General features: G+C 42.2%; 1 protein-coding gene across 1 annotated transcript; it reads left to right on the top strand.

The window, feature by feature from the left end:
- The first annotated feature begins 48,873 nt into the window (after positions 1–48,873).
- LOC147883837 (LIM domain-containing protein WLIM1-like) lies at positions 48,874–50,661 on the top strand. Its single transcript, XM_087398399.1, has 5 exons — positions 48,874–49,158; positions 49,363–49,462; positions 49,560–49,609; positions 49,815–49,901; positions 49,996–50,661. The coding sequence occupies exons 1-5, from the start codon at positions 49,024–49,026 to the stop codon at positions 50,203–50,205; spliced, it is 582 nt and encodes a 193-aa protein (XP_087254525.1). The 5' UTR covers positions 48,874–49,023; the 3' UTR covers positions 50,206–50,661.
- Positions 50,662–72,089: the final 21,428 nt, after the last annotated feature.

Below are 72,089 nucleotides of genomic sequence, written 5' to 3'. Positions count from 1 at the left end.
TCAACAGCATGGGATGAGAGAAATGTTGGAGAGAATGTCCTTGGAGCTTGCGCTTTGCTTTCGATCGTTGAATCTGACCACTTAAACACATTAATCAATATCTTATGGTGTTGACACTTCGCCGCCTCGTCGACCTCTCGTAATCCATCTACTCAAGTATTCTTCCTCACCATAATCCATCTCCTCAAGATTTTCATCCCCTGTCGATCTTTATGTCGACTGTCGTCCGGATCTAGAGAAAAGCTACGACGGGAATGTCCCGGTTCATCCGTCAAAAACCATTGACCACTCTTCAAAAGACTCGCGTTTTCTGATCCTGAGAAACTGTAGCTGCCGTCTTTTGCAACGTAAATCCCAACGCCGGCTTAGATTCGTCTGCTTTTGTACAAGCATCCCTTATATTGTAAATAAGTATAACATTGACACTGCTCACACATCAATGCGCAAAGGGTCAAGCCAAAACGACAAAAAAAAAGTGCTTGATCAACAACGAACTTCAGATGAACGCATTACGCCTCCCGACTCCTGAGTCGAGTCTGCTTGCACCGTGAGCAACCCAGGTTGCCGCAGTATACCTGCCGATCAATAGTTTCAATGGGTGGCATGTCATCTCAAGTGCTAATCGTTCAGTGACAGCAATTCATTCTTCGATTAGTTTTACGTTTTGCCTCCTTCGGCACAGGTCCAGACGGACTTCTCCCAGACACTCCCCCCTCTTCTCTTTTTCTCTTTCATGTTGGCTCTCTCGCTACTGTTTGTGCGAGACTCAAAGCTTCCCGTCATTTCTTTTGGGCTGCGGCCCGGCTGCCCCAACCCCTCTCTACAAAGGTTCTCAATTGTTTGTCACATTAAAAAAAGCTTTTCGTTGGTAAAGTTTGTTTTGTGTTCGTGTCAATTATCAGGTATGCAGCCACTAACCAGTTCTATTTAGGCTTTGCGTTCAATCCCTTGCATATTCTCCCGTATCGACGAGCGGACATTCTCTCCCGTGAATTATCAGAAGTTGAGAGCTTATGACCTTGCATTGAGCCCAAAACTTTTGCAGCTTGAGAAATCCCCATCGACCCTCGTGAATCCTGATGACATCTGTTTATCCGGATCCAATTGGAGCCCAAAGAAGTTGAAAGCTGTGCTGGGCCCTGGGCCCGGGCTGCTCTGATGAACGTGGAAAGGATGGGGAACGTACACGACGCAATTTGTGCATGGGAACCGATAGATACGACCACCACCTCTCATCTCTTCCTTCGAGATAATTGTTGCGCGGTATTTACCCCGTGGCGGTATTAAATCGAGTCGGTAATTCCAGACGAGGCTACTTGTCCCCCACGCCTCTCTCGCATTCAATCCTCCTCCCACGAGCTACGCGCCTCTTCGATTCCCGAGTCCCCTGCACCCCCTACATCTCCCACGTCCTGAAAATTTGCAGGTATGTCAGCCACTAAAAAGACGGATTCATTTTCCCGCTACTCCACGTTTGCCATGGCCTTGATGGGTTTCTTTCTATTGCGCGCCCTCGATGTGTAGATCTTTGAAAAATCGGACTTCTACTCGCATTCCTCGCTGATCATCTAGCTACTACAAACTATTGGAGGTTTATTCTATTGGTGTGGCAGCATTCAACCCATTTTAGACTTTTGGCGGTTAGATTGGAAACCGGCTGGGTGCTAGCTCCGCACCTTCCATGAAAATTTAGTATCGAGAAAGCGGACGTGCAAGGTTTCCCTCATTGTGTGCTCTCCAAAGATTCCCTTCAATTGTGAGAGGTTATATCTCCACTATTGCACCTCTTTGCTAGTGTTAAAGCCCATTCCCACGACGTGCGAGCATTAGCGGGCATTTCTTAGCAAGGGTTCCTACAAAATGTCGGCTATGAGCGTGTCTACTGAAAAACCTAGAAAAGAAGATGAATTTCATTCATTCAAAGGGCCTCCCCATCTAACCTTGTGTAATTGTTGTGTAGACAAGGGAGTTGTGGGACGATAAAGGTAGTTGGTCCCCGTTGAGAACTGCATCTTCTCAAGTCCTTGTGCCTAGACGTGGTCGAGCGTGGACCCTGTTATTGTTGTGGCCACATCAATCAATTGCTCCATGTTGTTGAGACGCATGAATTGTTTGAGTTTAGTCAAAGAGAGGGTCTCTTTCTTGTAACAAATGTTGTACTTGAAAGATGGACGGTCTCATTTTCGTTGCTGAGTTTACGTAGCACATTCAGAAGAATGTTTGTTCATGCTCTTGGAGACTTGTAGACGTTCACAATTGCAACTTTCTAGGCCCGTGGTGCGTGTAGTACTGTCAACAGGCACTCCACACCGTCTTCTTTGCAAAATTCTTTGTGAAGAACGGTTGTAATTTCAGTTTTGTAGTATGTTGCGACTCCAAATCCTTCAATCCCACGGACATGAAGGAAGCTTAGGATGTGGGGGTCATGTGCATCAGCGATACATGAAGTTCCCGCAGGCACAAGAAATCAATAGTGAGGATGCTCTCACATGCATTAATATCATCTCCGTGTGCATGGAAAGCCCTGGTGTTGAGAGACTGCAATGAAAGCGTATTTGGGGATGCTCACGTGAAGTCCATTTGTGAACTTGTCCAAGCGTGCGTGGTCTTAAGGTGTTCAATTTCTAGAAGGACTGTAGGGTCAATGTTTATGTGCTTATTCTCTAGCGGTGAAAGGAGGTAGAGATGGGCGGGGATCGCACACATGGGAGAGAGCCGTGTATGCCAAACCATGTGCTCTTATGTGCATATGGTCGAACGCAAGCACATCCATTGAAAGCCCTTGGGGTCGATGTATAGTTTGTGTAGAGGCTAGCTATATTGGGAACTGATAGCGGCACACTATGTTCTAGTGGTTTTTATCGATTTGGAATTCGCGCGACACCTGGTCTATAGGTGTCCAAGATGGTTGAATGCTTTCACAGTACATGGAAGAATGTGCAAGGCGTATGTTCTCGCCAACCTTTGGATTAGTGAATTGGATCCAAACGATTGGAGGCTGTTTGTTGAGGTCTGCATCCATGAAAATTCCGTCTGCACCGTTCACGAGACCATTGGCAATGTTGAGATTGCCGAAGCAAATTTCCATTATGCTACCATCTTTTAGTTGCAACTCATTGTGAAGGCCCCTTGCTACCCTGGGGTCTGCTAGAATTTTTATTGATTTATTGCATGTTCGATGCCTTATGTCCCTTGACCTCAGGTAATGGTATGTCCATAGACCTCATAGCACATGACATTCTCCAGCTACACTGAAGGCGCCATTACTAATGTTGTGGCCTTGGAAGAGAAAACCCAAGCGTCCTTTGTAGGGCTTGCTTGGCACAAGTCACCACAGAAGATCACGTCGACTCCCCGGAGGGTAGAGCGTGGACCTTGTGTCTTCATTGTGCATGTCTTTTGATGTGTTTGTGTAGAAGAGGTTGGGTGTGCATTCTTTCCAAGGTGGTTTGCGACAGTATGATCGATTGAGTTTGTTGATGTCATGCGGTGTGTGTGAACTGGTGCGTATACGGTTGAGCTATTCCAAAAACATGGGGTTTTCTTATTGCATGGGTGTTAACAACTCATAGCACATGACATTGTCTAGCTACACTGAAGGCACCACTGCTAATGTTGTGGCCTTGGAAGAGAAAACCCAAGCATCCTTTGTAGGGCCTGCTTGGCACAAGTCACCACAAAAGATCACGTCGACTCCCCGGAGGGTAGAGCGTGGACCTTGTGTTTGATCTCGCGAGTGTGCATATCGCATGCTATGAAGGTGCTCAAGCCCATCAATGAAATCTCGTTGATGACAACGAGTTTTAAGTCTTTTTACAAGTGTGTCAAAGCTTGGAGTTTTTCCCCAGAAAGGCTTTTATATGCACTTGACAACAAGGACAAATGTAATACAAATTGTATTGTCATTCCTCATATATTGTAGGCCACTTTGCTAGTGTAAGTGAGCAGTAGCGCTCTTGGCAGGTCGACATCCAATGACTCTTCATGCGAATAATGTCTAAGAGGGGCTTGCACAAGGAGAAGTAGCATAAAGGTTTTCCATGTCCCTGCATTGCCAGACAAGAAGAGGCAGATAGGTGATCTCTGCCCTAAGCATTTCTTTAGAATTATGTCTTTGAGCGCTCTTTGTTGAGTATATGGAGTGAGCAGTGGTATTCATGGTTGGGCATGAGACGATAAGTGTAGTGCTGATAGCGATCCGTGAAAGGAGCATTGCTTGTTGTGTCAAGCTCTCGTTGAAGGTTGAACACATTGTCATTGCTTTTGCAAGGTGAGAAAATGGACATGTCCATGGACGTTGTGCTTGCACTAACTTGACGTACAATAGGGACAATGTGCTGGCTGAATTTTGATCTGTTTGCTTCAATGACACTTTGGTTTGTGTCAAACATGTCATGCCATGTGCTTATTGGTTTGTGTAGCACGTGTTTGCTTCTAATGAAGGGCAAGTAAAGCAAACAAAGTTCATGGTTATGGTTCTCTGTATCCTTTGCTTTGTTGTAGTTGTTAAAGTGAATAACTTTCCCACATCTTCGTTTTTTAATAGCCCTAGCATTGCTTGAGTAATCGCTTGCATATTCAGCAAGGTAATGACATTGTGAAGACAATATGCAAGGTCTTCTTAGGTATTTGGTGATGATGTCATCGATGAACACATCGCTTTTTTGTGGATCCATGTTCTCAAGAAGGGATCGTCTCTTCAACAGCATGGCCCAATTTTTTGGTGTGCTCGTGTTGATGTAGCAAAATTCCCTTATATTGCTTGTTAGCGGCAGCAATGAAAGGGATAAGTATACCACTTGTTGTGCATTAAAGTGCTGCGTGTTTAGTATAGCATTGCCGATCTTGCACATGTGTTCATTTGGTGGTGCGTTTGATTGAAGGCATTGTTGGAAAGCTTGTTTGACAGCCTAACTTGTTGCCGTGTCTAGTTCTGTCATGTATTTCATACCTTGGAACTTGTGACATAATACCTTGTTATTGTCACAGGATCATGTCGGAGGAAGTCGCGGACAGGGGTAGTGCTACTCTGTGTGGTGTTATTGCTTGTGAGACCATGACATTTGTGCAAACATACAATGAGCAACTGCCATGTCGTCTCCGCAGCCAAGAACTTGATGAAGAACATCGGAGGACCTAGTTGACACAACATCGCAAACATATTGTTCTTGAGCTTGTGCTTGTAATCTGTGGGTGTTCGCATGCACATCAGATCGTGATAGCCTATTTCTGATTGCAGCAAATGCTCGACGTTAGTGTCCTGTGCAACATCTTGTGTGGTGATGGTTCTACCTTACAGCTTCCCTTTTCTCATGTGCACCCATGTCGACGATAAAATTTGAGCGACAAGGATTTTCACCATCTTAAAGAAAAGATTCTCGATGGAGGAAGTGAAATGATGATCCTCATTGGTGAGTTCCCATTGAGCTTGTCTGAAGGGGGGGGGGTCCTAACACCTCTACAGGTGTTACCGGAGGCCTAGGGAACTTGGTGCGAGGAGCAACTAAGGGAGGGCCACTATTGTCACTGATGGTGCATGCATAACAATGTTGTCAAGGACAGAACGCATGAGAACAATGGTGTCACCGAAGGTGTGAGCGAGTGCAAGAGTGATGCAAGCCTAGCAAAATGAAGTTACAAGAACCATCCTTCAACATGAACACAAGTGAACTCAAGCCACATGACATAGGGACTGTTATACGAGCATTATACCAAGTGAACGGGGATGAAGAGGGGAATACATGGGGTGAAGGGGAACTACAATTGCGAACAAAGATGGGGGGAATAATAGTATTTAGAGTAGAAGAGAAGTACACTAGTAGGACACCACAACATTACACTGGGAGAGCTCACCCAAAACCTCCTTGTCACTCTCAGTTCCCCTTACAATCATAGAATGCCACTTTCCCTCCTTTCCCCATCCCCTCCGCTCCCGTGGAGGGTCCCTCTCTCTAGCTGAAAATCTTATCCCCTCCTTTTCATTGGTGGTGGCTCTCGGTCTCTTAGCCATTCCACCCCTCTAACTCTTCATGGTTTCAACCACTTCTGACTCACCAACCTCCTCCCAGTTGGTGATATGATTACCCAATGTGCACCTCTTTGTGCACCGCTTAGCCCTCTGACTCCTTCGATGTGCATTTATCTTCTCCATGTGAGCTCCTAGTTGGCTTCTACTGCACCACCATTGACATAGTTCTGACAGGTAGACTTCCAAGAGATCTCGTCGAAGTACGCAAGTGACCACGATTATTTCTATCTCTAGTTGACATAGTTGTCACCTGTTTGACATGGCAACATAGTTGTCACCTTGTTCGCTCACCGACATAGTTGTCACCTGGTCAGCTCGGTGACATAGTTTTCATTTGACCAGCTCATTGACATAGTTGTTACTTGGTTAGCTCGGTGACATAGTTGTCATCTGGTCAGCTTGCTGACATAGTTGTCACCTGGTTAGCTCGGCTTGAACTTGAATGCTTGAACTCGAATATCTGCAACAGTTCCCTTGCCACTATCATTCACCGTCTTGGTGAATGGGGGTGAATGGATGATGCAAAGGCCAAGCTTTTCTGGAACAGTAGTAGTAGAGTAGTAGTATAAGGCTGTCCCATGAGTGAAGGAGAGTACAATGTTGCGATTTTTTTTTTTAAAAATACAAGAGACCGTGGCCCCATAGCACCAAACAGAATAAAACAATGTCTCACGACCTAATAGAGGAAACATAAACTGAAATAAAAGACTATGCAGTGGATACTCATGGCCTTACAATGGATGAAAATAACTCAAGATCAAAAGATGACACTATGCTATGCAGATCTGGCATGTAGTAGTAAGGCCCATGTACATCACCGAGAAAAAGACCATACGTCTCTAAAGAAGAAAAACATGTCCAGGAGCAACTGCTTTCTGGATCAAGAGAGCGGTAAACCAAAAACTACGATGTACAAAAGTGAGAGCCCGATCCAAGAGAACAGTCAACCAAAAACTACTATATACAAAAGTGGGAGCTCTCCAATCATAGGGAGATCAAGTCTCACACCAAGAGCACCTCATGGAGTTGCAGATCCTCCCGATCATGTATCATCCTTCTTCTCCTCCTCAATGGTGTCCATGATATTCCTTAAATTCTCAGATTTCTCCTTATATCGATGAAAGGCCGACTGGTAATGATCATGGCGCGATTAGAGAAAGGCGAGTTCATCTTGTAGAGAGGAAAGGTTTTGCTGCATGGATTCATGTGATGTCTCAAGAGAGGCATTGCGCGCTGTCATGTTTGCAAGCTCTGTTTTGACCTCGCTGATCTGATTTTCAACGGTGGCATGCTCTGATGTATGGCGCTCCTGAAGCATAGCATACTCTTCCTGCAAAGTTGTAAGATGAGATGTGAGGTCTGTTTCTCATTTCCCCATCCCTGCTCCATGCGATGTTGCTTGTAAATCTCTTCTCGATCTTTGTGCTAGAGTGCCTCCTTTGCTGCAAGCTGTGACTCCCATCCCTACTGTTGTGTGTACGTGAGACGCTCGTACTCTAATCAAAGCTGCTGCATCTGGGTTAGTATGTGCTGAGTATGCCCTGTGGAATTGAGAAGCGCTGCACCAAGCTGAGTTAATGTGTCATCGAGGATCCTCTACGCCATGTGGATGGATCGCTTCGCCCAAGCATAGCGGTCCCCGTAGCTCAGCCTGTCTACCTTTTCAAGGATCTGACCAAACACCTCAAAAACCCCTGCCATGGAGTGATCTTCCAATTTGTCCAAATCCTCCACTAGGGTGAGGGCATCCATACTAAGAACACATGTAGGAGCTGTAGATCTAATAGAGTTGGTGGGGTCAAGGCATTGCGCAATGGAATGGTCACGGCCTACTCAATATCCTCCTCCTCCATATGACTGTCCTGAGGATGCTGCGATATAGTGGTCCAACATGTCATTTTCCTTGAGAGGAGCACAGTCAGCTTCAAGGGGCAAGGAAGTAGCTACAAAAACAATGGGACCTACTCAAGGTGCAGCTGTGGCAGGTGGCCCCGTCCGATGTCGCTAAGGGGGAATAACTATAGGAGCTGAGGAATTGACCATGGGGAGAGAAGGAGCCCTGATGAGGGAGTAATCACCACACTGAGGGAAGACCAGAGGCCCAATGCCAAAGAAAGATCAAAACCATGAGATGCCTGAGACAGTGGTGCCCTGTAAGGGGCCTGTAAGGGGAGAGTACCTCCATAGACTCAACACATGGCAGGGAAAGTGGAACGAATTGGTCCTTGGAGGAGGCCATGGGTGCTGCAGAATCATCATGGATGGAGGAGGCGATGATGGGATCACTGATTGTACATATAGGGGAAGGGGCGCACAGTGGTAGTACAGTCGCCTCTGATCCCAATCATGTGCCCGCTGAGAGAACTGGTAGCACTTGGCCTCCTAACCCCACTGGAGAAGTATCCGAAACATCAATCACCTATTGAGACACCCCAGTAGTGGAAGAAGTGGGGGATGTTGAAGGGGAGGGATGGAGGATTGGGGGTAGGAAGTGGGGCAGAGGTAGGATGGAGAGTAGGGAAGTAAGATGGAAGAGTGGGGGAAGCTAAAGAGGTGGAAAGAACGGTAAGGGAGGAAGATGGGGACTAGCAATAGCTGTCGGAGAAGTAGAGGTCGGAGGTGAAGGAAGAAGCCGTGTCGGAGGGGAGGGAAGTATGTGAGATGAGGACCACATGTACAAGTATGTGTACCATCACGCTTGTAAATCATACTTCAAAAAGAGGAGTAGAAGAATGCAGCAAAGTCATACGACTAAGTGATGAAGAGGGCGTTGAGGGCTGGCCGAATACCCTTAGTGATGAAAAAATGCCCTGGTGTGGAATATATGCACGAAAAGAAGTAACGAGTGATGATGTCCTCCTTGCTTGTCCTGTGTCCCTGCCGTTGAGATTTGCACTGTGCAAGGGAGGAAAGAAGCAATTGTGACTTCCCAAAAGCGGGCTATACTGGGAGGGTGGGAAGGTGCATGTAAGCTGACACTAGAGCTAGTGTAAGAGTGTGTCGCACGAATCGAGGAACTCAAAAGGGTCGCTACTTGTGTCATAAGACCGGATGAACGTCGTGCACATCTTCCCATCCACGGAGGGAAAATTTGTCAAACTTTGAGAGGCATAATGCCTTAATCTTTGAGGAGGATAAGACAGATGACAGTAAGAGATTGGGATCGAGTAGACGTTTGTAGGCCACCTTCACCTTGGAATGATTTGAAGTGGGACGAGAAGAGGAGCTGACATCGAGGGGATGAGATCTTACTGGAGGGGAGTAGTCCAAACCACTGTGATTAGAATTGGATGCTGAAGCATTGCAAGAGGAGGTGGGTGAACCCCATTGTGAGGGATGGACATGATCCTCATCCGAAATCACCGTGATGTCTGGTCGATCATCTACTTGAGGGATTTTTGAACGTGGAGTGTCTCCAAGGGAGGACTTCCTCGAAGCTGTGCCCTGGGAATCCTGCGACGAGGAAGAGGAGAGGACTTGGGGCCGGGATCCGAAGGAGCCTTGGAAGTCATGATGTGGAAGGGAGTGAAGAGAGTATCCTTTGGTAGGCGAGGCTTGTACTTAGGTCGTGATTGTGGCATGAACCTACATGTGCCAAAGCAGCTCCATGATGAACCAGAGGAATAGGGGAGGGAAGGTGGTGATGGAAGGGAAAGTAGTTGCCGAGAAAGGTGTGATGGGGGTGCTCATAGGAGAGGCTGAGAGGATGAGGGAGGGGGATACGAGTAGTCGAGGGCTACCGATGGAGAGGCAAGCTAAGTAGAAAAATTCGAATTCGTGATTCGAAAAATTCAGGAAATTCGAACGGATAATTCATTTGGGGGAAAAAATGAGCAAAAATTTGATGCCACGTCACATTTTTTTTCACAATTCGCCACATCATCCTTCAATATTCGTACGAATAAAAAGTATTCATACGAATAGCTTATTCATATGACTAAAGCTAATAGTACGAATAATTTCTCCTATATAGGTAGGCCAACAGTTGTTTGTACTTTGTTCATCTCGCGCTTAGTTCTCTAGCTGAGCAATAGAGATCAAAGAAGGAAAAGAAAACAAGGAGGGCCTCTTACATTGCTCAAGCAATCTCTAAGGTCTAAAATAAGATTGAATTTTTGCTTTTGTATGTGTGAGTTCTTAGGAGCTTTTCTTAAAGCTCTTAAGATCTCTTGTGTGAATTGTTTTTGTGGTTTTGTTTGTTAGAGTTCATAGGATCTCTTCTGTGTGACAAGAGTGAACCTGGAGTCAAGCATGGTGACTGTGAAGTAGGGTGACAAGGTTGTCACAATGACCCAGTGAGACAGGAGTGGACATGGTGAAGCAGGGTGACAAGAGTGAACATGGTGAGCAGGGTGACAAGGGTGAACATGGTGAAGCAAGGTGACAAGGTTGTCACTTCAATGACTCAGTGATAGGAGTGAACATGGTGAAGCAGGGTGACAAGGGTGAACCTGGAGTGAAGCAGGGTGACAAGGTTGTCACATGGTGAAGGATAGAGGCTGGAGAGTGAAGGAGTTTGTAAGAGAGAGGTGGGGGTGACACACGGTGGAAAGAGAAGCTCCCATTAAGAAAAAAAAGGTGACAGGGATAAAGGGTAATCCCCTCTAGAAAGAGAAAGTGATACCGGTGTGGAAACTGAATCCATGATTAGAGAGAGAAAGTGACACAAGGGTGGAAAGGGGAGTTCAAAGTTAGAGAGAGAAGGTGACACAGGGTGGGGTGAATAGGGGAGTCCTCACTTAGGGAGAGAAAGTGACACCGAAGTGGAAAGGAGGGTTCTCAATGATAGAGAGAAGGTGATATGGGGTGAAAAGGGGGGCCTCACTTAGAGAGAGAAAGTGACATCGAAGTGGAAAGGAGGGTCCTTAGTGAGAGATAGAAGGTGACATGGGTGAAAAGGGGGCCTCACTTAGAGAGAGAAAGTGACATCAGAGTGGAAAGGGGGGTCCTTAGTGAGAGAGAGAAGGTGACACGGGGTGAAAAGGGGGGCCTCACTTAGAGAGAGAAAGTGACACTGGAGTGGAAAGGAGGGTCCTCAATGAGAGAGAGAGAAGGGGAGGCCTCACTTAGAGAGAGAAAGTGACACCGGAGTGGAAAGGGGGGTCCCATTTAGAGAGAGAAAGGGACACCTGGGTGGAAAGAGGAGGACCCAGTTAGAGAGAGAAAGTGGTAGCGGGTGAGCAAGACGACCCATGTAAAGAGAGAAAGTGGTAATCATGTAGGAAGAGAAGGTGACATCGAGGAAGGAGAAGGCAACAGTGTATATACAAGGGTTCCGAGGTTGTTTCCTCATTGAACATGGTACCTCTTGACTCGTGACCCATTCATTAGTGCAGGTAGGAGTCTGCCTTCCAAAGTGGCCAAGTAGACTCCTCCACTTGGGATAAGCTTGGAAATGAAAAATGGGCCTATCCAACCACTTACAAACTTAGGTTTGTGTTTGAGAAACTTACTCGACTACAACAAGACCAAGTCACCAACTTTAAACTCCCTCTTTCTGAGGTTCCTGTCATGCCATGCTTTCTGTCTCCTCTACCATACTTCTTGAGCAAGGATTGCGCTTCATGATGGCGATGTTTGTCCAAGGCTTCAAGATCCCATAATCTCTCAAGCGTGCATGCTTCCAAGTTATCATCCATTTTTTCCATAACCCTAGTAGTCTTCATGTGGAATTCATAGGGCATAATTTGTCCAGGTCGTAAATTAGTTGAAATGGTGAGTAACTACCTTCAAGTCATAAACTAGTTGAAATGGTGAGTACCCCGTGCTCGCCTTGTATGTTGTCTTATAGGCAAAAAGAGCAGTTTGTAGTAGAACATCCCAATCCGCCAAGGAATGGAGACATAAATGACCCACAATATGAGACATGGTCCGATTGGAGCTCTCAGCCAAGACATTGGCTCGAGGTAGTATGAACTAGATGTTTTGTGAATGATTTGTAGTTGGGTGACGAGCTCAGCAATGGCATCATTGAGAAAATGGGTACCTCTGTCACTCATCAATTCCACAAGACATCCAAACCTTGAGATGATTTGATCATTATACAAGAAGGAGGCCACAACTTGAGCAGTACATATCTTCATGGCCTTAGCCTCCACCCACTTGGTGCCATAGTCTATAGCAATCAGGACATACTTGTTCCCTCTTCGAGTGGCAGGAGAGATTGGTCCAACAAAATCCAATCCCCATTTGTAGAAGGGGGGTACAGGGCTGAATGGTTGAAGGGGGAGGTACTCCCATTAGGTAGGCTTTCACCTCTTTGACATGAGTTGTAGGGGTGCACATGAGCATAGTAGTCTTGGAAAAACTTTGGCCACCACAACCCCGAGCACATTATCTTTCTAGAAATGGCCTATGGTGCCATATGACCTCCCCCCATTCCTGAGTGAGCCTCTTGAAGGATGGGTTCTGTTTCATGAGGGAGCATGCACCACCTTAAAATATGGTCTTTCCTTAGATTGTATAGCTGACCCGTAATCAGTTTGAAAGGAGTAGCCTGAACAATGTGCCTTTGCTTTTGAAAGGAGTAGCTTGAACAATGTGCCTTCACTTTTGTGTTGGGGTCAGTACTTTGGGGACCTCACCTGTAGACAACAAATGTACAATGTTTGCATACCATGGTGGGAAGTAGTCCATCGCAAACAGGCAGTCATCTTTTGGTATTGTGACACTGACACAGAAGAGGCGCGCATCTGGGAGGTCATCATCAACTCCTGTGGCTGCTTCACCTGAAGAGATCATTTACAAGTGATCTACAGGTTGATGCAATCATCCAAACTCTCAGTAGGATGTCAATGTCAAACTCTTGAAACAGAAGTATCCACCTGCTCAGTCTCCCCCCAAGCATGGGTTTGTTCAGCACAAGTATTTGAGAGCTTGATGATCAGTAATGGCAATAAACTTATTGCCAAAGAGATAGTGCCGGTACTTTGTCATGGCATAGACCATGCCCAAACTCTTGCGTTCAGTGGTGCTATAGTTTCTTTCTACTCCGTTGAGGTGCCTGCTCGTGAAATACATAGGTAGGTCTAGTTTGTGCTCTTCATCCAGTTGGGCCAATAGAGTGCCAATTGCCAGTCCACTTGTAGATTCTACATGTACATGGAAAACAACATCCCATTGAGGTTGCCACAAAATGGGTGCCCTCAGTAGACAGTTCTTGAGATTGTCAAATGCCAGTTGTTGAGGTGCGGACCAAATGAAGGATTGTTCCTGGCGAAGGAGTTCCGTTAGTGCCACTGCTATGTCGGCATAGAACCAGATGAATCTTGTATAATAACTCACATGTCCAAAAAAGGACTTGACTTCTCAGCGTGTACAAGGAATAGGCAAGGTTAGTATCACCTCCACCTTTGCTGGGTCTGTAGTCATTGCCTCAACCAAGACAATGTGGCCAAGAAAAACCCCTCGCAAGGCGAGGAAGAAGCTCTTGTTAGGATTTAAGCACAACCTAGATTCTCTGCACTTATCAAAAACCCACCTAAACTTACTGATGTGATCAGTTTGAACAACAGGGTCGAAATGAGATGCATTCTTACAATTGAACACCAAGAAGTCATCCAAGAATACCTCAAGAAACTTTCCGATGTTCTCTTGGAAGAGTTTGGTGATGACAAGACATTGAAACGTTGCCGGTGCATTGCATAGACCAAAAGGAATCATCCGGTAAGAATACATTCCCCATTGAGTGACAAAGGTGGTCTTCAAAACTGATCTTGCTCTCGCACCTGCACCTCATTGTACCCAATGTATCCATCCATGAAGGAGTATAGAGCATGACGAGCTACGGTTTCTAGCACCCTGTTAGTGAAGGGGAGAGGGAACCTATCCCAGCGTGTGGCTATATTCAAACTCCTTCAGTCGATGCAAACACAGAGTTATCCAGTCTCTCTTTTGGGCACCACTACAATGCCACTCACCCATTTAGAGTAGTCAATAGGGTAGATCCCCCGCTTGCTCCATCTTTTGAATGTCAGCATGGACAACCTTGCCATAGTTAGGATTCATGCAATATGGTCCCCTTATCACTAGGTCTACTTCCGGATATAGATCGATGCGATGCTCCATGAACTCAGTAGGTACTCCCTTTAAATCCTTATATGACTAGGCAAAGACATCAACATACTCTTGAAAGAAATCAGATAATGTAGCAAGGAGATAATTATGCTCCCAGACCCAACTAGCTACCTTGAGATGTCACGGTTGGTCCTCTGTACCAATGTTGAGATATCGCCAATCCCGAGCATGGTCAATTTGGGGTATGCTTGTTGATGTGGAGTTATCCGACTCCTTTTTTCCCACTGCTTACTGCATAGAAGTATCATCTAAAGGAAAATCCCCCGCTATTTCTTCCATCCAAGACCTTGGAAAGGAGGGTTGGATGTCCTCTTGAAATGGCTGAGATGTGGAGGCAGCACTTGGGGCCATTCTCTTTTTTCTTCTTTGTGCTTGCTTGAGCATTCCTCTATACGGTAGACCATCCACCTAATATATAGTTTTGGGAACCTCTTGTGTCGTTGGAAGGTCAGCTTCTGACATGTATAAGTCGAGCAGGGAAAGGTCTGTGACATCTTCTTCTCCATGTATGCTATGGGCTTGCCTGTCACATTTAAAGTTCCAGACTCCAGTGCGAAAGTGAACCATTTTTTCCAAGTTGTCCTATCTCGTGGTCCCTCCTAGGTTGGATAGGATGCGCAATGGAGTCAACTATCCTTCCAAAAGTCATCTCTCGCACCAACTGACTTCGAGTAACATAAGTCAGTATGTGGTCATCCTCTTCTTCGGTATGAGAGGGATTCCATGGGTTTGCAGTTCCATGAGTGTCTCCTGATGCATTCATGTGCCCACAGTCCACCTTGGAGGAAGGAGGTAGGGATGCTCCTCTAGTGATTGAGTTGGTACTAGTTGGTGATGAGGCCTCTGATATTGATGCTGAGTCATCCTTACTACTGTCCCCCTTCATTTGTGACCTTGTCACAACTCCCAACACTACACTAATCAAATGGGGTTCGTCACCCTCCTCCGCCACTACTACATCAACCATGTTGACTTGGGATGTTGATTCCCCTTAGCCATTGGGACAATCTCTGGTGTGGTGGTCATTTGTGTTGCACTGTGTACAAGAGGGTCCCCCAAATGGTTATGTACATTGATCATCTTGGTAGTGGCCATACTCACCACATCTGTAGCACATGATTGGTCTGTAGAAGTTGGTACCTCGTCTTGTACCTCCACGTCCACCTCGAAACCCACCCCGTTGACTGTGTTGATAAGGGGATCCATATCCACCCCTTGGCATAGGTGGTTGATATTGTGCATAGTAGGGCGGAGGATAGAAGTATGGAGCCCCAATCTGATTAGGAGTAGGAGCTTGGAGCAAAGGAGGATTAGGAAGCAGTGGAGGTGGAATGGTAGGAGGGGTAGGTGGTTGAGGTGCCTTCACTGGGGCTGAAACTAGGGGCACTGGCCCCCAAGTGGTTAGTGTGGCTATGTTGACTGAAGCCACCATAGGTTGACCAGTTGGATACTCCAGTAGAAGCTTCCTCAACCCCTTAAGATACCTATACTCGGAGGCATCATGCCCATGAATTTCACAAATGCGCACAGAGGTTGAGGCCAGAGCAGAGGGAGTCACCACTCCTGTAGAAGTGTTTGTTGATGAAGACATCATTGCAAGAAGAGGAGAGGGGTTGTCTTGATCTTTATGAGTCCATGAGGAGTTTTACCTTCCTCTTTCACCTATTCTCCACTTTGTACTTCTTCTTCTCTGGAGTCCAGATCTGCGATCTTATTGATCCAAGTCAATGAGGGTGTCGATGAAGTTACTTGCTTTGGCTACTGCTCCAATGGGCTCACTTTGTGCTTGCCCTGAGGTCTTCACAAACTTCCATCACATGTAATGCTTCTTATATTGAGTTTGGTCTGCCGTAAGTCTTTTTTCCACTCTCCTCAAGTACCTCCTAGTTCTCTCACTAGCCCCTTCAAATGTTTGAGAGCTACTCGGCATAAGACCTCTCCCTAGGACCCCAGAACATCACCTAACTTGTGCTACCCAACACCAATAGTGTCCCACCGCGATCGCCATAAACTGTCTGAGCGGGGGGGACCTAACACTTTCAGAAGTGTTACCGGAGTCCTAGGGCCACTGGTGCAAGGATCAAGTAAGGGAGGGCCACTGGTGTCACCAATGGTGCATGCAGAACGATGTTGTTAGTGATGGAAAGCATGAGAACAATGGTGTCACCGAAGGTGTGAGCGAGTGCAAGAGTGATGCAAGCCTAGATATATGAAGTTACAAGAGCCATCCTTCAACATGAACACAAGAGAACTCATTTGGCTATGCTTGGAATTTAACTCTCTATACGTCACAATTGTCTGATGATAAATTAAATATATTTAAATATTTTCTACAGAATATGAATGATCCTTATAATGAATTTGTGTTTGTTCACCTAACTTTTTTTAAATGTCATGTGCAAGTGATCATATTGATAATTAGCCTTGACAAGAAATTGATCTAAATTTGATTACAAAAGGTTGAGAGAGAGAGAGAGAGAGAGAGAGAGAGAGAAAGACCAAAATGACATATGGGGCCAATGATTAGACATTACATTAGAGTTCAAGAATTAAGTGGGAGTGCATGATGAATCATCTCCATTACATAAACCATCTCCTTCATTATTACATAAGACTTCTAGGTTCTACTACAAAAATATTATGGCTATGCAGTCTAAACTATTTAATATTTCTACCATGTTGGTAGACACTTTCAACTATAAAAATGGTGTAGCTAAATAGTCTAAAGACTTTGGTATTTCTACCATATTATCTTTTGGTAGGTCTTATTAGATTAAATTTGAGTAAGAGCTACAGAATTAGAGTACAAATGTATGCATGGAATCTTCAATTGCTCCATGTCAATGTACTTATATTTCCTTAGCTCCCTTGTTGAACTTCAACCCCCTTCAATTGTTTCATGTTGATGGACTTATCTTTTGCTAGCTCCCTTGCTGAATTTGAACCACCTTGGGCTGCACAAGAGGGATCATCCTAGCTCAGAGTGAGGAAAGAAAAGGCTTCTCCTATTTGGACTTGCTAGTCCTATGTCTAAGAGAAGGAAGGACCAACCGACAAAACCGGTTATGTAAGGGCTGAGTGGCTAGGTGGTAAGGCTAAGATAGATAGATAGATACATAGATAGAGAGAGAGAGGGGGGGGGGACGGAGGGAGGGAGGGAGGGAGGGACACAGAGAGAGAGAGAGAGAGAGAGAGAGAGAGAGAGAGAGAGGGGGAGGGAGGGAGGGAGGGAGAGGGAGAGGGAGAGAGGGAGGGAGGGAGCGAGGGACAAAGAAAATAATTGAAGTTAGTTATAGGCTTGTATATTGTACTATGCAAAGCACAATGATTCCAAGTAATTTACAAGGGCACAAATGCAAAAGTTAGAAGGAAGAAAAATGGGCTTTTTGCGTTTGATTCTAAAAAAGTACTTTAGTTATCTTATGACCCATTTGTGTTTTGTAAGAACTATTTTGCATTCTTCTACAACGAGGCAATTAATGAAAAATTATTGTGTAGTATATGTAAGTCCTTGTGGGAGACACGCTTTTAAAGGTGCAAATGTGATTCCCATGATGAAGAGATCCTCAATGATGAGAATTGTGATGAATATCAAGAAGATAAAACCACCAACATTGATGCCATTAAACAATCAAAAGGAGGTCCTTTACAAGAAAGTGAGGATCAAGGTGATGAAATAGATGTAAAAAATATAGAAGGTGATCATGACATTAATGAGGTCAAAATGTTTCAAAAACTTACAAAATTTTTTCAAAACCTTCAAATTTGAGGAATGTTACTAGAGGAGATTGAGAAATGTAGTATGTTTTTCCAAAATTTTGCGCATTTTTATTATATCTTACTTAGAAGGGAGGTAGCAAGCTAAGGGTGTCCACTTCCGGACCACTTTCGGGTGAGTGTGGCACCGCTCGAGTGAAAATACAAAGGTTTTGCTTCGGTCTGCAATACCTCGATCAACGTATTATCTCCAATGAAAATCACACACGAGGACAACCGAGCCAAGCCAATACCTCGATCGAGGTCCTAGAAATTTTTCACCAAACCGAGCCTATACCTCGATTGAGGTCTCGTGGCATGCCCCCTATACCTCATTCGAGGTATCGTGGCAATCTAGCTATACCTCGATCGAGGTATTGTGGCAAGTCCACATACCTCGATCGAGGTATCGTGGATAGATGTCTTCGATCGTGTCAAATACCTCGATCGAGGTATGTGCCATCCGACAGGGCAGTTGACATACCTCAATCGAGGTATGCTGGACCGATGACTTGGCCGCATGTCCGATACCACGATCGAGGTATGTGGCATCCGGCTGGCAGCTGACATACCTCGATCGAGGTATCGTGGCAGGTCCATACCTCGATAGAGGTAGATGGACCGATGTGTATGGGGCATGTCAAATACCTCGATCGAGGTATCGAGGTATGATGAAGCGATGTATATGTGGCATGTAAAATATCTCGATCGAGGTATCGTGGCATGTCTATACCTCACTCGAGGTATGATGGATCGATATGTATGTGGCATGTGAAATACCTCGATCGAGGTAGCGAAACCCTAAATTTTCGTATATAAAGAGAGGGATCCCCCTCATTCTTCATACCTCGATCGAGCTCCTCCTCATCGAAATCGACGGATTTGTGAGAGCTCGACGGAATTGCGGTAGCGACGGAGAACGACGGACGGACAACAACAGAGATGGACGGAGTAGGAGATTCCAGGTAAGGTTTTTTTTTTTTTTGCAAAAATTTATTTAAATTTTAGTTTATAGGAATAATTATAAAATATTTCTAAATTTCAAATGCATTTTAAAGTTTTTTAAATTATTTTTTGAATTACGTAATTTTTTATTTAAAATGTGAAAATGTATATATTTTGTTTTTTAAAATCATCTTTTTAAAAAAAAGAGATTAAAGTTATTTTTTAAATTAGTGCTATTTCTATTTAAATTAAAAAACATTTAAATTTTATTTTTAAAAATCATCTTTAAAAAAAAAAGAAAATAAGAGTTTAAAGTAGCTTTTATATAATTTTAGTTTATAGGAATATGTAATTTAATTATAAAATATTTCAAAATTTCAAATGCATTTTAAAGTTATTTAAGTTAGTGAAGTTTTTATTTAAATGTCAAAAAGTATATAATTTATTTTTTAAAATCATCTATTTAAAAAAAATATAACTGAAGTTTTTAAATTACTGAAGTCTTGAATTAAATATAACGTTTAAATTTTGTTTTTAGAAATCATCTATTAAAAAAAAGAAAATAAGAGTTTAAAGTAGCTTTTATATTATTTTAGTTTATAGGAATATGTAATTTAATTATAAAATATTTCAAAATTTCAAATGCATTTTAAAGTTTTTTTAAATAATTTTTTTTAATTACGTAATTTTTTATTTAAATGTGAAAATGTATATATTTTATTTTTTAAAATCATCTATTTAAAAAAAGAGAGATTAAAGTAGGTTTTATGTTATTTTTCAAATTAGTGCTATTTTTATTTAAATAAAAAAACGTTTAAATTTTAGTTTTAAAAATCATCTTTAAAAAAAAAAGAAAATAAGAGTTTAAGGTAGCTTTTATGTTATTTAAGTTAGTGAAGTTTTTATTTAAATGTTAGAAAGTATATATTTTGTTTTTTAAAATCATCTATTTAAAAAAAGAGAGATTAAAGTGGTTTGCATGTTATTTTTTAAATTAGTGAAGTTTTGAATTAAATATAACGTTTAAATTTTGTTTTTAGAAATCATGTATTAAAAAAAAGAAATTATTGCAGTATGCGTTTATCTATCTTTATGTGGAATATTATAGATTATATAGTTGGTTAAGAGTTGTTTCATAATTTAGGTAGAGTAAGTAGGCTGAGTAAACAAGCTAGAGCAAGATGATCTAGTTAAGGCCTAGTCAAAAAGTTGTTTAGGGCTAGCTATTCCCAACTAGCTAGGAGCCAGTCATGCCAACTAATCATTCAATAGATGCTCCAAGTCAAGCAGTATAACCAGGGTTATCTCAATGACCATAACCTATCTCTATCCTATAAATATTGTCATTTCCTATATATTCTATACATTTCAAGATGCTATTCTACTTTAGTTTGGCATATGTTTAGAGGTGCAATTTGACTTCCACTTGCAATTATTGAGAGGTGCATTTGTCCACCTTCATGTGGAATATTCTAGTATGCAGGTCTTGCTGCCTTGGGTTATATCTTTCAAGTTAGCATCTATTCCTTGTAGTCCATTATAATGTATTGTACATAACATTTTCTTTCTATCACTCAGTATCTTTACATCTCTCTTCCAAAAATACACCTCTACTACATACTTTGACATGCTAGTAGAGCCCATGGTAGTCTAGAGCCTCAAAAAATAGAGGGAGCATCTAGAACAAAAGCTATTTGCTATTAATTACAGCAAGGGTGGGTAGTATAGACAAAGAGAATGAGCTTGAAGAAACCGGCTTTCTAAAGTAAACAACTTGTAAATAATTGTAAATACGAATTGAATTTGCAACATAGCACTGTTGTAGGCATAGCCACACATTTGGTCCATCTACCGGTAGGTGCATAGGATGATCCCAACGACATCCTACCTCATCAAGGAGTACATACAAATAGTTTTCATTACATAAATAGATTATAAGTCATATTGAATAGAATATTAATTTCCATGTGTTTTTTTTGTGCATGCGCTAGCCAGCGCACAGGTTCTGGCACTACTATTCATATGCAGATAGCGATTCTGAGAGCTGAGATGAGGGCACTGCAAGATGCTAGGGCACCCCCTCACTTGGTTGCGAGTCTAGATTCAGTCATTGATGCTCTGGGTCGATTGGACACAGTTGAGGACATTGTGGATACCTTTCAGGCACAGGCTGAGGCAGAGATCACTGGTCATGGCTTGGATTGGAGAGCCATTCGAGAGTTGTTTGAGCGTGAGTCACCTCACAGGCAGGCCTTAGAGGATATGTTTTGGGATGGTCACACTGAGACGATGCGACCACAATTAGGGCTGCCCTTTCATATTTTACGTTGTAGGCACTCTGTCATAGCAGCACATATTTATCCGAGATATCTCACTGCGAATGATGGTCGATTGCCTCACAACCGTCAGATAGCCAGGTCATTTGCCATGCAGCTATACATTGAGTTTGTGCTTGGTCATCGGGTAGACTACCTTAGTACCCGGTCCAGGATCAGGAGCGGGACATGGTAGGATGGGGCGTCAGGAGCGTCAGACTACAGGTATTCATCAGCATCGACGCGAGGCACTAGAGTTGCACACTATCCCTGCACCGGCATTGCGAGCTGTTGGAGGATGGATTAGGGGGGATGTTCATTCAGTGGCATCATCCTTGCATGACATGGTCTCTGCCTTATCGAGATCACTTTCGATTCCATCTCTCACATCTACACCACCTCAGCACGAGTTGGAGACTCGAGATGCACGGATTGCAGAGTTGGAGGCATTGTTGGCCGAGTCTAGGGACGAGGTTAGTTATTCTGATTATTTTAGTTTATTTTTTTGTTGTGTGTTTTGAACTGAAGTTTTTTGGTTAATTCTCACCATGTACGCGACATGTTTGCATTGCAGGCACATCTATTGCAACAGGATATGGAGTCTCATGTACGACTATTAGAGGCAGATTTGGAGGAGCAGAGGATTCGGACATGCATAGCGTACCATCGAGTGGAGCACTATATTTTGTAGTTGAGACATATTAGTCGTGATCCATCTCGCCATAGGATCGACCCCAGCATGGCCCTGTACCCCACTCCTCCTGTAGATGTGCCGACTAGGACACCCATAGACGCACCAGTCATAGCTAGGCTTCCTACCGCCACTTGCGTCCTTTGCCACGAGGAGTTTGACACCATAGGGTGGTTTGGACTAGGGTGCGGCCACATCGCACATCTGCATTGCATGACCCGCCACATGGTGGCACGATCAGTGTGCCCTGTATGCTTTGCTAACATTGATGTGGCCACATAGAGAGGACTAGGCATGGATGATCTATATCCAGGTCATCGTCAGGCCATTGATCCATTCGCCCGCATGGTCTTGACAGAGCACTACAGGGAGGAGGCACAGAGAGCTTTGCTGCAGCAGGAGGGTGCTGATACGTCAGTGGTTGCAGCATGTGTTCCGCAACGCTTCTCATATGGTGATTTCATGCCAGGTGACGAGGCACGAGCAGAGGAGGCACGCCGTATTAAGCGAGAGGCAGAGCTTTAGACATCATTGTAGCAGTGGGTGGAGCAGCAGCTTGGGCGGGGCCTGCAGCATGCCCTCCTCTTCATCAGGATGAGGCTGGCCCATCTCATGCAGGAGATGAGGCTGGCCCATCTGATCCGGCTTTGCTTGAGGGCACACAGCGGACGGTTGGGCAGCGGGTCATATAGGAGCCATGTCAGAGGATGACTAGAGGATCATATGTGGAGTTATCAAATTCTGATTTAGGATGATTGTTTAGGCTTCACATATTTCTTATTTAGGGACGCACTTCTGCACGATGATGATGATGATGTACACATTCATTTTGGTACTTTCATGATATTGTTCTTACTTTTATGATGTATGAGCATTTTCGTACTTTCATGATGTTCTTCTTACTTTGTTTATCTTAGTTTATAGTTTGTTCAAATCTAACATAAACATTTAAAATTAGGAGTATGATTTTGAATTTCAAATATCTCAATTCACACATCTAATACATAAGGTATTTTAAAAAGAATGCCATGTGAAGTAATTGTAAACATTAAGCATTCAAAAAGTGTTCAAGTATAAGGTCTCTCTCTCTCTCTCTCTCTCTCTCTCTCTCTCTCTCTCTCTCTCTCTCTCTTTCTCATGCTATGAACTTTATCATTTTGAATATCATATTGAATTTCGTATATATCAATGCTTGCAATTATTACACTAAACCTAAGAGCCATGCGAAGTTTCATCCCCACGTGCGTATTTAAAATTAAGAGTATGATTTTGAATTTCAGATATCTCAATTCACACATCTAATACATAAGGTATTTTAAAAATAATGCCGTGTGTCGTAATTGTAAACATTAAGCATTGAAAAGGTGTTCAAGTATAAGGTCTCTCTCTCTCTCTCTCTCTCTCTCTCTATCTCTCTCTATCTCTCTCTTTCTAGAGCTCTCTCGTGCTATGAACTTTATCATTTTGAATATCATATTGAATTTTGTATATATCAATGCTTGCCATTTTTCATACATAGTCACTAGTAGGGATTATACCTTCCACGTGGCACATACAAAATCAGTTGGAGACCAAATCTTGCGTGGATGTATGCATTATACCTTCCACGTGGCGCATACCAAATCAGTTGGAGACCAAATCTTGCATCGATGTATGTCTAGGGTAGCCTAAGAGCCATGCAAAGTTTAATCCCCAACAGATAAGTCCACATGCATATTTGGTTAGTACGTGCGCCATTTTTCATACGCAATCACTAGTAGGGAGTGCTTGCAAAAATGTACGCATTATACCTTCCACGTGGCACATACCAAATCAGTTGGAGACCAACTCTTGCGTGGATGTACGTCTAGGGTAGCCTAAGAGCCGTGCGAAGTTTCATCCCCAACAGGGTTTAGGGTTTAGGGTTTTTTAGGGTTTAGGGTTTAGGGTTTAGTCGTGCTAGTAGGGATTGTAAAAATGTATGCATTATACCTTCCACATGGCGCATACCAAATCAGTTGGAGACCAAATCTTGCATGGATGTACGTCTAGGATAGCCTAAGAACCGTACGAAGTTTCATCCCCAACAGGGTTTAGGGTTTAGGGTTTAGGGTTTTAGGGTTTAGGGTTTAGGGTTTAGTCGTGCTAGTAGGGATTTGTAAAAATCTACGCATTATACCTTCCACGTGGCACATACCAAATCAGTTGGAGACCAAATCTTGCATGGATGTATGTCTAGGGTAGCCTAAGAGCTGTGCAAAGTTTAATCCCCAACAAATAAGTCCACATGCGTATTTGGTTAGTACGTGCGCCATTTTTCATACGCAATCACTAGTAGGGAGTACTTGCAAAAATGTACGCATTATACCTTCCACGTGGCACATACCAAATCAGTTGGAGACCAAATCTTGCGTGGATGTACGTCTAGGGTAGCCTAAGAGCCGTGCGAAGTTTCATCCCCAACAGGGTTTAGGGTTTAGGGTTTTTTAGGGTTTAGGGTTTAGTCGTGCTAGTAGGGATTGTAAAAATGTACGCATTATACCTTCCACGTGGCGCATACCAAATCAGTTGGAGACCAAATCTTGCATGGATGTACATCTACAGTAGCCTAAGAACCGTGCGAAGTTTCATCCCCAACAGGATTTAGGGTTTACGGTTGAGGGTTTTTTAGGGTTTAGGGTTTAGGGTTTAGGAATTTTTAGGGTTTAGGGTTTACGATTTAGTCGTGCTAGTAGGGATTTGTAAAAATCTACGCATTATACCTTCCCCGTGGCGCATACCAAATCAGTTGGAGACCAAATCTTGCATGGATGTACGTGTAGGGTAGCGTAAGAGCCGTGCAAAGTTTAATCCCTAATAGATAAGTCCAGATGCATATTTCGTTAGTACGTGTGCCATTTTTCATACGTAGTTGTGCCGAGAGTCGTGCTAGTAGGGATTGTAAAAATGTACGCATTATACCTTTCACGTGGCGCATACCAAATCAGTTGGAGACCAAATCTTGCGTGGATATACGTCTAGGGTAGCCTAAGAGCCGTGCAAAGTTTAATCCCCAACAGATAAGTCCATATGCATATTTTGTTAGTACGTGCACCATTTTTCATACGTAGTCGTGCTAGTAGGGATTGTAAAAATGTATGCATTATACCTTCCACATGGTGCATACCAAATCAGTTGGAGACCAAATCTTGCATGGATGTACGTCTAGGGTAGCCTAAGAGCCGTGCAAAGTTTAATCCCCAATAGATAAGTCCACATACGTATTTCGTTAGTACGTGCGCCATTTTTCATACGTAGTCGTGCTAGTAGGGATTGTAAAAATGTACACATTATAACTTCCACGTGGCGCATACCAAATCAGTTGGAGACCAAATCTTGCGTGGATGTATGTCTAGGTTGGCCTAAGAGTCGTGCGAAGTTTCATCCCCAACAGATAAGTCCACATGCGTATTTCGTTAATACGTGCGCCATTTTTCATACGTAGTCATGCTAGTAGGGATTGTAAAAATGTATGCATTATACCTTCCACGCGGTGCATACCAAATCGGTTGGAGACCAAATCGTGCGTGGATATACGTCTAGGGTATCCTAAGAGCCGTGCAAAGTTTAATCCCCAACAGATAAGTCCACATGCGTATTTTGTTAGTACGTGCACCATTTTTCATACGTAGTCGTGCTAGTAGGGATTGTAAAAATGTACGCATTATACCTTCCACGTGGCGCATACCAAATCAGTTGGAGACCAAATCTTGCGTGGATGTACATCTAGGGTAGCCTAAGATCCGTGCAAAGTTTAATCCCCAACAGATAAGTCCACATGCATATTTCGTTAGTACGTGCGCCATTTTTCATACGTAGTGCTAGTAGGGATTGTAAAAATGTACGCATTATACCTTCTACGTGGCGCATACCAAATCAGTTGGAGACCAAATCTTGCGTGGATGTATGTCTAGGGTAGCCTAAGAGCCGTTCAAAGTTTAATCCCCAACAGATAAGTCCACATGCGTATTTCATTAGTATGTGCGCCATTTTTCATACATAGTCATGCTAGTAGGGATTGTAAAAATGTACGCATTATACCTTCCACGTGGCGCATACCAAATCAGTTCGAGACCAAATCTTGCATGGATCTATGTCTAGGGTAGCCTAAGAGCCGTGCAAAGTTTAATCCTCAATAGATAAGTCCACATGCATATTTCGTTAGTACGTGCGCCATTTTTCATACGTAGTCGTGCTAGTAGGGATTGTAAAAATGTACGCATTATACCTTCTACGTGGCACATACCAAATCAGTTGGAGACCAAATCTTGCCTGGATGTATGTCTAGGGTAGCCTAAGAGCTGTACAAAGTTTAATTCCCTATAGATAAGTCCACATGCGTATTTCATTAGTACGTGCGCCAATTTTCATACGTAGTCATGCTAGTAGGGATTGTAAAAATGTACACATTATACCTTCCACGTGGCGCATACCAAATCAGTTGGAGACCAAATCTTGCATGGATGTATGTCTACGGTGGCCTAAGAGTCGTGCGAAGTTTCATCCCCAACAGATAAGTCCACATGCATATTTTGTTAGTACGTGCACCATTATTCATACGTAGTCGTGCCAGTAGGGATTTGTAAAAATCTATGCATTATACCTTCCACGTGGTGCATACCAAATCAGTTGGAGACCAAATCTTTCATGGATGTACGTGTAGGGTAGCCTAAGAGCTGTGCAAAGTTTAATCCCCAACAGATGAGTCCACATGCATATTTCATTAATACGTGCGCCATTTTTCATACGTAGTCGTGCTAGTAGGGATTGTAAAAATGTACGCATTATACCTTCCACGTGGCGCATACCAAATCAGTTGGAGACCAAATCTTGCATGGATGTATGTCTAGGGTGGCCTAAGAGTCGTGCGAAGTTTCATCCCCAACAAATAAGTCCACACGCGTATTTCATTAGTACATGCGCCATTTTTCATATGTAGTCGTGTTAGTAGGGATTGTAAAAATGTACGCATTATACCTTCCATGTGGCGCAAACCAAATCAGTTGGAGACCAAATCTTGTGTGGATGTACGTCTAGGGTAGCCTAAGAGCCGTGCAAAGTTTAATCCCCAAGAGATAAGTCCACATGCGTATTTTGTTAGTACGTGCACCATTTTTCATACGTAGTCGTGCCGAGAGTCGTGCTAGTAGGGATTGTAAAAATGTACGCATTATACCTTCCACATGGCGCATACCCAATCAGTTGGAGACCAAATCTTGCATGGATGTACGTCTAGGGTAGCCTAAGCCGAGCAAAGTTTAATCCCCAACAGATAAGTCCACATGTGTATTTCGTTAGTACATGTGCCATTTTTCATACGTAGTCATGCTAGTAGGGATTGTAAAAATGTACGAATTATACCTTTCACGTGGCGCATACCAAATCAGTTGGAGACCAAATCTTGCATGGATGTATGTCTAGGGTAGCCTAAGAGCCGTGCAAAGTTTAATCCCCAACAGATAAGTCCACATGCGTATTTCGTTAGTACGTGCACCGTTTTTCATACGTAGTCGTGCTAGTAGGGATTGTAAAAATGTATGCATTATACCTTCCAGCACATACCAAATCAGTTATACCAAATCAGTTGGAGACCAAATCTTGAGTGGATGTATGTCTAGGGTGGCCTAAGAGTCGTGCGAAGTTTCATCCCCAACAGATAAGTCCACATGCATATTTCGTTAGTACGTGCACCATTTTTCATACATAGTCATGCTAGTAGGGACCAACAGATAAGTCCACACGCGTATTTCATTAGTACGTGCGTGAATTTTCTTAGTCACGTTTTTGAAATGCCCTAAAGCACAAAACATAATTACAACATTACTACTAATAAACAATTTTTTGTTTTACAAATATAACAAATCCCATTGAGAAGACAACGGACATCATGTATAAAATAGAATCTAATACAATGATGTGAATGAACGTGCATACAACCATCATAGTGAAATACAAAATATGAGTCCATGAAAATTACAATGGTACGGTCACACATTGAGCCTATACATATCAAATACAAAAATATGTAATCAACTAGTGATACCCAATAAAAAGTCAATCTGATCAACTGATGATCCCAAAAAATATGATATGTAATGTGCTACTCCTCAGGATCAGCTCTCATGCCAATAGTTGCAAGTATGCTCTCGTGATCCGCCACTGCAAGGCGCCATCGTGGAGTGGACGTCGCCTTGCGAGTGCAAACATGACTCAAAGTAATCTTGATCGCAACAACAAGATGAGAATACATGTATGCCTCCTGATCCGCCATGTACTCTTGGAACTCAATATAGCGACCACGCCTCTGTATCTGCTGAAAATAGTGGCCACCTACGATCATGCTATGAGCATTGAAGTGCATCCCATGCCCATCCACTGTATCCTCATTTAGCACACTCTTCACCATAGAGCATCACAACAAGTAATAATCCACACCCTCCTCATAGCCCTCCGAAGCAATAACCGTGAAGATATCACCAATACGCAACATATCTGTAAGCTGGTCATAATCAATAGAGGAACTGAATCCCGCATCCTGATCATCATGTACCTCCTCCCAAGGTTGGAAGGGAGAAAGCACTCGTCGTACCCATGGATCGGCCCATGGTATCATGGAGCACCCTCCCCAATCATCATCAATGCATGCAAAGCAAAAACATGCAAACCATCGAGAAAAGATCATGGGGTGAGACTCACCTATGCTCCTGATGGAATGGAAATCAAGAGTGCCGGACACTGAACGACAATCAAAAGGCCTAGATCGATCAAGACTCCCAATGTCCATGCACCAAAAATACCGGCTCACCACCCTATCATCATGCGACTGAAACGAGGAGATAGCACTAGTGATGCTGGCTGCACCATCGCACCACATCATGTGCATCCTTGAAGCAATCGGCACTGTGACGCAACTGGTATCGATGCAAAGCACGCTTCACGCAAGCACCTGCACCATCGTGCTCTCCCTTACCGTGCCCTATCTCGAAGTAGCTCCCTGTGATCGGAATGCCTGGGCAATTGATGAGAACTTGTTGTGTAGTATACATAAATCCTTATGGGAGACATGCTTTTAAAGGTGCAAATGTGGATTCCCATGATGAAGAGAGCCTCAATGATGAGGATTGTGATGAATATCAAGAAGATAAAACCACCAACATTGATGCCATTAAACAATCAGAAGGAGGTCATTCACAAGAGAGGGTCAAGGTGATGAAATAGATGTAGAAAACATAGAAGGTGATCATGACATTAATGAGATTCAAGATGTTTCAAAAACTTACAAAAATTTTTCAAAACCTTAAAATTTGCGGAATGTTACTAGAGGAGATTGAGAAATGTAGTATTTTTTTCCAAATTATCTTATTGAGAGTGAAAGATAGATTATTTTTTAATTTTGATCTTTCATCTTTGTCATTAACAGCTTTTATCTAAGATTGCTCCTAGTGGGCTGGCCATTTAGCTATGCTTGGAATTTCACTCTCTATAAGTCACAATTGTCTCATGATAAATTATATATATTCAAATATTTTCTACTGATATGAATGATCCTTATAATGAATTTGTGTTTGTTCACCTGACCTTTTTAAAATGTCATGTGCAAACTATCATATTGATAATTAGCCTTGACAAGAAATTGATATAGATTTCATTACAAAAGGTTGAGAGAGAGAGAGAGACAGAGAGAGAGAGAGAGAGAGAGAGAGAGAGAGAGAGAGAAATGATATATGGGCCAATAATTAGACATTACATTAGAGTTCCAAGTGGGAGTGCATGATGAATCATCTCCATTACATAAACCATTTCCATCATTATTACATAACACTTCTAGGTTCTACTACAAAAATATTATGGCTATGCAATTTAAACTATTTAATATTTCTACCATATTGGTAGACACTTTCAATGATAAAAAAGGTGTAGCTAAATAGTCTAAAGACTTTGGTACTTCTACCATATTATCTTTTGGTAGGTCTTATCAAATCGAACTTGAGTAAGAGCTACAATATTAGAGTACAAATGTATGCATGGACTCTTCAATTGCTCCATGTCGATGTACTTATATTTCGCTAGCTCCCTTGTTGAACTTCAACCCCCTTCAATCGTTCCATGTTGATGGACTTATCTTTTGCTAGCTCCTTTGTTGAATTTGAACCACCTTGGGCTACACAAGAGGGATCAACCTAGCTTAGAGTGAGGAAAGAAAAGGCTTCTCCTATTTGGACTTGCTAGTCCTATGTCCAAGAGAAGGGAGGACGAAACCGACAAAAGTGGTTATGTAAGGGCTGATTGGCTAAGTGGTAAGGCTAATATATAGATATATATATATATATATATAGAGAGAGAGAGAGAGAGAGAGGGGGAGGAAGGGAGGGAGGGAGGGGGGGGAGAGAGAGAGAGAGAGAGAGAGAGAGAGAGAGAGAGAGAGAGAGAGAGAGAGAGAGAGAGGGAGGGAGAGAGAGGGAGAGGGAGAAGGAGAGGGAGGGAGGGAAAGGGAGGGACGGAGGGAGGGAGGGACAGACAGAGAGGGAGAGAGAGAGAGAGAGAGAGAGAGAGAGAGAGAGATGTATTAATAACAAAATGCATTTGTTATTTAGGAACAAACTCTTTAAAATATTTCAATCAGTATACAAATAAGAAGCAATGTCGTTAGATTTTTTAGATGACTTTCCCCTATGTTAAGTCACATAATTAACTACTATAAACTAATAGACTTTGGTAGAAGCTGTACGAACCTTGTGTAATGATGATCTGCATATGCATAGCATGAGCATATAAAATCATAAACATATCTCTATTCTAAAAGGTTCATAGTACATTTTCTTATAATTACAACCTTTCATTTGCTTTAAAGAAGTAAAGATGTGATCAAGTTAGGTCATGGTCTATATATATAGATCAGATAGTTGTATTTGACTTGCAAGGAACATTGTAAAAGTGGCTTATTTAGTATCAGTGATGATTGTTGTGAACTTCTTGATTCACTTCTTGTTTCATTACTCCTTGGTTCACCCCCCCGGTTTCCTCCTCCTTGCGTTGCTCCTCCTTGGCTCTCTCCTTCTTGATGCCCAACATAGGATGATGCCATAATGTGTGCCTCTTGAGCTTGATCTTTGCTAGCATGTCATCAATGTCACCCTATGATATCTTTCAATTAATCTTGCCTTGGATATCTAGATCCATGTTTGCCCCATATATGTTTTGAAAAAGATGCACCCTAGGGAGGTTTGGTAAGTCAATCTTACTGCTCATAATATGATAAGGGCATTGATAGAGTTGCTTTATGTATAATGTTGACAAAATATGAAGAGGGGAGAGGAGAAGAGTGGAGATGAGGAGAGAGGGCATAGCTAGAGAGCACACCACAAATGACTAACTGTACACTAGATTTAGTTGAAAAAATAGAATATATACAAACCCATTTAGGGTTAGGGTTAGGGGATCTAACCCTTTCCTTTATAGCACTCTATAAGGTTAGTGCTATGCACATATGATCACATGATGGTGCTATGCACACATGATCACATGATGTTGAGCATGAACTCTCAACACCTTCCCTCAAGATCAACATCATGAAGTACGCCTTCCCTCAAGATGATGATTCTAGGGAATCGAGGAAGGATTGAGCATTACATTCCATCACACCCCTTTAATGGGAATGTCCTTCCTCTGCGTCAAACCAAGAGCTAGTCAGTGTTTCTCGAATAGCTCTTTATCGAGTGGTTTGGTAAAGATGTCTACAACATTCTCTTTGCTATCACAATGCTGCAGTGTGATGTCACCAAGTAACACTCTTTCTCTGATGAAGTGCTCTCTGACATCAATGTGCTTTGTCCTTGAGTGATATACTGGATTTTTGGCCAATGCTTGAGCCGATTGATTATCACAGTATATTGTTGTTGGCTTTGACTCATCAAAGTAATCTGTTTCTAACAATAGTCTTCTAAGCCATATAGCCTCACATGCACCTATAGTGAGTGCTGTATATTCTGCTGCAGTGGAAGACAAAGAAACAGTTGGCTGTTTGTTTGACAACCATGATATAGCACCTTGACCAAGGAAAAATGCATATCCCTATGTCGATCTCCTGGTCTCATGATCTCCGACATAGTCACTATCATAGTATCCATGCAACCGTGGATGACTTCCTCTATTCTATCCCAAACTGTCTTGTACCTCTGATGTATCTCAAGACTCTTTTGGTTGCATTCCAATGAGAGTGTTTTGGACTTGTTTTGCCATAAACTGTGCTAGTGAGCTTACTGCATAACAAATATCTGGCCATGTGATTGTCAGATATATAAGAGATCCAATGAGCTACTTGTAGTATCTGTCATTGACTGTAGGCTTTTCTGAATCTTTAGTAAGTTTGAAACTTTGTTCCATGGGAGTGGCTGCAATCTTGCAATCTGCCATATGAAACTTCTTCAGGAGACTTTCAACATACTTGAGCTGACTCATGAATGTGCTATCTGAATTTCTCCAGAACTCAATTCCAAGACAATAGTGCATAAGTCCAAGATCTTTCATGTCGAACTCTACAGATAAGTTGATGAAGCTATCCTTGCTTCCTGTCACAATCAGATCATCTACGTACAAAAGTGCAATAGTAATGTCTTCCCCTTGAACTTTGTAGTAGAGGATATGATTTGCATTGGACTTCATGTATCCCAGATCAACAAAATACTTGTCAATTCTGCTGTACCAACTTCTGGTTGCTTGTTTTAAGCCGGAGACTTTTCTTGAGATGGCAAAACTTATTCTCCTTTCGTGGTTCAACATAACCTGCTAGTTGTTGCATGTAGACTTCCTCATCTAGGTAACCATTGAGAAATGCATTCTTGACATCAAGTTGATACACATTCCATCTGCTGAGTGTCGCTAGTGATACCAAGAACCGTATGGAATCCATCTTTGCTACTGGAGCATAAGTCTCATCATAGTCCTGACCATATTGTTGTGCAAATCCTTTTGCAACTAGTCTGGCTTTGTATCTCTGAATACTTCCATCTGGATTGTATTTCACTTTGTATACCCATTTATTTGCTATGGCCTTCTTTCCTGGTGGAAGGTTGCATAATTCCCAAGTATTATTTTTATACAAGGCATACATTTCTTCATTCATTAGCAGTTTGCCATTCTGGCTTGTCTACTGCGTCTTCAAAGTACACTGGCTCTTTTGTAGCCATGATGGTAGTCATAAGAGCATAGTTGGTGGTTTCCACCTGAATTGCTTTGCCTTTTTGGGCATATGTCAATCTGGCTCGTGGTCTCCTTTCCCTAGTAGACCATCTGAGCTGTTGTGGCTCTGCTTGGGGTGTTGCTGGCAATTCTTGCTCGTCTTCATCAACCTGTACTATAGATGACTGTGAAGTTGATGCTTCTATCTCCTGTGTAGGTGAGGTTTTCCATTCTGATTCCTCATCAAAGATTACATCTCTGGAGATAATGAGCTTGCGGTTGATGGGATCATACAATTTGTATGCTTTGCTTTCTTCACTGTAGCCAACCATGATGCATTTGCGTGACTTCACATCCAATTTCCTGCAATGATCATCATGTATGTGAGCATATGCAATGCAACCAAATATGCGGAGATGCCCAATGTGTGGCTTTTGTCCAGTGAATGCTTCATAAGGAGTCATACCCTGTATCGGTTCGGTAGGAAGCCGATTAAGCAAGTAGTTTGCTGTAGCTATTTGCTTCTGCCCAATACTAATTTGGAAGATGCTTTTCGCTAAGCATTGCTCTAGCACTATCTGCTAAAGTCCCATTCTTCCTTTCAACTCTTGCATTCTGCTGAGGAGTATATGCACATGTGAATTGTCTTTGAATGCCGTTATTTTTGCAAAAGTTCATGAATGCTGAAGACATGTATTCACCTCCTCTATCTGATCTCATGACCTTGATCTTTCTGCCTGTCTGGTTTTCTACCATGGCTTTGAATTCTTGAAATCTGGAAAACACTTCTGATTTCTCTTTCAGAAAGTAGACCCAACAATATCTACTGTAGTCGTCGATGAAAGTCAAGTAGTAAAGTGAACCATTGATGCTGCAGGTCTGGGCATAACCCCATACATCTGTATGTATTAAATCAAGAATACCTCGTGCACGAGAGGTACTTCTGACAAAGTTGGTTCGCTTTTGTTTGCCAAAGCAGCATGCTTCACAAACTTTTCCAAGAAACTGTAGCTTCGGAATCCCAATTGCCATATTCTGACTCCTGAGATCTAACAAGTACTTGAAGTTGACATGACCATATCTCTTGTGCCATTTTGCAAATAGTGGCATCTGTTGCGATTGAGCTGACATGGCATGCTTATCTGGTACTGTAGCTAGCATTCTGTATAAGCGTCCTTCCTTGACGCCTTTTGCTACTAGCTGACATCTTTTGGATTTGTCCCTGATAGTGCATTCATCACCGTTGAAGATGACTTTGTAATTGTGTTCCGTCATTTGACCTACTGACAAAAGGTTCTTGCTGAGCTTCAGAAAATAGAGCACATCTTTCACTAATCCTTTTGTACCAGTGAAATTGTTCATAGGGATAACACCTATCCCTTGAACTGGATTCGGTGTATTGTCTGCTGTGTCGATGACATTTTTCTGTCCTTCTAATGGCTTCATTTCTGTGAACCATTCTTGATGATTTGTCATGTGAGATGATGCACCGTTGTCGATATACCAAGGATCCTGTTCCACTTGGTCGACTTGATAGCTGTAATCCTCTTTGGGATTGAAATCAGTGTCTAGGTACACTGCATTAGTCTGATGCAATTCCTCGCTTGCAAGAAACATATTTCCATGTTCATTTGCAAAATGACTGTGACTAGAATGTCCACCACAATGATTTCCTCTGCCTCGAGAATTCCCTCGATTACTGCTGGAATTACCGCCTTGGTCATACTCTCTTTCATAGTGTCCAAACTTGTGACAGTAGTTGCACTGGATGTTTGCCACATTGGTGGATGCATTCCCTCATCCTTGGAATCTTCCTCAGTTGGAATGATTTCCTCTTTGCTGATTCTGATGCTGCTGAGGATGATGTTGATGTTGATGCTGACTCTGACTTTAATTTTGTTGATGATGACCACTTTTCTAGTATGATCTACCTCTGCCTTTGCCTTTGCCTCTGCTTCTATCGGAAGCTGTGAATGCCTGATCATTAGAATGACTTTTATGTGCTTGAATGGCCTGAGTCCTGAGTTCTTCACCAAGTAGGACTGACTGAAGTTCTTCCAGTGTCGGAATTTGCCGTTGGATGGCAATACTCTAAACTAGATTCTTGTATCCCTCTCCTAGTCCATTTAGAATGACTTGAACCATTTCTGCGGGGTTCATAGTCTCTCCTACTGCTGCAAGTTGATTGTTGTAGTCTTTTATGTAGAGTATATAAGCATGACCAGTTTCACTGCTGTTGCGGAAACTCTGGTTGATCTGGTTTCTCAGGGTGAGAATCCTGGATGTGTTCTTGGACTCGTAGAGAGCTGTGAACATATCCCATGCTTCTTTTGATGTCTTGACTCTGTTGAGCCATCCTAGCATGACATCTTGCACATTCTGCTTGATCAGGTGATAGGCATACTTGTCTTTCTTATCCCATTCTGTTTGAGCTCGGGCAATGGCAGGATCTACTACTGGTGCAAAAACTGTTTGTGTAGCTATAGATCCTGATGTAGATCTCGTTGCTGGTGCTATGACAATAGATGGAGAAGAGCTACTAGTGGTTGGATTGTCCAATGGTCTAGGTGTAGACCCATCGACATACTCCCATTTGTCCTGAAGTACAAGAATGGTCTCCATTCGGTATTTCCATGTACCATAATTGGAGTTGTCTAACTTAGCAGATGCCTCCAGATTGAGGTTGCTAGTCGACATGGTGCAAGAAATGTACTCAAAAGTGTCTTGAAAAGTCTCTGTATGAATCAACTGCAAAGACACTGACTATGCTAAGTGAAATCTCTGTACTGTCGGTGAAGATAGAACTACAGTATATAAAATCTGATCTGTATTACAAGGCTTATGGCAATGATGTCGGGAATAGCCAAGAGGCTTTACAAGCTGAAATGATGTGCACGATGCTGTGAGATAGCTGAATAGGCTTTACAATGGTGGCATGTGTGTATGAAATCAAATGCTATCTGCCCACTGAATCAATCTGCAATGCCTCTGAACTCTGAAGTCTGCTCACTGAACTAATGAACATAAGGTTTTAGGTAATGTAATGATGTGAAACCATATGTGAGCGTATGGACTGACTCCGAGTAGGTACTAGTCAGGAATTTCGTGCATGGCTTAGATTGGAAACTTGGGAAAATTCAAAGAGTCCCCTCTATGGCAATCTAGTCTACCCTAATCTAGATCTAAACCAACCATCGATCGATGAAAGAAGAGCAAATAATTCCTTTTCTTTTGTTCTTTTTAAGTGCTGGGTCAGATGCATCGATGTAGAGGCAAATGTGCGTGAAGGAAGTGGTTTTGTTAGCAAGGCTAAAATGTGAGTGTAACTTGCACCGAAATGTGCACATGATGTGACAAGCACATAGAGCACAAAAAAACGAGCGACTTTCCTTTTTAGAGCACCCTCAAATTCTTCCTGGATCAAGAGATACGACTTGATCTAGGTGGAGGGGCAAAAGGAGTGCAAATGGTGCTTAATGATGATGTGTCACTGTGGGTCACATGCAATGATGATGTGGCACTGTGCCTAGCAAGAGGTGTGCCTGTGAAGCCTGTGCTGAGGTGGCAGGAGTGGTCACATGAAGTGACTATGGAGCACTGTGTGTGCCTGCAGAGGTCAGTGCTGACTGGACAGCTGAGGTGGCACAGATGATGATGTCAGTAGATGACGTGGCAATGTTGACATGGCAGTGATGACATGGCTTGCTGATGTGGCATAGGTGACGTGGATGATGATGTGGCTTATTGAGCTGGCAGGGGTGACGTGGGAGCCTCATGGGGCTACTGACGTGGCTTGATGAGCTGATGTGGCAGTCATGCCACGTGTCAAGAATTATGAGGCTTATCTGCCATGTGGCAGATAAGATGACGTGGTGCACGGGCCATGTGTCACTTTACAACAGATGATGTGGTAGTTGTGGCTAAGGCTATCTGCCACGTGCCGACCCATGGCTTCACCAGAATCTACAAAGATTCCGACGGAATCTAAGAAGATTTCGTCCGGCTACGGATTTCCGTCACAACTATTCGTTGGAGTCTTGCGTCAGAGCGTTGGAGGCTTTGGAGATGGCGATTGGCGGTTGCGCTGCTGGGGAGCTGATTGAAAGAGTCACGTAGGTGTTGGCTTTATGGAGACGTGCTAGAGGCGAGCTTGTAGGAGGGGTAGCCGTAATGCTCGTTGGAGCTAAGGCACCATGAGAGTTGGCTGTGGGCGCAGTTGGAGATCGTTGGAGAGGCATAGCCAATAGCTTGATCGCTCAAAGTCGGATGCTTCCGGAGAAGTTCGTGACCCTGCAGCCCACCATCCTTCCTACAGACGACCATCGTGAGGCTCAGCCGCTTGTAGACGAAGTAGTTCGTGTGCTACTGGAGTCGGTGGAGCAGCCTGAGGATGGAGCTACTGATGCAAGACTATGGCATCAATGTCTTGTAGAAGGCTGCAGTTGGAGCGTTGATGAGAGCTGCTGGAAGAGCTAGTGCTAGGCTGCAGCCGTTGGAGACTCTATGTAAGGCGATCGCTACAGGGCTTGGTTGACGATCGATTGAAGGTCTGACAGCAGAGCTGAGCCGTTTGGAGGCACAGGAGCTCGAAGCTAGGCTGTTGGAGACTAGTCCACAACATGGTAGAACAGGGCGCTGGAGTCTTGGATGCACCTTGGCACTGTGCTAGCCTTCGATTGATTCCTTTGGCTGAAGTCGCTGCAGTCCGCTATGGCTTGAGAGTCGTTGAAGCATGCACCTTAGTGTGTGAGCGAATGATGAACATAGGAGGGTGCTGTTGGACGGCGATGGCTGGTGATGCTGGCCTTATATGTTGGCTTAGTTGTGGGTGTGCCGTGAGCTCCGTTAGCTCAAAGGAGCTTTAGTTGGAGCTGTTGTAGAAGGAGCTTTTGATAGGGACGGCCGTCGAAGGAGACTTGTTGGAGAGGCTTAGCTTTGGAATAAACCTTTCTTTCTCTTTCTCACAGATCTCTCAAAACCTCTCTCTCAAAGACTAGGATCTAGATCTCTCTCTCTCTCATAAACAAGAAATACTCTCTTTCTCAAGAATGAAATCTCTCAAGAACTCAAAGAAAGAATAATGGATGGAAATTTCCTCTCAATGGATGGAAATTTCTCTCAACGGAAGTGAAGGGAAGGATCTCACAATCACTCAAGAGAACTCTCAATCTCACAATCTCTCTCGCACTCTCACAAATAAAGATGGCGCCTCAGCGAAAGGCCGAACCATGCTCTGATACCATGACAAAACATGAAGAGGGGAGAGGAGAAGAGTGGAGATGAGGAGAGAGGGCACAGCTAGAGAGCACACCACAAATGACTAACTGTACACTAGATTTAGTTGAAAAAATAGAATATATACAAACCCATTTAGGGTTAGGGTTAGGGGATCTAACCCTTTCCTTTATAGCACTCTATAAGGTTAGTGCTATGCACATATGATCACATGATGGTGCTATGCACACATGATCACATGATGTTGAGCGTGAACTCTCAACAATGTTAGAAGAGCTTTAGTCAATACACTTAAGTTCAGGTCAATTGTAAGAGACAATTGCATGTGGTACACTAAAATATTTTGTGGTGAACCCCTCAAGATTGTGTTCCACCTCTAGTCTATGAATGAAGAGAGATTTGATTGTAGACATGTATTGGGAATTTGTGTGCTTTGCACAACTTATCTAACATGTGAGCATGCCCATCCTCGATGAAGTTATACTGGAAATTTTTGTGCCTTGCACGGCTTATATAACATGTGATTATGCCCATGTCTAAGGAACCATGACCTACTCTTTGGGAAACTCTAGATGTGTATCTTCTTGTTCAGAATGAGAAAGTAGCATTTGCATGAATTCATCGATCTTTTCTTGTGCTTCAAAGTTCTATTCCCTTTCTTGCTTCCTTCCATCACCATGAATGTGCATGACAAAGTGGGATTGCTTTACCATTACAAATCATACTCCCTTGTGGATGCCTAAAGCAGTTAAGTTTGGCATGTGATGCCTCCAATATACCACTACTTCCTTGGCCATGGGTAAAGCAATCGTCACATACTCTTGTGTAGATATAGCATCTTTTAACTAGCATGTATATGTCCCATTAGGTTTCATGTGCAAAGAAGCATGTAGTGAACCATTCCTCAAAAAAGGATAAAGTGGCAGAGCAGGTATGGCATGAGATGCCTCCACTACCACTACTCCAATGTGCACAACTAAGTTCGATGTTCTGTCCTCTTGTGTAGGTAGAGTTTGTTTTTATTGGTGCACAACTAACCCCACATCTTTCACTTATTAACAAGCATGCAGATGAAGTATTTGTTTATGGTAATTAGAAAGCATGAATATATAAAGCCTCTTGTCATCAATGCACAACTTCTCCCACATGTTTAACATCCAAAGAAACATGAAGATCAATCATCTACTCTCCTCTTCCTTAGGTATGGGTAAAGCAATTGAGTTAGGTATAAAGTATGTGATGCCTCTAGTATCACTACTTCCTTGGGTAGGGGTAACATAGCTATTGTCTCCTCTTGAGGAAGCAAAGATTCTTTTTGTTGACATATAATCACCCTCTCATCTTTCATGTTTGAAGAAGCATGTTGATGAAGCATCTACTCCCACTTCCTCAAGGATGTGTAAAGCAACTACCACTGCATCATAGATTTTCCAATCACACCAACATCCTTGATTCTATGCTAGTCAAATTTCTTAATTCTAGGCTAGTCAATACAGTAGATTGTTGACTTTGGGTCAACAACCTAACAAGCTGAGTTCCAGGTGACTAGGCACCAACATTCCGCTTCACTAGTGCCCAAGAGGCAAGCATTTGAATGGCTAGGGGAAAACACTAGGAGGCCATGAAGGCAGTCCAATTAGAGCCAATGGTTCACAAAAGATCCTGTGCATATTTGAGGAAGTTAGTTCATAGAACTACCGGGTCGAGATAGATTCTTAGGAATATTTAAGTCGAGGGTCCAAGCTAGAATGGGCTCCTCCCCTTGTTTTTCCAATTGCCTAAGTCGTTGAGTAGGTTAGACAAGGTCCAGCCTTGGTTTTTTTGCCTCGAGAAGAGGTGATAGAGAGACTACAAGTCACACGCCAATTGTTGCACAAGCACATTGTAGCTATGATTGTTTGTAATAGGCTAAGGCCTGTCTTACGATACAAACATTAGGTTTGATACCTCAATTTTTTATTTGATTTCTTGCAATGTTATCTCCTTTTTGGCATGTTCTTCTGTATGTCTCCATATAGTTTTGCCCACACAACACAAAGCTCTGTGGTAGAAACAATATAAGACTCTTGCAACCAAGCACTGAGTAGGGCCTACATACCACACACACCTCGGATTCCAAGAGAGGTAATCTTCCACCTAAGCGTTTCTTTTGACCAAGTATATTGCACTTTAAGCACTAGGTACTCGTGGGTACACCGATCAACCAAGGGGTGAGGAGAAAAGGCTAAGATTTGACAATCTTACTAGGAAATTAATTTGATAAAAGAAAGAGTGGAGAATTGAGTGGATTGAGTAAAGCAATCCATAGAATTGAGTGCATAGATATTGAGACTAGCAATTCATGTAAGGAGGTGATGAGCTATGATATTTGCTTAGATTGGCATATTACTATAAAAGAAACATCCAAGTGTCCAACGACTATTTGTGGTGTTTGAAGACCTATCTGACTACTGATGACTAGTGTCTAGCAGAGGAGAGTTCCCAAGCAGCTTGTAGGATTCTTTAGGCTTTGACGGATGTTTCATACACACTCAAAAGGAACTTAAGGTATGTAGCCAAGAGACAAGAACACCTACGTGGCATAATGAATTGGAAACTTTTTATCTATGGATGATGGAATGGAATCAGAACCAAGGATAAATGGTTGATGGTAGTGAGTGGAGGTAATTGAGGCCACTCAACAATGAAGACATGGCATAGTGGAATTTGACTACTTTACGACAGCAAGAGCGAGCCAATCCTAGAGCTTCTTCAAAGTTGTCCTAAAGCCCTTGTCATGAGAGAGCCTCAAGGTAGTGGCATGAAGATTTCATGCATTTGTCCACAAAAAGTAAGATTTTCAGTCATCTAATGAGTTTGTACATGAGTTAAGCCACGATTATAGCCAAAGACATGTGGAGTGCACCTCAAGTCTTGAGGCCAGACCAGCCTTGAAACCAAAACGAAGACAAAGAAGACCTGCTCATGCAACGGAGGTGTAGTAGGAACCAAAATACATATAGAATATGCCAAGCTCGTAGCACATCCAAGTGGGTAGAAGCCAAGGCCCTATGGGATGACTTCACTCACAACATAGCCAAGTTCATGTTTTAGAACATTATTTGTAGGCATGGTTGCCCAATTGAGTTTGTTAGTGACTAGGGTACACACTTTATGTGTTCTAATCACTGACAATTGAGTTCATTGTAATGCAATGAGTTGCTACAACTTATTATCCTTAGTGCAATGGGAAATCCGAGTCCACTAATAAAATCTCAAGTCAATAATCACCAAGACATTGAGTACACACCGATAGGATTGGGACATCAAGTTGCATGTTGCACACTGGGCATATTGGATAGCATATACGCTAATCATGACCCAAATCCCTGTAGAATGGCATTTGGCCTCGAAGACATGGTGGCAGGTGCCTTTTGGATTTTTTGGTCCCAAGCCTCTTAGTGGTGGTTGAACATCGGCTTGGGGAACTCAAGGCAATCAAGAGACAATTGCCCCAACTCACTGACTTGGATGAGCGTAGTTGCAACAAGTAGTCCAAAGGAAGAGGAAAGCTTGGCATGGCAGACACATTGTTCCCAAGCACTTGAAGGAAGACATACTCGTCTTGCTTCATAATACCAACTTGGTCCTCTTAGGACCAACCTAAAGCTTGGTTGGAGTGGACCATACAAGCTCGTTGACACATTCAACAACGGGATAGTGCAAGTGACCGATTTGTAGGGATAGGTCATCTTTGAGATCTTCAATGGTGAGTAAAGCTCTACTAAGCCAAGGCATGCCTAGTCATAGTAGTTGGAGCTTGCATGCCTAGTCAAAGTAGAGGTCAAATGATTAGACTTAATGACAAGTTAATAAGGGGAGATTATGATGATGACGTGTAATTCACAAGCTCCAAAGCTCCACATGCAACATTGATTATGGCAATGTGGATTCAAGACAACTCTTAAGCCATGAAACTCAAAGTAGCAATCAGTATTTATCAACTCTCACTTCTCCTTGAGGCCCAAATTACCTTATTTTCCATCCTTTTGCTTTTGCTTCATCATGCATTGCCTTTTTGCTCTTACTCTCCACACCCTCCTCTCTCCTACAATAGCAACTTACATCCTGATCACCAATGAAAATGCTCAATTCGTCCCAGTCTCCTCGTAGTCTGATGTTTAGCAAAGTGGAAACTTCTAGCCACATGCCGTGTCCTTGCTTTGCACCCCCACACCCTATGGACTTGATATTGAATACAATGAAGTCATTTCTAAAGCAAAATCATATTTATAAGTTTGTGAAACTTCCATGAATGGAGGTCTGGGATGCAACCATCACCAACGAAGTGATGGAGAGCTATAGTGTAGCTATTCACAGTCTTTACTTCGATTGTCATAGTATGTTCTTCTCTCACCATGGGACTTGTATCAAGCTACCTTCATGCTTCCCCCTGGTCCCAAGAACCCACTACTTCCAACAATGAATGTTGTGACGATTTCTTACAAGTAGAGCATGCAACTTTGGTCATCTAGCCCCAATAAAACCAAGTCTCTACGTAGATTGCAGATGCCGAATTCGCAGAGGTACACAAACGGGTGAGAGCACAAAGGAAGTTCATTCAAGAACTCATCGACCAAGCTCCCAAAATATTGTGCCAACACAAACGAGTGAGAGCACAAAGGAAGATCATTCAAGAACTCATCGAGCAAGCTTCCAAAATATTGTGCCACATTGTTTGCAAAAGTCCCATCACAAAGTGGATTGAGCCACAAATGTAGCCGAGCCACAAATGTAGCATAAAAGATATAAATATAAATACACGCACTTGGGCATTGTAGATCCAGATATGGTGCAAGTGGTCAAGCAATGGAAAGAGGAGAGGCCTTTGCACTCAGGTCCCTATGGGCTTCAATGCCCTATATCCATGGCCACAAGCACTGACACTAGGAGTCGAGGATCTAATTGGGCCTTATATTTTGTAAGATAGCTCAAGTGGTCGGTGCGGTGATAAGTCCTCCGCCTGATTTGCCACTTATCCCCCTTTGACGCCAACGGCCAGCTCCTAAGTGTACATCAACACCTCAATGGTGCTCTTGGGGGCTCCAAGTTTTGAAGAATGGCTTGTCCACACCAATCTCTAACTTTGTTCCACATCTATGTGGACATGGATAAAGTTGAGTCGATATGAAATGCTAGCCTTGGGTCAACATGTTACCAACCTGAGTTCCAAGTGGCTAAGCACTAGGGCTTCGCTTTACCACTTGCCAAAGTGGTGAGCATTTGAATGGCTAGGGAAAGCACCAAAAAGCAATGCAGGTGGTCCACTCAGAGTCAGCAATTCAAAGAAGATCTTGGGTAGAGTTTAGGAAGTCAGTTCATAGAATGGCTAGGTCAAGATAGAGTCTTAAGAATATTTAAGCATAGGGTCCAAAGCTAGAATGGGCTCCTCCCCTTATTTTGTCAATTATCTAAGTCTGAGTTGAGTAGGCTAGATAGAGTTGAGCCTTGCTGCTCTTAGTAAGTGTTGTGCCTCAGGTCACACACCACTGAAAGTGCTTTTAGTAGAGATACTGTGAGTCATGCACAAATTGTTGCACAAGCATGTTGTACTCATGTTGTAGCTATGCTTGTTCTATAATAGGTTGAGGGCTATGTTGTAATACAACTATATTGGGTTTACAATACTCATATCTCCTTTCTGCATGCTTGTCTTCCTATCTCCATATGTAGTTTTGCCCACCAGGATGGGCCTCCATACCATGTACACCCTAGAGTGCAAGAGAGGGCATCTTCTACTTGAACAGTGCTTCTGACCAAGGACCTTGCACTTGCACTGAGCACCAAGCAATGGGTACACCGATGAACCAAGGGCTGAGGATAAAATACCATCAATATACATGATCAGTTATAAAATCATTCAACACATTATGCACCAGCTTGTACCATAATATTTATAACCCTTTGGGATTTATAGCACTATTAAAGGACAACTTTTAGGTGGTTGTAGTGTCAACCTATGATTTATCCACATCATTTCTCCCTCTTGTATGCAAATGCTTTGCACAACATCACCTGAGGGGATAAATCATTGGTGTCTATTTATATCTTTCCCCATCATACTTCATGTACACCAAGTCACATGAACTAGTAAGTGGAAATCCTAGCAAAAATTAAACAAATGATGTGGACATAGAATTCAAATGAATGTGGATGCATTATCCATCACCATTTGAATAAAATGTTTCTATGTTGAGTTTAATGCAAAGCCATGGTGATATGTAGTGTTGTATGCCAAATTTAACCCAAAACCATGTGGATGCAAGCATTTTTTATTTAACTAGTGTTGTATGTTGAGCATGAGCAATGAATATAAAAGTGTGGTATTTTAAAGCAATAAACTAGCACATAGCCTTCTACATTCCTATTACTGACTCTTTCCCTCTTCTTGCATTGTGATCCCTCTCTTAAACAATTAGCACAATTGTGTTATGAGTTTCTTGTTTTCTAGAGTGAATTCACATATTTTAATACTTGAGTAGGTTATCATTGACCTAGCTCAATGGTTCTTTCCTTCAACCACACGTTGCATTAAGCTCTAGTCTTCTACTAAGCCTCCCAAGAGTTATCATGACCAAATCTCAACTCTTACAGATGAATTACAAAGAATGGAGATGGGAGTTAGAAACTTCTCAACAAAGGACTCGAGAACTCAAAGCCACAATATGTAGTGAAACCACAACATCAAGGCCTTATACTACTCCCAGCACTAGCAAAATGCTTCAAAGAGGAAACTGCATTGGACTTACTTCCTTTGATGGAAGAATGGATGTTGAAAAGCTTGAATAGTAAGGATCCCAAACTTTGGGGATCATGAACAAGGCAACATCAAGACCTTCTACTACTCCCAACACTAGCAAAATGCTTCAAGTAGGAAACTGCATTGGACTTGACTTCCTTAGATGGAAGAATGGATGTTGAAAAGCTTCAATAGTAAGAATGCCAAAATTTTGGGAGAGAAACTTGAGCCCTTTCATCACCACATGGCAACCAATCATAGAAGCCATGGAAAACACTCTTGGTTAATGCAAGGATAAGTTTCTCAATCAATGGCCATGTTTAGACAATCAAAGCCAAATAGTACCTGAATACAATGAGGACTTCCATTCACCTATACTACTATAGTGGATAAGCTAGGCGATAAATTGACAACCAAGTACATTGGAGGATGTTTCCATCCTCCAAGCGTCATGGTGACTCCATCAAAATGGAAAAGCAATGTAAGATCAACTCTATTGTTGAAAGCTTTATTGACGAATTTGTCTTTGAATTTGATAGAAGTGAAGTCTATGATGCAAAGGCAAACACCTATTCAAATTAATGTCTAACATGGTTTCACAAATAATTGCTGAGACATGCTTCAATTCTACAATAGGATGGAGGTAGATGTAGGCCAACCTGTAAAGGTACATGATTGATTTGGTTTTCATATGACTAAGTGGTCTTTTCTTAGTTATAGGTCATGTTCTCTGATTTGAGAATGCCAAAAAGGGGTTGAAATAAATCCTTTAATTTGTAGCTTGGTTTTTGAATTAATGCAATTGGAGGATGTTCATGTAGATTACTTGCATCTTGAAAGATTATGGCAACACAGTATCCCTAGGAGGCTTGATTGGACGTGTGGATTGAGACAATATTTGGCTAACTAGGCCATCCTCCTTGGAGAGGGTCAAAGGTCCCTTCCCATCTGCATCCAACTGTGGGATTAACCTCTATAGTTACAGTCCATACTTTGGCAAATGTCTTGAAAGTATGGACTAAAAGTGAATCCCATTACCATATTCTACTGTCTTTTGTCATTGCTCCTTGTTATTCCCTCATGTTTGCCAATTCAAACATCTATAGAATGTGAAATCCTTTGATTTTGTTAGCCACTTCTAATAAAAGTCAATATTAGATCATTGTTTCATAACATGCATAAACTTTGATTTTGATCCAAATTGTGGCTAGATTATTAGTCATATCAGAGGAGAATAAGTCCTATAAATAATGAATAGCCTTGTAGTTGATGAGTATGTTGTTAAAGGTTTTGCATATAAAATCAATGAATAAATTACATGGGTGTGATGGATCAAACTATGCTTGTTGTTTGGGGTTGCTGCCTTCATGATCAACAAAATAGCATCATCTACAACAATTATATCATGCATCTAGAAAAGTTATTGAATGAAAAGAAACCCAGGATATGATTCAACAAGTTTATACTATAGGTCTTAGCCTAAATTCATTTTAGATTATTTTCAATATCGACATATGTTCTAACTAAGGGCTTGCTAGTCCTAAATGGAAGTGATTCTCACTTTTCATCACTAAAATCCTCATACTCTATATTCATTTCCAAGTAATTTCAATATCAATATAAGTCCTAACTAAGGGGTTGCTTGTCCTTAATGGAACTGTTTGTCACTCTTCATCTCACTAAAATAATAAATTCTCACAATTTTCGTATACGCATTGTAATCCTTTGTGTGAGTGCATCCGTGTGTAATGATATTGTATTTGATGTTGCAAGCCTCAAGTTTACAATAGAGATCTTTTTTAGTTACTTAAGCATATCTCGTTATGTTCTAACTATGGGTTCATATTTCATTGTGTCCCTCTTGTGAGTTCATATCTTGTTCCGTTCCACTTGTAAATTATATATATGACAAAATATTATGAAAGTGAATTCATTAAATACTACGAGAATGCCCACATTCCTATCATCATGTCCCACTTGTAAGTTCATATCTTGTTCCGTTCCACTTGTAAATTGTATACATGACAAAATGTTTTGAAATGGAATCCATTAAACAATATGAAGATATTCGCGTTCCTATCATTATCTTTGCTTTGAGTTCGAATTGGATGTGATTTAGGAGCCCTTTTTGTTCTATGTGTTTTAAACATTTACACCTGCTTATGTTGACCTAGCATTCCATTTTCTTATACATGCATTCAATGAACAAGAAAGAAAGAGGGAGAAAGTATGTTTGCCAATAGCTTACCAGGAGGAAAGTAGGATCTATAGAATTTGTCAAACCCAAATAAAAATGTCAGAAGCGTGAGAAAAGAAAATGTACACATATTGTACATGCATCCAAGTAATGTAAGGCATGTTTTCCAATGACTAAGGGTCATTTATGCAATTACATGAAGGGTTTCTCCAAGGACTCTAGAGTTGCTAATGCAATATTAAAGGCACATAGTGTGCCTTAGTGCAAGCTTTTTGGGTGGAATTCGACATGGTAGGCAAGACCCTCGAGTGTGTGCTCAATGTTACACACTATATATGTCCTTTTTTTATTGTTTCACAATTTGCTCATGTTGATGTAGCGATGTATCGTACTTATGGGAGTAGTTCCTCGAATTGAATAATACCATCAATATTCCAAAGTTTCTAGGAACATATATGGTTCTATATAAGTGGACTCAAATAGAACCATAAATATTCTTAGAAATAACCAATTGTTTCTGAACATTTATGGTTCTATTTGAGTGGAGGAACTACCCTCATAAGTACATCCCTACCAAGAGGACAACTTGTTTTCCTTCTTATTGTTCATGGACTAATGGAAGGCAAGTAGAGTCGAAGGTTGAAAAAATGGAAACTATAGGTAAAAGCTGGGCACAAAGCACGCACACAAGATGCTGAGAGTGACCAACCGGGTCTAGAAAGGATTGGTAGTGTAAGTGCATGTGCGAAGTGATAGGGATCAAGATTGTTGGATGAAGGTTCAAGTTCATGCCAAACATCCTCAAGGTCTCTCCCTCTCTCTAGACATGCTTAATTACGGTAGGCAGCCTAGAAGGAAGTTTTCCTTTTCTAAGCCCTTGTTAAGCCATGTGTCGTGATTATAGGCGTTGATCTTTATGAAGATCCAAGGGTTTGAAACGTGCTTTCTAGAAAAGCAAAACTTTTGTGAGCTCTCCTTAAGCCACGTGTACAATTTTAGGCCCTTGATTTTAGATAGATCTAAAGGACTAAAACACTCCTTCCAAATTTGATACTCTTTTATTCATTCTTCCCGCAAATCTATTATATAAGGAGGGAGATAATTGCATATTTTCTTTCTTGCCATCACTTGATTGCGTAATTGTTGGACAAAGCTCACAACCTTGCTATTGAAACTCCAATTGGATAATAGTGAGTATTGAGGTCCAATTTGGAGTTAGAGCCATGACGGAAAGGCTGCCTACCGCAATCTAGTTACTTTGTTTGATCAAGGTCTCCCTTGCTGCCTCAAAGGTGGGGTGGATTCCCGGCCCCCTCTCTATCTATGCTCCATTCTCACATGTGCTTCCATAGCAAAGTTTGTGTGTGTCTCTCTCTTCCCCCGCCCCATGTAAGGTGGGTTCTACCACAATGCATTTCACTTTTTTGCAACTCGTGTCACTGTCACTCGTCCTTGCTTTGGGCTGCACGTGAATAATTTCATCTCGACGAAAGTAGAGCTATTAGCAGCAATTAGCAAAAGGTCCATTAGCAATAGAGCTATTGGGGAGTGCTAAAAAAGAGGGAACGAGGGTTAGGTAACTTAGGGCAGGCAACAAGGAATTAGAGGAAAATAGAAAAACATTTGGAGTCCGGGTATGTAAGAAGAAAAGTCGCGGCAAAAGTTGTGTTTAGTTCTTTGGATCATCTTCTTCACTTTCGTCTGCTCTGTTTCTGCTCTGCTCTCTCTCCCTTCCTCATTCTCCTCTCCTTTTAATCGGCCACGATTTGATCCCTCCACCCCCCCATTTCCCTCCCCTGCCCACCCATGGCTTTCGCTGGAACCCAGCAGAAGTGCAAAGCCTGCGTAAAGACCGTCTACCTCGTCGATCAGCTCACCGCTGATGGTGTCGTTTACCATAAGGCTTGCTTCCGATGCAATCATTGTAAGGGCACCTTAAAGGTAGGAATGCTTGCCCAGGTGGAGCCCTGATCAACTCTTCCTCTTTCGTAGCTGGATCCTTTTATCTGTGAATCATGCTTGGGGTTTGAAGCGACGGTAGTCTATGGCCGCATAGGTTTTTACAGTGCGTGAGTACGATTGGTCGTTTCTCTTCTTGATTTCTTGAGTTTGTAGGACATTTACAGCTTACTTTGTTCCTTGCAGTTGAGTAACTATTCCTCTTTCGAAGGGACTCTGTATTGTAAACCTCATTTCGATCAGCTGTTTAAGAGGACTGGAAGTTTGGATAAAAGTTTTGAGACAGGTATTTGGAGTTTTTTTGTAATCGTTTTCGCCATTCAGTATGTCGGTCAGCAAGTAACAATTTTGAGCTATCTTGCAACATATGCCAATTCCTACAGGGATTCCAAAGACACCGAAGTCTGTGGACAGGTCTTTTGAAAATGAAGCGGTACGCTTTCCTTTCCCAAAATTTTTAATCTAACGATTATCAACTACTGTTCGGAAATTCTTATAAATTTATCTCGAGGTATACAGTGCGTTAATTATTCTGGTGTTTGCCTCTGATCAGCTGTTGGCTACCTGCAATTAGGGGCTTCATTTGGTAGCATCAATTAAGTATGTTAGCTCATGAACTTTTGTTGGTATGGTAGCAGAAGACGCCCACAAAGTTTTCAACTTTATTCGCAGGAACGCAAGAGAAATGTGTTGCCTGTGGGAAGACTGTCTATCCGATTGAGAAGGTAAAGCCTTTCTATTGAAATTCTGAATCACGATCTGCATAAGTCAAGTGCATGTTAATTTCTTCAAGTCTGTGAACGTGACTTTCTTATGCAGGTCAGCGTTGATGGGTTGTCATATCACAAGTCATGTTTCAAGTGCTCTCACGGAGGCTGTAGCTTAAGCCCCTCAAACTATGTGGCACATGAGGGTCGGCTTTATTGTCGGCATCATCATTCTCAGCTGTTCAAAGAAAAAGGAAACTACAGTCAACTGGAGAAGGTTGCACCTGGGAAAGTTGTGTCAGACGAAAATGGGGACTTGTAAAGTTGCATGATCTATGTAACCATGGAGGCATTGCACAGCTATTTCCTTGTGAGAAGTTTGGTGTATATTACCTTATGCCAGGATTCTTGGTAGGCTCAACGGCCTTGTTGATAAGAGAGCATTTTCACTGCGTCCTAGGTTACTGAACATCCCCATTGTGAGAGTCCGTCATTTTCTGGGTTGAGTTCTGTGTTGTGTTGTGTTGTTGTGTGTGAAGTGAGGAGGAGAGATAATTGTTTAGCCTAGTGAGTGTATTATTCTGTATTTAGTGCTTGGTGATTTGATGCATCCAAGCAGGTTCTTCTGAATCAAAGGTACATGATGTTGCCATTGCAGCTGGTCATGACTTGTAGATGTTTGCAGAGGACATTGGTATGATCTTGTCCACAAGACATGTGAAGGTAGAACGCTGGCACTTTTTATGAGGATTTCGTAATCTATAATATTCTGCTTTGGTTTTCGTAATACTGAATGGTGTATGAATGAAAGCAATGTCTGGCTTGTAGATGGATTTATTTCACTCGTGGACTTGGTTGTGGAGTTGTGTTTTCCATCCTCAAGAGAATAAATTTTTGTTTTTTTTTTTTTGGGGGGGGGGGGGGGGAGGTTGTTTACTGTGGCTCCCAAGCTCACATTATTCATTGTTGCTAGATTCATCATAATTCAAATAGCACTATAGCTGCTGGCACAGGAAATAACAGTTTTGCATTGGGTTGTCTTGTGATTATTACTTCCAGGAGAACTAAGCCTTGAGCTTGCATTCGTTTCTATCTGTTGTGTGAATTATCCTTTTTGTAAGGTGTTCTCTATTAGTGAGACAAGGGTTAGTACTGTATTTTATAAGTTCCTGAGCCAGGAATAATGGTAGTATATCTGGTTGTTTTCTTGATTTATTTCTGCTTTAGTTTCTCCTACTCAAGATGCATGCAAATGAATTGTGTCTAGGTGCTTGAAAACCAAGATTTAAGAAACCTCGATGAAGAGTACCATTCTTTCAATTGGAAAGGTAAATAGGAGAGCATTTTGAAATTAGATATATATTGAAAGTAGTATGGTTTTCAACCTTCTGAGTGAATGTCACGACATTGAAACTACACTACGTAGTGTGTTTTCAGAGGATGAGTTTTGGCATGCTCTAGATACTTATGATATTTGCACTTGGAGTTTTGTCAGAAATGACAGGGGTCTAGGTCTCTCGATGTCACGACATTGAAACTGCACTATGTAGTGTTTTCAGAGGATGAGTTTCGGCATGCTCTAGATACTTATAATCTTTGCATTTGGAGTTTCCTCAGAAATGAGTACAGGGGTCTATGTGCTCTCAAGGTCTCTCGCAACACTAGGGAGTTTTGTCAGAAATGAGGACAGGGGTCCAGGTCTCTTATGATCTTTGCATTTGGAGTTTGTCAGAAATGAGGACAGGGGTCTATATGCTCTCAAGGTCTCTTGCAACACTAGGGAGATGCAGAACCACCTCAGGCCGGAGCTGAGGCTGGGCTGAGAACTAAATGGAAGAATTGGGTATAGCGAAGCCGGATAATGGGATGGGGAGAAGTGACACCATAAAACAGAAGTGGGGCAGAAGAGCAGATGGTTGGGAAGAAAGGAGGCAAGACCGGAAAAAAAGCACAAATGAGGGGTGGGATGGCGGGTGAAGCTAGCTGGGAGGGGGAAGGGGGCATGTGACTTGTGAAGCCCTTGTGCTGCCAAAGGTCTTAAGTCCACATGGAGAGGGACTCAAGGCCAAGGGGACAATTAGAAGCTGTCCCAAGCACATAAACACACAACCAACCCTTGGCTGTTTTTATGGCTCTGATTGAAGGCCAACCCTTAGTACTTGAGTGTGTGGGGTTGTCTATACAACTACCGACTATCAAACATCTGCCTCTATACATAGAGCGAGCTCCATCTCTAACTAGTGCCGTAGTATCCTACACAAGTCAATTATTCGCCCCTAGCTCTCCACCAAAATACTCTACCTTCAATGCATTGTGACTTGGAACCATGAAGGGCTTGCACATCGACCGATCTTCCAAAATCCAATTTGGAGATCTTGCCTTCCAAAACATATTATGGGAATTCTATTCATCTTTCTAAAGGAGCCTCACCAACAAAAGCTCAGGCTCCTTAAACAAAAGCTCAATGGACGTGGTATTTTCTTCAAACCTTGCTCAATGAATGCATCAAATCAATGATGTGGCACCTAATGCCAATTGAACTCGATTCATGGTATGTTAATTGTCACTCGATTGAACCCTATTCAATGTTGTGGTGGTAATTCTTGTTCTCCATTGAATCTTATTTGATGGTGGAAATCGGTTGATCATGCCAAATTTGATGATGTAGTAAAGTGTAGATGCTGAGTTCATGCAATCACTTAGAAGTCACCTCTTAGTGATCAAAACTTACATTGCAATGATTTCTAACATCCCCTCTCATTGGCACAATGTTGACCTACGCTCAAGTGTCAATGAGATTCTCCATATGTTCTCGAGGCAAATATTTCGGGAAAATGTATGTAGCATTTTTCTTAGCTTGTCCTCCATAAGCCCTTGATGAAGTGGTAATGAACGTCGATGCATTTCATGTAGTGTGGCACATTGGTTCTTATGATAGTTATGTAGCTTTGATTATTGCAATAGATCTCCCGCACTTCATCACTTTAGAAGACCTTCATGTTTTCTAGCATTCAGTTGAGCCATAAAGACTCCCATGATGCCATACACACTAATTGGTACTCCAACTCCACTTAGGACAAAGCCACCGTGGTTTACTTCTTGTTGAGCCATGAGATAGCCTCATGATGCCATACACACTAAATTGGTACTCTTGACTTCATCAAGGAAAAAGCCACTATGGGTTACTTCTTTTTGAGCCATGAGATAGGAGCAACTCTTAGCATGAACCAATATCCAAAAATGGATCACTATGTTGACATCTCCAACCCAATTTGAATCACAATCCTACCCGAAGTTGATCCACTTTGTAGGTGGTTCCATATCCTATGGTACCTTGCAAGTACGGGAGCACAAGAAGGCATGCCTTCTAATGTGTCACCCTTGGCATAGATGTAAATCGATAGAGCAACGCGATTGAGAAGGCAATGTTAGGACCAACTGTTGAGCCAAATATAGTAGACTCCCAACTAGTTATTGATAAGGAGTTGAGGCTATCGATTGAGTAAAATCTTCGGTGCTTAATGGGTCGAACCTACCAACTGAGTAACATCTTTGATGCTCCACTTTGCCTCGGCTTCCATTAGAGCGATTTGGTGCCTCAAATTTCTTCATTAAAATTGCTTCAATATCTCTATGTAGTATTTCTCTTTGTGAGATGAGTGTGCTACACTACTCTCCTACCAAATCTTAATGCTGAGAAAGTAAAAAAGAAGGTTGCGGCCAATCAGCTCAAGCTCGTCTTTAATATAGTCCACTTCTTCAATCTTCTCTTCACGATCCCCATCACGATCAAATCATAACATATATAATCACAATCAATTCAATGGAGATATAGGTTTCCGTCTGATGCACTCTTCATTAGATCAATTCTTCTAGAGTAATCATCAATTCCTCTGTTGGGATCAAATATTTATGAGACCTAGTTTTGATGTGTTGATCAAGCCCTAAGCTACCATTTGGAAATGTTTGGATGCATATATACTCTCTTAAAAACCACAGGTTTACCAAACGTTGGCAATTTGAATATTGGCAACATCTTCCTAATGGTGGCTTGGGCATCTTCGTGCCATGTTTAGATGAGGCAGCCAAAGATATTAGATATGCCCCTGACTAGACCAACATACCTAACACCTTCATGTCCAATTGGTGCTTGGGCAGCACCTGAGAGGGGTGTGGTGCCAGACACTACAAATCACTCCATGCCCCTTTTGTGGTAGTGGCCACACTGCCCCATCTGAACCTACGCTAAGGCAAATTGGCTAGCCAATTGGGATTAACCATGCGGATTCACCTCTATAAACAACGTTAAGGAATTAAAAGTTAATCTCATCATTGCTCTCTCACTCCCTTCCCTTTACAAATGTGCTTAAGACACTTTTCATCACAATAATTCTTAGGTCTTTACCCTTTTCACAATATGTGTCAATAAAGCAAAGCACACAGAACAAGCGGTTGCTATTGCTATAGTTTTCCTATAATCATAAAGACCATTCATCCTCACATGTCCACTTACATTAACTATGAATGTTTTAAATTAGATTATGATTATAGACCTACTAATCCAATTGCAACTAGACCCCTCAACAGTTGTCCAATGCCATGGACTATATGATCCAAACACTCACTTAGCTATGGACAGAGCTCAAGCTTATGCAAATGAGATAGAGCTAAGAAAATGAGAAATCACAAGACGTTTTCCTCAAGATTCTTCCTTATAGAGTCCTTGTTAAAGATTTGTCCTCACACACAATCAATGATGCAATGTGTTCACACCCAATCTTATGAGGCATGTTAATTTCAAGAAATATTAGCCAAGTGGAATTTACCAAAAGACTACAAGGTGCATCCAATGTTCCATGTTTTCTCAATTAGGCAAGATTTACAAATAGAGTCACTAATTGAGGTAAATGTCATGTTGAAAAAGAAAGGAATGGTGCTAAGTGCAAATTGGCTATAATATCTATAATATCTTTGTGGCTTGTCCTGTGGCCAAAAGGATTTGGAAAATAGTCCAATTGGAGATAGGTGAGCCAGTGAATTGGAAGGCCATCTTACTTGGAGACTCTGCTAGGACAAAACAGGACACTTGGTCACCCCTGAGAGCACATGCACTTTGGTTCATATGGGTAACGAGGAATAATCTTCAGTTTAATCAAATTATTTTGCAAGCTGACTTACTGTTTGTTAACTGGCTGAGTAGGACCATAAGAAAATCATAGAAATGATTCACAATTTCAAAGCAGAGGCTGCCCTTTTCAATGATGGACTTACAAGAACACACTCAAAGCTGCTTTGGGATTGATAATTCCACGCCCTTTGTAGTCCCTGCTGAGATCACTGAGTTTCTTAAATAGGTACCCTCCACAACTGTCAAGAAGGAACCATACTCACCTTGTGAAGCCCAGACAGATGGCACTGACAGCTCTGGGGACTCAGAGAGTTTCAATTACTCTAATTACTTCAATGATGACAATATAGATGACACTGATGACTCCTATGTCCCCCTCTTTCGACTCTGCTGCTGCTACTGTTTTTTACTTCAAAATTATTGCTCAGAAATGTTTTGATGAAACTCTCCCCATGGGGGCTGGTTGTTCTTTACCCAAGAACATGTAAATATTTATGTTGATGATGATGATATTCTAATATAATACAAACTTTTTCTTCCCAAAAATTTATTTTATATATATATATATATATATAGGAGAAATGTAAGCTAAAAACATGGAGATTGCCTACAATGCTATGAGCATAGCATAGACTGCTCTATCAAAGAACCCCTTACCAAATGGGAAGGGCATTTCCAATATTTGCCATTATGAGGGTTGATTTTATTCAGGGAAACATGCATTACATTCCAAAATCTAGTGAATCATTGATGAAATATTTATAGACTACATAGAGTAGTTTATTATAACTTAAAAGCATATATATTACATGGTTTGTGTGAGAGCTAATATTGATTCCTAATTTTTATTTTTTTAAAGGTTATAATGTTAACCAATGGTTGTTCAAGTATTGCCATGGTTTACCATGGGGACATAAGTAGGTTAGGCTCACACAAGTAGGTTAGACTTCACACAAGATATAACAAACATTGGTAGTGCTCAAGGGGCTAGTTCTAAGGTCGCAATTAAAGTTGTCATGTTTATCTATAAGCCCTAAAAGGATATACTATAGCTTTCTTTGCAAAACATAGCTCATTGCCTTGGCTACCTTGACTGGAGGTGCCAAAAAGACAAGTGTAGTGGACTATATGACTGGAAAGGCTCAACCACAATGGGTTGGGCCCTCTACCACCACATCCCTTTAATCAAAGTAATGCAAAGCTTCAAATGTAGCCACTTAAATAGCGGTATGCACTTTGTGAGTGGGGTAGCATGCTTAGCCAAGACCCTGTCTCCATACAGAGGCTTTGGGACTACAAGTCTGATTCGTAGTGCATTGTGGATAGGTACAATTGCATGAGACTTCTACTTGACACAATTGAGGACAATTAGGTAGATTAGTTCTTCAACCCCATTGTTATTAAATCGGAGTGCAAGGGAGAGAGAGGCAAAATAGTGGAAGCTCTAAGAGAAGTGCTCACACTAAGAAACATGAGTGAGAGAGACAAGAGAGCACGAGAGCTATCCACCAACTTCAAGATTGAATTTCACTTCCACACCACACATTTCACCCATGTGTGTTCTGATATAAAAATATGGATTGGGTCCTCATCCCCAAATCCACACGCCCACACCTCATTGGCTCCTCACATATTTAACCAAAATACCACTCACCCATGCACTCCTCTTGCTTCAATTACATGGAGATATTCTACCATTCCGTCTCAATTCCAACCTATGGCACACGTGCACTTATCTTCAATGATTACAAGGTTACATTGCATGTATGGCATATATGTGTTCAAGTACCAATGTTATAAACATTATTCAGTTTCCATGTAGAGAAGTTCATGTGTGCATTTTGGGGGAAAAAAACATAGGGGGTTTAATCCCCTATTGCTACATAATTATTCCTCTTCTAATTAGGAATTCCAATTCTTTCTTCTTCTCTTGAACATCCAGATCGAAAAACTTCTCCCAAGAGAATAAATATCAATAAACTCGTTCTTCAAGAGATATAAAAAAAGAGTTGCCATGCTTGAAAAATGTTTTCCGATAAAATTTCTTACACCATTGGAAGCACAAAAATGGAAGAACATACTACCAAAAAATAGCACCAAAAATATATCTCACATTTCAACAAGACTAGTGGCATGCAACTATTCCCTTGAAGTGATTAACCAAGGCTACAAAAGGCAGAATTAAAAGAGTCAACCTCAAAGTTGACCAGCCCAATGAAGGAATTTGCCATGTGTCAATAGTTGGTGCAGCATCACAAACTTTGCCAAAAACGATTTGGAAAGGGACTTCTATGTAGCAACGTCATCGTTTAACCATCTGCCAACTGCTTGATGTAGAAGCTTAACACATCGCTATAGCAATACACAACAATATAACACAAATTTTCAATGTTATTCCTTTGAAAAACACAAAAGTAATAGCAAGGAATCCTTCAAAAAAGGTGACAACACCCGTAATAATAAACTCCTTGAAATAGTCATAGCTTTTTACGGCAAGCAGCCTAGGGAGAAGTTTAGTGTTCTTGAGCACTCGTTGAGCCACGTGTATAAATTTTGGCCCTTGATTCGAGATTCATCTAAAGGCGTAAACCAGGCATTCCAAATTTGACCCAAAAGCATGCCGTTCTCTCAAAAAACAATGTGTATTTGCTTTTGAAAATCATAAGTTCTTAAGTGAGTTCTCCTTGAAAATCATAAGTTCTTAGATGAGTTCTCCTCTATCAGATTTAAGAAAGAGTGAATGTTGATTGTGTTCCGACTTGTCATGGAAGCTCTGTAAGATCATCTTGTAGATGCTGTGGGTGACAAAGCTCCAGCCACAAGCACCATCCAAGCTGTTGCCTTCTCTACTAAGGTTCTTTTGTCTTTTCTAAGCTAGAATTGGCTCTCATATGCACTTCTCTTTATATGGTGTCCTAATGTCACTGAGTTTGAGCAACTACCTGCTCTTAATACAGTTTGTGTATTGGTTTCCAATGGGCTTCAAGTGTGGAATCAACTACCGACCACCGATGGTTGTAGAGCCCATCTCCTCCAGAATGGAGAAATGATATAGAGTTTGTCATAACCTCCCCAAGTGAACTCTCGGTTCAATAATGCGTCCACGAGATTTTGGAGATTGAATGTGCATGCAATCCTATCACTTCGATGCAAATCATATTGTGAGCGTATCACATTATACATTCTTTTGATTGAATCCTTCTCGCCATTGTTGACTTCCTCTAGTTTATGACTCGCCTTTTCTTAAAGTGTGGCCAGCTCCCTTTGCAGATGGATTAGTCTACAGACCGGGGACCCAAACATGAGAGCTGATTTGTGCGACACTACTTTACCCCCTGGCTGTGCTCCCAGTTTCATCTTGAAGGCATGAGAATTTATACTGACTAGTGGATTAGCTGCTTCAAAAATGATGACAAGAATTGGACCTTTGGATTGCAGCTTATCAAAAAGCCCTTTGGATTCCGCAAAGCCCAGCCTGCTCATGAGATCTATGTTTCATGCAGTCAAGGACATGTGAGTCCTTAGTGTGATCAAAGAGGGGCTCTTAAGTGATACTCCCCACCTCTACCACTGTTAAACCAAAGAGTAAGAAAAAGCTCCAACAGGAAGGCCCAATGTGGGACCCCTAGGGGTTGGAGAGCTTCTTTGGCTTTTCTCTGAAAGAAGATGAAAGAATTCCTAAGTGGGTAGGTGTCCTAAGACCCCTCCTCCTGAATATATATGTCAATCAGCTAGACCAATGGATGAACAAAAAGGTGGAGTTTCTCAAGCCTAGCAATTTTGATACAGATTACAGTGGAGAGCTACATAGGTATGACAACTCAAGAATATCAATCAACTAATAACTAATTTGCAAAACTTTCAAGCTCACGAGATGCTAATTCTTGAATTATGATTTTCAGGGTACTATGTGCCACAAGATGTGTTCAATCCAGCAATCAACATTGAAGGATTCATGGGTAAGATCTATATACTTTTTCGAGAGTTATATCATAGGCAGAACCTAGAGAGATAATAAGTCAACTTCTCTAGAATTATTTGGACAGAGGAGTTCCTGATTTCTCATCCCATCCACTTTGCCATCCACTTTGCATAGGATAAGTTAGGTGATTGTTAAAACTGGCATTAGTTTGAATTACTTGGGTAGAGCTACTTGAGGCTTATAACATTTGGGCATCATCATCGGAATAAACAATGCTAGATGTCTTACTTGATGCATCAAAGAGTTTCTTGAATAGCTTTACGCAAGGGGAAGCAATCCTTTGTAGACCTTGGCGCTTTCCATTTTGCGAGACAATAGTGAGACTGTAGGAGAGGAGTCAGGCCCTTCCGCATAGACAAAACCATTTGTGTGCACTCTGCCAAACGCCAGGAGATATGCATCAACAACAATACTTCCAAAAGACAACAATAAATTGGCCTCGAAAAGGGCTCGCTCTAACCAAGTCTTTTTAAAACTTTGATAGCATTGACACCAATTTTATGACAATCACTAGGTAACGAGACTACTACATCAAACTGTGGAGTTTGAGAACTACAAGGAAAAGATTGCCAAGCAGCTCACAAAATCTGACATTGACACCAATTTTATGACAATCACTAGGTAACGAGACTACTACATCAAAACTCCATGATTGCATAATCAAATGTAATGCAAGGAGGAGTAATGCAATCAGTTTGGGGGACTTATAAACCCTGTGGCAACAATGGTCAGAAGCACACTCCAGAGCAACTAAGATAAGCTCATTGTATGCATGGAGTTGCAACAAAGTTTTGCTTCTAATATCTTGATCTTGAAGATAGATTTGGTAGATCTATGAAGATAGGGATTGCCCAAGTACTCTTTAGAAAAGATCTAGACATACTTGCAAAATCATGTTCTAGAGAGAAATGTAAAGCCTAAGCGGCAGACGTTATGGAAAGAAGATAAATGTGCATACTCTCACACACATGTGACACAGAGTATGCGGGATAAAAGAATGAGGACAATGTGTCATTCCAAACATGAATATGCATAATGATCAAGAGACACTTTGTCCCATGGATATACAACATATGTGGTTGCAACTGCTGACTAAAGAGTTATAGCCACTTGTGCCCCTTGGAAATCTGTGCTAACCCATATTAGGCTATTAATATCTTAACACATGGCACTCGCTGTGGACTGTGAGAATCCACACTAACAACTGAGCTTGATAGAAGTCAGATTAGTGCGATGCAAAGTGCACAACAATCATTTTGGGCTATGCCAACTTGTGCAAGTAGACATTTGCTTAATCCATAGACCACATCTTGATCCATCTCCAAATAAGAAAGTACGCTCATTTTATTAGGGGAAAAAAAAAGTACGTTTGTTCTGATAATTCATTAGGATCGGCAATCTCTCATCCCGATAGCTCACCGTGGCCAACAAAATGGCAGTTGTACTATCTTCGCTTAAAGGCCTGACATTTTGGGCTTCTTCTTCTTCTCTCAGCAACGCATCTATCGCAGACTCAAAGAAACATCATTGGTATCGCTCGATTCTGCACCCTCATAACCCCATGCACCTACTCATTAATTGTGTTGTTGCTGGTGTTGCCCTCGAATGTGCATCTCTTCCATGTCCACCAACCACTACATCTGGTTCCTTTGCATTGGGTCAATTTGAGCCGGAAAAGTCCATTGCTCATGTGGAAGCTACTCCCAAATGACTGCTCTAGATGGAAGATAGAGATTCTATCTTTCTTGAAGTGATGCCGGGCACTCGAATTCCTATGGCCAAAGAGAGGGTACATCTCGAAGTGCAAGAAATGGTATGTGCCGCTCTACATAGTGCACGTCCAAAAATCGATCAGCATCCTTCCACCAAGGAGGTCAAGGTGGTAGGGTAAGTGAAAACGAGTGTGCAGTGCATGGGATCCTAACTCTGCAGGGGCATTGTAGCAGGCTTTCCATGATTCCACAAACTCATCTATTGCCTTGCCTTTGTCTGTAGTGTGGCCATCGCTCACTATGGTGACCTGCTAAAACACGATGACGATAGGAGTCAGACGCATTCTGGTTGTCTTAAAAAATGGTATGCATCGGCACCGGAGAACCTACCTGCAACATCACCTGTGTCTATGAGAGGAGGTCTCATAAATATGCTCCGACATGTATAAACCATTGTACGTTGACACTGTGCGATTTGGATGTCACGCTCTCATCAGATCTCATCCTGGAGTGTGACCAGCAAGTTGTACATCTACTCCATGTTCATGGCCACTGTCTCGGGAACTGTTGCTAGTGTATCCGACCATTGTTTGTTGTGCAACTCCACAAAACTACTTCGGAGGCTCTCTTCATGTAGAGTGCCCAGATACTGCTCCGCATTCAAAACCTGCTCTTCAAGTGTGCGGAGTCGAGCTTCATTCTATTGGAACTGTGCTAGTTGTTGCCGGAGTGTTGCATTCTACGTTCACAAATTCTCATTTTCTCTCTACAACTCTTCCAGTTGCGCTTCGTCGACCTGATGAGGTGTCCATTGCCATGACATCTTAGCATCCACACCCCTCCAACTGGGCAGGCGGTGATGCTAGTCGTGAGGTTTGTGGAGCCGTTGGCAATGGATGGATGCCGGTAGTGACAAACAATGCTCCTTGGTTGGCATTGAGGGAGGTGATTGGGTGCCCTGTGACTTGTTGTCTAAGTGTTGCCACAAAGATCTAGCATTCAAGGATTTGTCTAACAGACCCTTTTTAATATTCTGATACAGAAATATAAGAGCTTGATTTACAAGACTATGGCAAATGGTACTTGTCATGGTAGAAGGCTTACTGTCTCATTTTATTGGAGATGGACATTGATATTCCATATTTTGTGCAAGACACACCAACAATCTTTTTAATTAAAGAGCTATTGATGTCAAAGAGATTATGGATGCCAACAACTATATGAAGAATCGACTCTGTAGCACCCACAATCAAAGCCAGGGGTGGAAGCCCATAAAAGGAAGGAGGAGAGGGAAGGACCATCGGTAGGATTCAAGAGTTCTATGCCAAAACCAAGTGTCCAAGGACCCAAAATGGAATAGAGGGTGACTAGACTGAATATGGTTGTATATCAATAGGAACCAGAACCAAACACCCCTTTAGAAATTGAAGAGGCATTAGCGAAAGATGTCAAAGATCAAGAATGAGGTTAGCTTGTATTGGATGAAGTAATGTCACAACCTCCACCCCCTATCATTATTAATCAATAAAGAATGCTTTTCTTTTAAGACATACAATTCTTGACACAATTGTGTGAAGATGAGGCTCTATCCGCACTTTATTATTGGGAATTAAGCAATTCCCTAGGCATTGTAGATGGAGTGCCTAGTAGCACAGATCTGGCAAAGGTGGAATATTTGGAGAGTGCACTCCATGCAACTTGGGAAGAGATGATGGATGTTGAAAAAAGCTACATCACAAAAGAAGAATATCAGAGAGCCCAAGATGTGGTGGTGGAGATAAGTTGAGCGGTAAAATGACGTAGAGGAGAATCATCGAGAGGCTTCTTTGTCTAGTGGACTTTTGACAATTGATTAAACGAATAGCTCTATTGACCTTCATACGAAAGGCCTTGAGTAGGCGGATGCACAAGTACTAGTATGTATAATTTAATATATGTTTTAGTTTTCAATTTCAATTCATAGTTAAAAATGATCTAATCTATATGTTTTGTTGGATTTCTTAGGCTGCAATCGAGGTCCACAATTTTGGAATGCATTAGTTTGCACCCCATGGAAAAGGGGAACTAATAAAGTGTAGGGCACTATCAAAATTGGCATCCTTTACACCATTATCACATGTAAATAAAGAAATTTTGTTGCATCAAGAAGTAGCACTTGGATGTGTTTGGCGAAAGGTCTCTGGAAGGATCTTCACACTTGTGTAAGTTGGTGCATTAATTGATGTTGTAGATGCTCTAGTACTCACTCAAGGATTTGCAAATCCAATGATCTTACCAGCTCATGTGGTCAGCCTAGTTGCATTCTTATCCACAAAAGTAAAAATGCATATTGCAACCTTACTAAGAGGGAATCCCATCCTTTGAAGAGATCTCTCAATTTGGATGAATGGACAGATGGTCACTCTCAAAGAGCTACCCACCACATGGAAGCAGAACCCCATGCAAAGAGCTAATTCTTCTCAAGAAACCGGTCAATCAGTTAGGCCAATACTTTGAAATTGATGACACCAATGTTGTACTCCTGATCACCTACCAGAACAAGGGTGCCACAACATTCCTGGACAAAGGTGTAGGAGTGAGCATACTCATCAAACAGTGTAGGGCTAAGTGGGGATGGCGCTCAAAATGGAGAGTACCAATCTGGAAGTCAAGCTGGCTGATGGAACGACTGCCCAACTGATGGTAGTGTTGAGGGACATTAAGATCAATACCTTCAGGCTCACTTACTAGGTATGGTTCATTCTTATGGATTTCCATGACTAGTTACAATAAAGGCTATTTGTGCGTAGATAGGACTATTTCATGGATTGATCCTTTAATAGAATCTATATATCCAAAAATGAGAAAATCATGAGGGTCAACCTTTAGATCTGGGAGGCCCACCCCATGACTGGTAATCTATTTGTAGCTAAGTCTGACACAATGAAGGGGACTGTCTCCATAAATGTGTTCCAAGGTTGCAATGAGAAGGATGCAAGAGAAGACCAAGATGACCACTGGTATGCTCCATTGCTAGAGCTCGAGTTCTCTCATAATTGGATGCACATCCTAGCGAGCATAGATGCAGGCAAGAAGACATGAACACAAATGGTGGCATATGACTCGAAGGTGCCTGGGGCTATAGTCCCTCTAAATATGATTAATGTCTTATGGGCACCTAAAGAAGGAAAGGGGATAAGGAGGGTCAAGGCTAGCCTCCATTGGTTGAGGTACATCAGTGATGTCACAGTGTGGCACAAATTCTCCTCCAATTGGGGAGCTAGATTAGATAGGATAAAGGCCCCCTTAGGGTCCTTAAAGGCAAAAGAATCCCCTCACCAATGGCTAAGTCCCCCTTAGAAGCTAAAAAACTACATAGGGACAAGGCCCAGGGCCCAAAACAAGAAGACTTGTCCTAAGGAGAAACAATCCAAACCGAAAGGCTTGGAGACGATGAAAAAGAAGAGACTAACCGATGCCAGGTTCCCAAAGCACTTTAAATCCTATATGGTCCAAGACCGCAATGTACTTCTCGAGCAAGTGAAGAGGACTACCAAAGGAAACCTATATGGTTATGATGGTCAGTTAAAGGAGTAGTCCTTGCTTCAGAGGATGAAGACCCTAGACCTGGTCATATAGCTGATAACCTCAATCAGACAAGAAAAAGCCTTGATTGCCCTCCTATGAGAATATGAGGATTGCTTCACTTAGAAATATACTGACATGAAGGGTGTGTTGCCCAAGGTCATTCAACATACCATCCCAATGATGGATGACATCAGACCGATTAGGAAAAGGCCCTACTCTAGGAATCCCAAATACATGATGATTATAAGAGAGAAAGTACAAATACTTATCGATGTGGGATTCATCTATGAGATCAAACATACAAAGTGGGTATCTCCCATCATCATTGTTTTAAAAAATAATGGAAAATTTTAAGTATGTGCCAATCTAAAAAAGGTTAAAGCTACTATGCATAAGGACCATTATCCCTACCGCTGCCCTTTACATAGCATGTGCTAGAGAGAGTCATAGGAAAAGAAGCCTATAGCTTTCTTGATGGATTCTCTAGGTACAACCAAGTTTCCATAGCACCGGCAGATCAGCATAAAAGAATGGGGAGTTTTGTGCTTCCAGAGTGATGCTCTTTGGGCTCACTAATTCTCTCACCACATTCCAAAAGCTAATGATCACAGCCTTCAAGGAGTATTTAAGAGATTTCCTAGAGGTGTCCTTGGATGGCTTGTGCATACAGGGATGACCACCTCAAATACCTTAGACTAGTCTTTGAGAGGTGTCCCCTCTATAGAATTTTTGAACCCTCTTAAGTGCCAGTTCTAGGTTAAACGTGGAAAGGGAAGGCCTCGCGATGATCTATGCAGTTGAGAAATTCCATCACTATTTGTTGGCAAACAAGTTTGTGTTCTTTGTGGACCACTAGGTGCTCCTTTATCTAGTAAAGCAACCCTGCATGACCGGATGCATAACACAGTGGATTTTCATCCTATTAGATTTTGATTTCACAGTGGCAGTCTACAAAGGATGGACACACTTCATGGTAGACCATATGTCTTGGATTCCCAATGGAGAGCCCGCAACTGAGGTTGACGATGATCTCCCTGATGCCCTTCTATTCCTTGTAGACCTAATATCGGAATGGACCCAAGAAGTTGGACAATTTGTGGCCAATGGGTTTTTGAAGAACAAGGACCTTAATAAAGCTAGGGCCCAAAAACTCATCAAGGATGCAATAACTTACAAATTAATAGTCGGCCAATTATACCGAATGGATGAGAATGGCATACTTTGCCGCTACATCATGAGGAAAAATTGGTCAAGGTTTTGGAAGAAGCCCATTTGAGACACTTTGCAAAAGAGCTCCCAGCCTGCAAGGTGCTACAAGTAGGACTATGGTGGCCCACTCTCTTTGCAGATGTAGCCGAATTTGCCAAGCCTTGTGACCCCTACCAATGAACTTCCATACCTCATAAGAAATATTATATGCCTCTTGCAGGGGTTCTCATAGAAAAACCTTTGAGAAATCAGCATTGATTTCATAGGACCTATTAGTCTAGTGGCAAAAGGGACACAAGCTCGATACATCATCGTGGCTACCGACTAGTTCACTATGTAGGCAAAAGCAAGGGCTTACAAAAAGGTCGTTGCACAAGAGACAACCAAATTCCTCTTTGAGAACTTTATATCATGCTTCGGCCTTCCTCTAGAAATTTGAGCGATAGAGGAACCCACTTTATCAATGAAACAATTTGCATCCTAATGACTAAGTTCCCAATTGTTCATAGAATATCCACTCCATACTACCCTCAAGTGAACGGCCAAGCTGAGAGCTCTAATAAAACTCTATGCTTAATAATGTCTTGCATGGTAGAGGCTAGCCGAGTGACTGGGAGTACAAACTCACCGCTCGCCGCACTATGGGTACCGCACCGCATATAAACTCTTTAGCCTTGTGTTTGAGGTAGAAGCAATAATGCCCATGGAGTTTATAGTGCCAAGCATAAGGGTGGCAATCCAAGATAGACTATCAGAAGAGGCCATTCCTAAGAGATTGATTGAGCTTGAGAAGCTCGACAAAACAAGGCTAAGAGTGGCGTGGTATGCTAAAAATGATGGTTTCAACCCAAAAAATAAGGATCTTAGTGAAGGTGAACTTGCATTATTGTATAGGATGAGTAAGACTAAGCATAAGCTTAAATATCACATAATGAGTCCATATTGGCTTATGGAAATCACGCCATAAGGGCAATCCTTGATGGAGTTAAAATTGATGGCTTCATTAACGAGAGTAAACTCAAGCGCTACTATGGCCCCTTGACTCTCCAAACCCTACAAGCCATCCATAGAGAGAAGGAACTCAAAAACGAGGTTCCTTGCATGAAAAGGCAGGCAATAGAAGAGGCCTAAGCCCTCCAAGCCAAAAGGAAAAATTAGGGTTCATAAGATTTGCAAGGCAACAATAGAAGGGCTAGACCCTCTTGAGAACCTAACTATTACCCCTACTAGATTGCCATTGGACTTTCAGATGTGCAAGGAGATGTTTTTCTCTAATGAAGACTTCGTGGACCCTGGGGCAAGCCATAACCTAATCTCCCAAGAGGTATGTCACCAATTATTATTATAAGAGGTAACCCTTGAGCCCACCCTTGTCATTGTATGAGTGGTAAATGGTCAAAGCACACTGACAATGGGGTATGTCAAAGCACACTGACAATGGGGTATGTGGACGTACAAATTTAGGTAAATAGCCATAATGTGGCGAGCAAATTCTATGTGATGCCCACAAGTGCCATGGATGAACAGGTAATCCTTGGTAGGACCTGGTGTTGGGCTGTCAATTGTTAAATTGACTGGTGAGAACAAACAACAACCTTGATAAGCAGTGGTTGCACCTCTTGTCGGTTTGGGAGTTTTAGGGTCAAAGATTTCCCCAACATACAAGTCCAATAAAGCACCCACATAGGTTTGCAAGTAAAGCAAAAACCCACCCAACAAGGTTGAGGCTTCATCATCCACTCTCGCCATGATGTTAATCCAAGTGGAAAATCCTACACCGTGATTATACTTCCATCCTTCAAGAATGACACCACCAAGGCACCCAAAGGAAATACAAGGACACCACTAACCATTGTACCCACAACATCAATGGTCCAAGCCTCTGCCTCTTCGAGTTACCACCACAACCAGCAAGAGATGGGACACCGTTGGCTTCCCAAGGGTATTCTCCAAGCCAATGCTATCCAAAACTTAGAAAGAGAGCCTCAACATATGGCCTCACTCCCACCCTTACTTTCCACAACAAATTTGGCTCAAGCTCCCAAACGAAGGAAACCCCAAAAAGAGGATGTGGAATGAATTCCAAGAAGCAAAGGATTTGCCTCAGGTGGATCCCTAAGCAGATATTAAAAGCTCAAGGCTACTACAAGGGTAATGCATACACTTGGATACCTAGGTACTATCACACAACTACTCTGCACTCCATCGACCCCCACAGAGACACAAGGCAAGCTCCAACTTCATCAAGCAGCACGGTGGAAATAGCCCCACAAGAACCTTGCCTATCGAAGGAAAGAACTACTAAAACAAAGTCATAAGTGACCCATTTATACCCTCAAATCCTTATGTTACAAGGGAGAACGTCATTAACAACCATGGCAGTAGTCACACAAGAACCTACTCCTAAAAGGGGGGTAGAGACATAAGAACCTACTGCATCAAGAGGCAAATTAGGAGCCAAAGAAATTTGTGAACCCCAATGGGTTCCCAAGGGCAAACCTTTCCCCTTTGCTTCTACTTCTACATCAACATCAAGCTCAGTAGCACCACAAGAACTTGCTCCTAAAAAAAGAGTCGTGTCACAAGAACCTATCGTTGTTTGCTCCTACTCTAAAGATACTGGCCTCCAAGATAGCCATCTACACAAGGGACGAACAAGATTGAGTTGAGCCACCTTAGAAGGAGGCAAGGTACCCCAAGCACCCACAAGCCTAATTTTATATATGAAATCATGGGGTCTAGGTGAAGATAGAAGGTCCATGGAATAGGTGAAAACATGAAGTCAATGCGATAGAGTGCTGGCTCTTAGGTGAAAATAGCATCCACAGCTGGTCATAGGTCAACTCGAGCACTGCAAGCCCAAGGTAAGTGGATTAGCACCTCACAAGTCAACTTAGGTGACTAGAGTTTGGGATTATGCACAAGTTTAAGTTCTAGGGTTATCAGCACACAAGCCCATAGGTGAAGTCTAGGAAGGTTAGCATGTCAATCAAAACCTAAAACTCACTACATTAAGACTAATGCAATGACCTTGAACATGCCTTGAACTCGTTACTTTACGGTCAATGCAGCAACTCTTGACCCGCTGCTTTATGCCTAACATGGTGATACTTAATGCCATGACTTCCTAACTCATCGACCCTACTAACGCGATGGCAGAGCGATACAGGCAATGCATCAACTATGAACTCACTACACTATAACATGACCTGTTGTGCTAATAACATTGTCCTGCTATGCCATAATGCCATCCGCTACGTTATGGGATACACTGACCCATTGTGTTACCAAATTTTCTATATAAGAAGGTAGTACATTTTGCAGTTGTTGCTTAAGCAGTTGTAACAAGTTGCTAGCAAAATTTTCATAGAATTCCCACATCATTGATCTATCTTCCAAACCACCTCCTTGCTACCCTATTCTATGTCAGACAACTCCACACACTCCATGGGGGTAGATGATCTTTACTCCACTGACAAAAGAGTGTGGGTGGGTGGAGCCATCATTTGTACTACATCAGTATTGAAGGAAAATTTTGTACTACATCAGTACTCTCTATTCTTTGTTCAGTTTCTGTTCCACTGAGCCATGTAATTTAACATGGTATTAGAGCCCAGGTGGCTCTAAGGATCGAAGAATAGAAGAGAGGTGAGGCTTCAACAACATATGGAGTGATGGCAATAGGAAGCGACTCAATAGGAAGCGGCTCGAGTTCAACAACTGCTGCTATACCAACAATCCAGGCGTTGAGGATTTGCCCACAAGCCTTCACTGAAGGCAAGCTAGATGGTACGAACTACACTCTGTGGAAGTTTAAAATTACTGCTAGTGTGGATTCATACGAGCTTCTAGAGACAGTACTAGGGACTGACCCAGAACCATAAGGAACCCCCGACCCAGCAAATCCAGGGAGTACGATACCTCCTAATGCCAACCTTCTACGAGCTTGGAAATGCAGGAACGCAGATGCCCTGTGTGCCCTAGTTACAAGTACTACTGATAGTGTTTTGACCTTGATTCAGCATACATCTAAGGCAATTGTGGCCTGGAACATATTGAAGAGTCAATATGAGACACGAAATCAGATAAGGATCCAGAACCTGGAGAATATGCTCACAATAGTTGAGAAGTTTAATGAAGGAGAGACAATGGAAGGATTCATAACCTGAATCAAAATTCTGCATGACCAGATGGCTGGTGTTGGGATACAAAAGACTAGTGAAGATCTAGCTCGGTAGTGTCTTCGAATATGTCCACCAAGGTCTGATGGACTGGTAACAGCGCTTAACACTCAGGTGAGACCCCAACCATTGTCATTTGAGGAGTTATGTGCTTTACTTATGGAGGAGGAATTGAGGCTTAAAGCTCGAGATGGAGGCGGCAATGGGGATGATGCATTCTCTGCCATTGCGAAGGCAAAGGTGGTTCCTCCACCAAAGGTGAGTCCTCTACTAGTGGTGACAAAAAGAAGAAGGGCGGCAAGAAGAAGTTTCAGGGAGAATGCTTCTAGTACAAGAAAAAGGGCCATGTGATTGAAGATTGCCGGGTCAAGAAAGTAGATGAAAAGAATGGTACCCTAAAGAAGAGAGATAAGGGGAAAGAGACAACTAACATAGCGAAAGTAGAGTTGGATCTATTTTTGGCCATTGAGGAAGAGTGTCCCTCAGTTCAAGAAGCATCAACCACTGATTCATGGGTGTTGGATAGTGGTGCCTCCCATCACATGACCTACAAGAAGGTTCTATATTGTTCCATGTAGCCTCTACAGGAACCCATCACCATGATGGTTGGAAATAACACAAAATGCCTTGTTGAGGGTATAGGTACGGTTTCATTTGTTTCTTCTATAAATGGAGATGTTAAGAAACTATCTAATGTGCTGCATGTTCCACAAATCAAGAGAAATTTGCTATCAATTGCTTCCATAACTAACCTTGACCATGAGGTGAGCTTCAATAAGACAGGAGAAAAAATTCTAGATAATGCTGGCAATCTTGTTGGCACAAGAGTAAGGAGGAACAACCTATATGAGCTAAGTGCTCTTACAGCCACTACTGGAGTGGGCACAAGCAGACTTTGGCATGAAAGATTCGGCCACATCGGATTTGCAGTGCTGAAGGAGATGCAGAAGCAAGTTTGCTCACTTACCTGTAGTAGCAGAAATCAAAGAACCGTGTGAAGCTTGCATGATGGGCAAGCAACAAAGAAAGACATTACCACAAGAAAGCAAGAATAGAGCAAATGCTCCTCTAGAGTTGGTGCATGTTGAATTGTGCAGTTAGATGCCTACACAGGCCTTGGGGGGATCTTCCTATTTTTTATTGATTGTCGATGACTATAGTAGGAAGATGTGGGTGTACTTTCTTCACAAAAAGGCTCAAGCTTTTGGTAAATTGAAAGAATGGCTACAGCTTGTTGAAAATGAAACAAGGAGAAAAGTGAAGAAAATCAAATCGGATGGTGGTGGTGAGTTTTTTTCTAAAGAGTTTGGAGATTTTTGCAAGAGCAAAGGGATCAAGCAACAAACGATGACACCACATATGCCTCAGTAGAATTCGGTTGTTGAATGCTGAATGCAGACCACCATGGAGATGGGGAGGTGTATGTTGAAAGGTGTTGGATTGCCAAACCACTTTCGGGCTAAGGCTGCCAATACTGCAGTTTACATCCTTAATCGTGCAGCTATACAAAGGCACTCAAAGGTAAAACACCACATGAGGCTTACAGCAGTAAGAAGCCATCTGTCTCCCACTTTAGAACATTTGGGTGTGAATGCTATGCGCATATACCAGACAAAGAGAAACAAGCTACAACCAAAAAGCACCAAATGTATCTTCTTAGGCTATTGTGATGAGAAGAAAGCCTATAAGTTGTATGACTGAGAGGCAAAGAAGATCATAGCGAGCTGTGATGTGGTGTTCAGGGAGCAGCCACATGCAGTGGAGGCAAAGAAGATCTCTTCCACTTTATCATCAAGCGAAGAGGTAATTCACTATGGACCTGTCCTAGGAGCTATAAAGGAGGAGGAAATATCAGATGATGAAGGTTTATGTCACCAACCTATTGTTACACCACCGGAAAAGCCATTACTGCGATGGATTAGGCAGCTCTACGACCATGATAACCAGATGCCTATGTCTATTGAGTAGCATGCAAATGGGCCAAGGCCATGGTCTCAGAGAATCGAGGATCAAAGGAGGGCTTTTGCTCACATAGTCAATATGGCCTTGATGGCTAAGATTATTGCACAAGTAAAGGAGCCTGCGAGTTTGGAGGAAGCACTTGCAAACCGAGATTGGAAAAATGCTATGCAAGTAGAATATGACAGCATCATGAAGAATGAAACTTGGGAGCTGGAATCAACCACCTAACAGAAAAGTTATTGGAACCAAGTGGGTTTCGAAGGTAAAGTACAAGGCCGATGGGACTTTGGAAAAGTATAAAGCCAGATTGGTTGCACAAGGATTTTCGCAGGTTGAAGGGTTTGATTTTTTGGAATCTTTCATTCCGATTGCCAGAATGACCACTATTTGCACAGTACTATCGATGGCTGCTCATAAAAAGTGGCCAGTTTATCAAATGGATGTTAAATTAGCATTCTTGAATGG

Source organism: Dipteris shenzhenensis, chromosome 27, assembly GCF_047967505.1.
Source record: "Dipteris shenzhenensis isolate YYH24624 ecotype China chromosome 27, Dip_SZ_1.0, whole genome shotgun sequence".
NCBI classification, from domain to species: domain Eukaryota; kingdom Viridiplantae; phylum Streptophyta; class Polypodiopsida; order Gleicheniales; family Dipteridaceae; genus Dipteris; species Dipteris shenzhenensis.
Note: the sequence above shows the minus strand (reverse complement) of the source record. Positions and strands in the feature narration are given on the sequence as shown.

Excerpts from the sequence above, each read along its gene's own strand:
- LOC147883837 (XM_087398399.1), top strand. The coding sequence starts at position 49,024 with ATGGCTTTCGCTGGAACCCAGCAGAAGTGCAAAGCCTGCGTAAAGACC. Across the intron at positions 49,610-49,814 it reads GGTCTTTTGAAAATGAAGCG|AAGACGCCCACAAAGTTTTC; the intron begins GTACGCTTTCCT and ends GTATGGTAGCAG. Across the intron at positions 49,902-49,995 it reads CTGTCTATCCGATTGAGAAG|GTCAGCGTTGATGGGTTGTC; the intron begins GTAAAGCCTTTC and ends TTTCTTATGCAG.